Genomic DNA, 68,973 nt, shown 5'->3' with positions numbered 1-68,973 from the left:
TTTCAAGCCTTAGCTCAAGTGTGCCACCTTCTGGAAGTCTTCCCTCATGACTTCTGCTGGCTGGTTACAAAATGACACCTCTCTCTCCTATGCTCCCATACCATGGGCATCACCCTAGCAACTATTAGCACATTAGCCTTGCATCAGAGCTTTACCAGGTGTGCGTTTTCTCCCTCTTCAAGATGATGAATTCCCTGGGGACAGGCCCAAATTTTATTTATCGCAGTAGTGCAACCACCAGCCTGGACTATGTGCACCGGAAGTGTTCACTTCAGCCATCTACTGCTGACATCCTGCCTTAAAACAGGCAACTGTTTTTCCCTTGGGGACCTGAGAAATATCCAGAACAGGACAGTGGTTTTTCCACTCACCCTGGAGCTCAGCCAGGTCTCTCTCGCCTTGTGCCCTAGCCTTTTTGTTGGGCCTGGGCCCTTCTCTTCAGTTCTTGTCAGCCAACTCACACAGTTTGAGTTAGCTTCCAGCCTCACGGTAGGCCCTATGGATGATTGAGCAAGGTAGTACATTTGATCCTACCTTCTGGAAGTGCAGAGAGAGAGGAGAAATGGTGTTGATATGGTTCAGTGAGTCCACTGCAGGAGATCCCAGCCTCTGTGCTGGGCTCTGCTGATCTGACTGAGTGCTGTGGGAATCCATCAGAAAGGGAATGAATGAGGTAGGCTTACTTGGAAGAGGCGGGAGAAGGGCCAAGGAGAAGTAATTGAGAATTGCTTTTCTAAGGTGTACTAAATTACCAGCACCTCCTTCCCCCCATCCTAGCTCCTCACCTACTGAGTCTTTGATGCCAGTGGACGAAGGCAACTTCGAGTTTACTTAGTCTAGTCCTCATATTTTACAGAGGGGGAAATTGAGTCCCGAAGAGATGGAATAACTTAACTTTTACCTGAGTTGGAGATAGAACCAGAACTGGAACCTTGCTTTTCTGTTCTCAGTTCCTATCCTTCTGCAAATTCCTCCTGAGCAGAGAATTCAACTTTTACTTCTTGGAGTACCCTCAAAAATTGGGACTCTTTGGCTTTGTGGGAACACTAAGCAAGTTCATGGGATAGTCCCAGTGGATAAGGTGTGTACTCTCTAGTTCTTCACCTCAGCTTCTACCTCCCTTTCATTCCTTGACTCCGAGGACAGGTATCAATTACCATTTGTTATCAAGCTTGTAGTAATATTTTTTCTTACAGGAGATCCAAGGACAAAGTGAGCTCTTTCTTGAACTTGTATCTGTCACAAAAGGGAAAGTAAAAGATACATTGTGAGTCAGTTAGGATTAGGTTTGGTCATATACAACAGAAAATCAAGGAACTGGCTTAAAGAAGAAAAGTTTATTTCTCTCTTACATAAGAGAACTGGCATATCGGCAGCCTAGGGCTGGAGTGGAGTCTCCACAATCTTCAGGGACTTGGGCTCCTTCTTTCTTTTTGCAACCTATTTTATTTATTTATTTATTTATTTTAAATTTTTATTTATTTGAGAGAGAGAGAGAGAGATGGTGTGAACAGGGGAGGGTCAGAGAGAGAGGGAGAAACAGAATCTGAAGCAGTCTTCAGGCTTTGAGATAGCTGTCAGTACAGAGCTCGACGCGGGGCTCAAACCCACAAACTGAGATCATGACCTGAGCCAAAGTCAGATGCTCAACCGACTGAACCACCCAGGCGCCCCTAACCTATTTTATTTCTGTCTTCCATCGTCAAGATTGCCTCATGGCCCAAGATGGCTGCTGAAACTCCAGTTACCACATTCAGATTCAAGGCAGGAAGAAAAGATTGGCTTAAAGGGGCACATCTAATTGCATCTCCCCAGAAATTCCATGCAATAATTATGCCTATAATTCATTGACCAAAACTTAGTCATATAGTCATTCTTAATTATAAAAGGAGGCTAGGAAATAGGGTACATTGCTCCCCTTTCCCTCAAATAAAACTGGAGTTCTATTACTAAGGAATGGAAAGAGAACACATTTTCAGTAAATAATGTATAGCATCTGCCAAAGATGGAGAGAGAGATACAGGATTCAATAAAAGTATGAGAGAGCATATTTGTTTAGAAATATTCATACTTGGGGGCCTGGGTGGCTCAGTTGGTTAAGTGTCCAACTTCGGCTCAGATCATGATCTCACAGTTCGTGGGTTCGAGCCCCGTGTCAGGCTTTGTGCTGACAGCTCAGAGCCTGGAGCCTGCTTCAGATTCTGTATCTCCCTCTCTCTCTGACCCTCCCCTGCTCATGCTGTCTGTCTCTCTCAGAAATAAATAAAACATTAAAAAAAAAAAGAAATATTCATACTTGGCCTGTTTTATTTATTTACATTTCCTTTCTGAGTGGTGTAGGTGTTTGTGTTTGCAACTTCTGCTCTGGAGTGTCTAGTACTGTGCCATGTACATGGTAAACATTTCTTCTCCACTTGGCCCTGCCCCTGGGGCCTGTGTTGATTGGCTGTGCCCGAGAATTGGTCTGATTCTCCATCAGCACCATTGCTGGTGCGATGTTTTGTTGGGCCATGGCTTCTAAGTTTCTTTATTCCCACAGGCATTTTAATGTGCAGACTACCCACAGCCATCTATAGATTCAGGGCAACCCCTATCAAGGTTCCGATGGCATTTTTTCCCCAGAATTAAAAAAACAATGCTAAAATTTATATTCCCACAGGCAATCTTGCTGCCAACGATCTGTCTACTTCTCGAACAGGCCGACTACAGAAGGTCCTTCACAGCTATGTGCCCCAAGATATCAGAGATGGGAATCGAGTTCGAGTTACCTCATGGGATGGCAGGAAATGGGGAGAACTGGAGGGGGATACCTATGACCGGGTGAGTGATTCCCAACCTGAGACATCCAGCTAGCCAAATCTGGCCCTCCCGTCCCAGCTGCAGGCCCTGAGTGAGTAAGATCTAGCTCTTGTATTTGGGGACATAAGACCACTTCTGGACCTCATCAGCTCTCTGTGGGTGATTGGGAGAACACAGCCATCTGCACAGTCGTCAATAGTGTCTTCATTGGAGACAATTAACAGGAAAGAGTTTGAACCTGACTGAGTGGGAAAAAGGGTATTAGACTTATTTTATCTCTCAAATAAAATTCACAGACCTGTAGATGATTTTTTTGGAAACATAATTATAGAACTTTTTCTTTTGTTTTAATTTTTGTTTTTGTCTCGTGCCTAGGACAGAGTGTAGGCTCTTAGTAAATGACTGAATGATTTTGTACTTCTCACTTTAAAACTTTTTTTTTGGATATGATGTTTTAGCATAAAATAATTTTGAATCCTGATCCTGTTATTCAGTATATTAGCTACCTTCTGTGCATTGTATCATCTGTAAATTGGATGTTTCATTCAAATAGCCAATGACAGAGTCCTAAAGCATGAAGGGTGCCTGGCTGGCTCAGTCGGTAGAGCATGCAACTCTTGATCTCAGGGTTATAGGTATGAGGCCCGTGTTGGGTGTAGTGATTACTTAAAAATAAAATCTCTAAAAAAAGGAAAGACTTCTTTCTAGGTTGACATCAATTATTTAATTATAGTAATTTGGGTGTTGGCTTTGGTTTTTTGACCAGCTTTGAGTATGCCTAAATATACTGTTTTCTTACTCATTATATCAATTGTCTACCAGGTTAAAATGAGAAGCTTTGTCAGGTACTTTGCAATGGAAGGATGGGCAGAGGGGGCACTGAGTGAAACCTTTCAGGGCAAGGGCCTAAGGTAGAGGAGCCAGTTAGGAGCTCTAACACAGTACCCTGTAACACTTGCGGGTAGGTGCTGGTGGATGTGCCCTGTACCACAGACCGCCACTCCCTTCGTGAGGAGGAAAACAACATCTTTCAGCGGTCGAGGAAGAAGGAGCGGCAGATGTTGCCTATGCTTCAGATGCAGCTGCTTGCGTGAGTAACAGATTTACAAAAACTCTGGACTTTGTGCCACATTGCTCCGGGGGGAGGGGGGAGCGGTCACTTGGGGGACTGGAAGGTCTTGCCAACACCATCGCCCACAGAAGGGTCTTCTGACTGAGGAACTACCTGGAGGAGACAGATATGATAGGGTGGCCTTTCTCTGTAACATACAAACCCCATGTGGTAGGACACACATAGCAGGGTGGGTGGCACAGATACACTTACATTATCTCACCTCCATGCTGGTCCCAGTCCCTGTGAGTAGCACAAGTTTGAGACCTTGAAATAAGTTATTGAAGTCAAAGTTCTGGAGGGATGGTAAGGACTCAATGCCTAGCTAGCACCAGGGTTTGGCCTATAGCCAGAATCAGAGTTCAGGGGATTGCTTCCAGCAGAGAGCCCATAGAGTAAGGTTGGGTTACCGCTCTCCTTCGAGAGTGACTTCACTGGTGGTATCTTTGTGGAAGAGACTTCAGAAGCTAACACAGCCGTGCATCCCGCAGTAGACTCCACTGTGCATGCTTCTAGCTCCTCCTGTTGTCCTTCTGCTTTTAGGAGGCTCAGTAGTCAGTGCTTTTCTCTCTTTCTGGTTTCAGGGCTGGACTCCTTGCTACCAAACCAGGAGGCCACGTTGTCTATTCCACCTGCTCACTCTCGCATTTACAGAACGAGTACGTGGTACAAGGCACTATCGAGTTCCTGGCCAATCAATACAGCATCAAGGTTCAGGTGGAAGACCTGACTCACTTCCGAAAGCTTTTCATGGACACATTTTCTTTCTTCCCATCCTGCCAGGTTGGGGAGCTGGTAATCCCAAACCTCTTGGCCAATTTTGGGCCTGTGTACTTTTGCAAAATGTGTAGGCTGACATAGCATCACCTGGTTCCCGAAGCCCTGGTGTAGGAAGGTAAAGGGTGTACTCCCATGGAGGCACCAGAAACCGAGTCCAGTGGCAAAGATGCACTCTGGGTCCTATCTCCATCATGTTCCAGTCTTTGTATAGACAATTTTCAGATTTAGAAAGTAGGAGTTTTTCTGTCCTGCTGTCCAATTGTGGAGCATCAGCAGGTTTCTCACTCACCTGTTATACCCCCTCGCCCCATATCTAAGCCTGTGCTAAAGGTTTCTGCCCGATTAGGGGCTTAGGAGGAGCCAGTGAGCAGGCCCACACTTTAAGCTGTAAACTTGGGGAGAAGCATTTAGCCAATAAAATTGTTGAAGCTCCACAGAGCTGGGGCTGTAGCTGGGGCCTCATGTCAATCCAAGTACTGTTAGTTCCATTTGTACCAGCTGCTGCTACTGAGCACCAGCTCCTAGGGGTCCAAAGCCCAGGAACTCAGCCTGGTTACAGGCCTCTGGTTACAAAGCACCTCTCCCACCTGAAGTGAGTTCTGTGTGATCAGTCTTCAGCAGCCGATGGGCCCAAACAAGCCTCCCTAATTTCTTCAGATGGCCCATGATCTAATTTAAGGGACAAGCAACTAAAAATGTTAAGCCAAATGCATGATAATCTGCTTAGAACACCGAGAAAGCTCTCCTGAGCTACAGAATGGAAGCCAGTCCTACTGTTGCCCGGGGTGGCTGGGGAAGCTGCTTCTGCCTCAGGGCTGTGCTCCTCTGTGTGTTTCTCCCATGGTTCATTCATCTGGCAGGTATGCCTTGAGCTCCCAAGTGAGTGACGACGGCTCAGCCAGGGAGCTGTCAGAGGTGGAGCTGTTGGGAGTGTGGGAGGTGAGGCCTCCTCATCCTTCTTCATGGCAAAGCACCTCAACAGCTCCTAATGTCTTCTTCTGTTATGCCTTTTGTTTTCTTTTTCTTGTTCCTGGTCTGTGACCCAGCTCTGGTTTCCGTTGTTGTTCGGCCCACCCACAAATCCCTGAGCTCTTCCCCAGCGTCACAGGGCCTCACCTCTCAGAGTGTGTGAAGTTCGGGGCAATATTACATCATTGCTGATTGCATGCTAGTTATGTTGTTTTTGTAACTTTAACGTAAAAAAGGTAATCCTTTAATGGCAGGGATATTAAAAATTGCTTATGGTCACTTGCAAAATACTGCTGTTGTTAATTTAAAATTTTTTTTTCCTGAAAAACTGGTTCTTGTGGAGAAAAGGGAGCATAATTTCAGAATACTTGTGTTCTTCGTTCTTCCCACTTTCTTTATTTATCCCTCCTGTTCCTCCTTCTGTCACTCATTTTGTTCTTTATGCCTTTTCTGCTAATTCTTGTTTGGGTATTAGAGATGTCAGCTGAGAAGGATTTTAGATAAGGTTAAGCCCTCTTTTTTCTTGGGATCTGCATTGTAACTGAGGGCCCTGGAAGACCTTTCAGACTCAAAATCGAGTGAAGCTAGGAAGACAGAACTCCAGGGAGTAGGACCTTAATTAGTCTCCATGTGTGGTATGTCGTCCCTGTCTGCTGTTTACTCTGCACTCAGTATTGGCTGAGCCTGTGAGGCCTCAGGTGCCTGGGCTTCGGCTCTGCCTTCTGGGTATCCAGCCTGGTGCTAACTAAATGCTCAGCAGTGGTAATTCAAGAAAAGAGAGTCTCTTGCCCCGGAGTCCCAATCAAATTGCTGATAGACTGACCCAAATAGAAAAAGCAGAGAGCTACTTTGGAAAAAAGTTTGATTATCTCCTGTAATTGAATATTTACTTGCCCTGCAGCCCAGTTATCTCAATTCTAGGGATAAATCCAAGAGAAACTCATACATGTATACCAGAAGATTGGTATAAGAATGTTCATAGCAATTCCAAAAGGAAACCCAAATGCCCATGAGCAATGGAATGGACAAATAAATTACAATATTCACACAATGGGATATTATATGACCTTCAAATCAAATGAACCACAGTGACACATAATAATATGGACAAAGCTTTACAGTAAAATATTAAATGAAAAAGTTTACTCCCAAAAGATTAAATGTAGCATCATGCCCTTTTTTAAAAAAAGAAAAGAAAAGAAAACTGAAGGGCTTCAGTTTGGTTCAATTGGTTCAGTCAGTTGAGCATCTGACTCTTGATTTTGGCGCAGGTCATGATCCCAGAGTTGTGGGATCAAACCCTACATCAGGCTCCTTGCTGAATGTGGAGTTTGCTTGCGATTCTCTCTCTTCCCCTCTGTCCCTCTCTCTGGCTCATCCTCTCTCTGCTTCTCTCTAAAAAATAAAATTAAAAATTAAAACATAATTTTTAAAAACAAAAATTTATTATAATTTACATACAATATAATTGATTAATTTTCAATGTACTGTTTAATGAATTTTGATAATTATATAATCACCATCACCATCAAAACACAGAAAATGATTCTATCTTCTAAAAAGTTTCCTTGTGCTCCTTTGCACTCAAACCCCTTCCCCCATCCTTGGTCCCAGGAAATCACTGATATGCAAAACATATAGTTTTGCCTATTCTAGAATTTCCAATGTGACATTTAAATGCTGAAGCTCCCCTGATGACTCCCAGGGTCACTTTATTGATGGTTTACAACTGGTCTAACTGGTTACGTGTATCTGGCTTGATTACATGGCCAGAGAAGTATAAAATTCCTTCCCGTGAACTTCGCATTTGAGCTCTCCCAAAGGCAAGGCTCCTTACACAGATCATGGTGATTCAAACATCCTTGCTGGTATTTGATATTATCAGTTTTAAACTGTATTCTAGTGGGTTTGTCTGAGTATCTCATTGAGGTTCTAATTTGCATCTCATGTTATTAGAGTTAAATACAACTAAGAATTTAAAAACATTTTTATTTATTTAAAAGAAAAAATTTTTTAATGTTTTATTTATTTCTGAGAGAGAGAGAGAGAGAGAGACAGCATGAGCAGGGGAAGGTCAGAGAGAGAGGGAGATACAGAATCTGAAGCAGGCTCCAGGCTCTGAGCTAGCTGTCGGCACAGAGCCCAACATGGGGCTCGAACCCATGAACCCACGAGCCGTGAGATCATGACCTGAGCCAAAGTTTGACGCTTAACTGACTGAGCCACCCAGGTGCCCCTAAAAACATTTTTAAAGAACACAAATGCAATAAAACTATGTAAAAAGAAGTACAGAATGGTTCTCACTGTGGGAATCAGTGTAATGATTCCCACAGGTAAGGTGAATACAGTAGAGCTGGAGGGACCATATAGTTAAGTTATTGTCAACTAAATTAGTTAAAAGCTCTGCATAAAAGTGTGTTGTATGGGGCACCTGGGTGGCTCAAGTCGGTTAAATGTCCAACTTCAGCTCAGGTCATGATCTTGCAGTCTGAGAGTTCAAGACCCGTGTTGGGTTCTGTGCTGACAGCTCAGAGCCTGAAGCCTGCTTTAGATTCTCCCTATTTCTCTGCCACTACCCTGCTCACTTTCTGTCTGTCTGTCTGTCTCTCTCTCTCTCTCAAAATAAATAAATGTTAAAAAACAAAAAAGTGTGTTGTACATCATAAAAATAGTAAAAGTGTGTCGTGCAAAAGGATTATGATTAATCCAATGTTGTGCACAAGATGGCCAAAAATAGAGAGGAGGGAGTAGAGAACCGAGCTCACAAAGTATAAGAGTGCCAACTGTGACTTGATATGGGTTGTGGGAGATATTTAGAGACCAGGAAGCTTAGCAATGTTGCTTCAGTCTTGCTTGTGAGTTCTTCTTTCTGTGTGACCATAAGTGTTGGGGCAGCTGTGGGTCACATTAGAGAGGTAGCTTGGGTCTGTGCTTTTCAGCTTGTTGGGGGCAGGAGTCATAAATCTGAGAAACTGGTAAAAACTAACTTTGGCATTCTCAGGTGAAATATGCATTTTACATATAATCTCAGGGGTTTGGGCATTCCCTGAAGACCATCCATAAACCCTAAATTAAAAACCTTTGGGGAAAAAAACCGAACAACTTTGGATTAGAAGGTCTCAGGATTTGATGGGGCACCTGGGTGGCTCAGTCGGTTAAGTGTCCAACTTCAGCTTAGGTCATGATCTCACGGTTTGTGGGTTCGAGCCCTGCATCGGGCTCTGCACTCACAGCTCAGATCCTAGAGCCTGCTTTGGATTCTGTGTCTCCCTCTCTCTTTCTCTGTCCTTCTCCTGCTTGTGCCCTCTCTTACTCTCTCTCAAAAATAAATAAATAAACATTAAAAAGTTACTTTTAAAAAAGGCCACAGGATTTGAGGGTCTTTAGAAGAGGACCAAGGGGGCAAGCAGAGCCCCAGTGGCTAACTCAGATCACCATCTTCTCCTGCCAACCTGCTCTTCTTCCCATCTGCATTCCTCTTCTCCAAACCCAGCACCACCGTGGTGCCATGCTGCCCAAGCCAGGAACTGCAGTTACCCTTGATGCTTAATTCAGAATAGCAGTGACAGTAACCACTATTGCATTTTGAACAGGTATCTGTCCCAGGCTGACGCTAAACATTGTTTTATAGGCATCATTGTTTCTTTCCTCACAAAATCCCTGAGAGATAGGTACTCTTTTTAGGGCCGTTTCATAGATAATGAAACAAGCTTAGACCACTTAAGAAACTTTCCAAAAATAACACATAATCTAAAGTTTCTTTCCTGATCCCTCTAAAGCAGGCTGAGTTGTTCCTTCCTCTTTGCTTCCCCAGCCCTCTGTAAGTACTATAAATGTAGTACCTCCCATGATTGCTTTCTGTCCTCAACCCCTCCCCAAACTAGGAATTATTTGGGGTAGGAAGCCAGTATGCATCTTCGCATTCCCTCACCCCCCAAAACCAGTATGCTTGATATATAATTAGGTAATCAGTACACATCAAGTAACTGTTGGGTGCTAGGCCCAATCCTCGATACTAGAGAGAGTGGTGAACAAAACAAGGTCCTTCTTCTCACAGGATATATAATCTACTGGGCAAGCTAGGCAAGTAATTACAAATGAATTCCGACTGAATGATAAGTGAACAAAGTACCGAGAGAAGTGAAGAGCACCTTCACCCACGGGACCTAACCTAGCCTGGAGGAAGAGAGGTTTAAACACACCTGAGGATGTGGAGGAGTGAGTTAGGCAGCGAGATGTGGGGCATGTTCAAGAGAACAGGTCATGTGACTGTGAAGCTCCTGAGGCAAGAGAGGGATATTCCAGGACCTGAAAGAGGTCTAGTGTGCTGAAATGTAGAAGGGGGTGGCTGTGAAATACGAGGTTACAGAAACAGGTGGAAGCCAACTGCACCAGGGCCTTGCAGGCCACTTGAAGGAGTGGGTATTTTATCGTGAGAAATTGGTAGCCATTGCAAGACCGAAAAATTTTTTTGTTAATGTTTATTTTATTTTTGAGAGAGAGAGACAGAGCATGAGCAGGAGAGGAGCAGAGAGAGGGAGACACAGAATCTGAAGCAGGCTCCAGGCTCTGAGCTGTCAGCACAGAGCCCAACATGGGGCTTGAACTCAAACTATGAGATCATGATCTGAGCCGAAGTCAGATGCTTAACTGACTGAGCCACCTAGGCACCCCAACCATTGCAGGACTTTAAGCCAGAAAATAATCTGATCAAATTTCCATGGGCCTCCCGCTGGAAATATGATTATCAGTAGTATTTGCTGAATGAGGAAATTAGATAACTGGCTTAACGAAAGATTCTTCTGAAGGTCAGTCCCATCCTTAAGCTTACTCAGCCTTCACATCTCTGAGTAAATGGGAATTGCTAAATGTCAAGCTGCTCAGACCACATTTTGAAGCGACACATCAGGAGGTACATTGGCAAATGGGTAGAGCCTGAAGGAGGTGGCCACTATAGAGAGGAAACTGAAAGTCTCAGCCTAGGAAGAGGAATTGATGGAATTGAGGGTATTAAGCCAAGGGAGGGGAAGGCCTAGGGAAGAGAGATGCCATCTCTAAATAGGACTATTCTGAAGCAGGGTGGGGGCAGAGGTATTTTGAGTATCCCTAGGGGGCTGAGCTTGGGCCAGTGGAAGGAAGCTGTAGTGGGCCAGATTGCAGATCAACCTAAGAAATCTTTAAACTAATGTTCTCTGAACTAGGGTTCACAACCATGATTCATTAATGGTCATGAAATCAGTTTTGTGGGTATGGTAGGACTTTTCATAGACCCTTGGTGGAGTTGCCTTCCCCACTCTTTCTGCAAGTAGGCATGGCTATGTGACTTGCTTTGTGAAATATTAGCAGAAATGGTGCTTTTCTTCCACATTTCTGGATGGAAGCTTCGAATGTGAGCATCCGATTTGCCATGTCATTCCCGCCACAGTGATCATGGGAACATTTGTTGAGATGGAATCTGCATCAGCTTGAGTGCCTGAGTGACTGTGTGGAGCAGAGCCCCCCATGGACCTGCATTCGACACGTGGTGAAAATGAAAAATAGCTGTGGTTGTGTTAAGCCACTGAGAATTTGTGTTGTTACTAAAGTATAACTTGGTCTATCTTGACTGCTACAGTAGGTATGGGCCAGCTCCTTTTTTAAATTTATTATTGTTTTAAATACGCTGGGTATGGAGCCCAACATGGGGCTTGAACTCACAGCCCCTGAGATCAAGACCTGAGCTGTGATCAAGAGTCAGATACTTAACCAGCTGAGCCACCCAGGCACCCCAAACCAGCTCCTCATTTTTAATAAAAGAGAATAGAATAGAAAATACCAGATTCACACTAATCTATAGTGACAGACAGCAGATCAGTGGTTGCCTGGGTGGCTTAGGAGGAGAATAAGATTGGGGAGCAAGCAAAGATAAAAAGAATAGATAAAATATGAGAAGGACTTGGCTGGATCAGTGATGATAATGTGGTGTAAACTGGGGAGTGTTATGAACTCAATCATCTGTACCTGAGGCAATGAATGAAAGACTAAACAAACCATTAGTTACGAAAGGTGCTGGTGATGTGCATTTCCTGCTGAGTTGAGTAGGATTGCCTCCCAGGAGGCCTTTCTCCTGATCCAGAGGGCTGACTGGTCAGGAGAGGGAGTATGACCAATAAGTGGGCAGGTAATTTGGGACTCTTACAAAATTACTGTCCTTTTCTCTCCCCAACCCCTTTTTGTCTGTTTAGGAGATCAGAGCCACTCAGTCCCTTTCTGTTCTGTTCCTTTCAAGCCCTGCTGCCCTTCATGGTTGTCCCTTCCAGACTGGGGCACTTTATTTATACAGTATTTCACGACACTTGAACATGGACTGTTACTTTAAGCTGTACTCTGTGTATTCCCATGACTGTCCTCAGGGCTCAGTCCTGCTTGGATCTTTCCCCAGAGCTCCCCTGGGGAAGACCTTGGCTCCTCCTGGTGTCTTGAACTGCTTCTCCTTTTTCTTCAGTCTGATATCACCTGCTTTCTATCTTCTAAGAATTTTACTTTTTATTCCTGGTTTGCCAATAGCTCCTGTTTTTCTTTTAAAAATATTTTGTTTTCCTGTGAATGGCGTAGGTAAATGCATGTGCTTTATGTGCCGTCTGGAACCTGAGGCCTCCGAATTGGGTCTTGAAGGATGAATAGAAGTTTGCAAGACATTGTGTGTTGCACAGTGGGGGTGGTCAGAGGAAGAGTATGGAGGAACACTGGACATTAGTGTGTTCAAAGGCACAGGACATCACTGGGGCCTAAAGTGTTTGAAGAAGGCTGAGAAGTTAGTTAGGACCTTCCTTCATACTGGTGCTCATTCCAACAGCCTGGCAGAACCATTAGACACTGAGTTTTAACCCTATCCATATGTTCATCCAACTCACAGAACCAAATGTGGGCATCTGCTGGAGCCATGGGTTCTCTCTCTTGTAGATGCCTGTTTGTGAAGGAAGCTCTAAGCAGGATGTTGCCTTAGGGAAGAAGCCAGGGAGCTTGATAGCTGCCTGTCCAAGCTGCCAGAATAGTGACATCAGAGTAACTGCAGACAACAGCCCCACACCTTCTGGTTTCAAGGGCATTCACCTTGGTAGACCGAGGAATTGCACAGGTCCCAGCAATAACCAAGACCAAGGGGCCAAGTGAGAGGAGGTAAGAGGCCTCTTAGGGTTGTACTGAGGTTCAGCAGCAGCCAGTGCTGGAACCTGTTGGGGGGGGGGGTCCTGGGAAGAGAGAAGGACCAGAGTCCCCTGAGAGAACCCTGGGGGGACACATTTGTTTCAGACACAAAGAAATTCAATCCATCTCTAGTCAAAATTTTGAATGGCTCTCAAAGGGATCCTGATCTGCTTTACAAAAGCCATCTTCACAGGGTGCCTGGGTGGCTCAGTTGGTTTCACCTCAGGTCATGATCTCATGGTTAGTGGGTTTGAGCTCCACATTGAGCTCTCTGCTGTCAGCACAGAGCCTGCTTTGGATCCTCTGGCTTCCTCTCTCTGTGCCCCCTCCCTCAATAAATAAACGTAAAAAAAAAAAAGCCATCTTCACTTTGTGGAATGATTCCCCAGAAAAGCTTTAACAGATTTATGTTAGGATTTGATTTACACACTACCTACCAAGAATATGCTCTCTGTGAAATAAGAGGTAAATGTGTAATAATGGCCTACCAGTGCTTCTCAAGAAGGGAGTCGTGCTTTTCTGCATGCCTGGTTTTCAAAAACTGGTTTGCCACCCTCGAGATGTTGTCTCCCACACTATCTTGGGAGAGAAAGCTCATGGCATATGAGCTGACTCCACACTCATGCTGATGTCACCGGATCCGAGCGAAAAATATGCAGGTTTCAGGATCGAAATAAAAATGTTCCCCTAGGAAAATTGCTACTGCTGTGGCTCATTTCTAGTCACATTCTTTTATTATTTTATTTTATACAGACTTTGCTAGATGTCAGGCACTGTTCTAAACATGTGACTAACATGAACTCATTTAATCCTCCTAACTAAGGAGGTAGTCCAATATCCCCACTTTACAGATAAGGAAACTCAAATGCACAATGGTGAAGAAACTTACCCCACAGCTTCCAATAAATTTAGGAGGGAGAAAGCCTAGTGTTCTGTGTATATCCAAAGAGGACATGGGTTAAAATAGGTTGACAAAAACAGTTTTAAGGTGAGGTGTGGATGATGTGTTTCCAAGCTAATGAACAGGAACTTTTAATAACAATTCTAAAGTCTAGATGTCTGTGTCCATATTACAGAGGCAGCAGCGAGTCTTAAAGATCCAGGTTTGACACACGATTGGCCCCCTCACTGGTTATGCATCATTGAGCAAGTCACTGGTTGTGGGCCTCAGTTATCCATCTGGGCAGTGGGGATCGGGAGGTATATCAGTTAGCGATTACTTTGTGACGAATTGGCCTCAAAATTAGTGATTAAATAGCATTTGTTATTCTGAGTTTACGGGTTTGCTGGTGGCTCTGCTGAGCTAAGCTGGCCTTGGCTAGGCTCATGCATGTATCTGCATGTAAGTGGCCCTGCTTATCTTGGCTGGGTGCTCTCCCATGTGAGAGCCTGAGCAGGGACAAATGAGCTGAGTAGGTCTCCCCGCACGTAGCCTTATCCCTTAGCTTGAACTTGTTCTCTTGGCAGTGGCAGGGTACCAGGAAAGAGAGAGAAAATTCTCTTGCAGCCTAGGCTCAGAAATAGCACAGCATTCCTTGTGCTGCACTCTTTGGGTTAAAGTAAGCCACAAAAGTAAGCCCAGGTTTAAAAGGGTGAGGAAAGAGATTCCACCTACCAAAGGGAGGAGCTACAAAGTTATTTTGCAAAAAGCACTAGAAATCTAGCACAAAAATCTAGAAAGGGGTGTAGTACTGGGATCATTTACGTAGTAAGCTTACCACAGGAGATGGACCCCCTAACTTAGAAGACAGTGTAGGGGAAGTGGGGGCCTTTAAAGTGGTAGGGAGGCCCAGACAACTGATGTCAAAGACCTAACAGTGCTTTGAGAATTGTGAAACACTTCATCAATAGTGCTTCTGAGATTGGTACCCTACCTCACCTGTGGGAGTGTGAATTCCTTGAAGCAGGGCTGTGTCCCTTCAGTACTGAGGGAAGTTTCCCAAGGAAAGGAAACGGAGAAGCAGAGAAGTTAATGGCAACAGGGACACACTCTGCGTTCTCACCCCAGAACCAGAGACAGACTTCAAACCCTCTCGAATCTGAGAAGCTCCCTTCCCTTTTGCAAGTTCTCCTTCCCTTTCTTGCAACTCTTCCCCCACCTCCAAGGGAAGGAGGCAGGGTATTACCTGTCCTCCTGACAACTGAGCACACACAAGGATGACTTGCTCAAGGTCACCAGCTAATGGGGGAGGGACACCCTGATCCTGCCCAGGGAACCCACCTGAGGGACTGTCAGTAAGAGTAACTCTCCCCAACACTGTAACAGATGAGTGCAGGTACATGCTGTTCTGGCTCTCAGAATGGTGTGGTGTTGACTGACTTACAGATGCCTTTTGGATAACACAGGTGGAGCCTTGGAAACCTATTCCCCACCGGATCCTCAAATCTCCCTGCTCTTCCATTCCATGGTCTATGCCTCCAGCTCCTCCACATTGCCTTTCCCCAAACACTGGTAGGATTGCATCACATTTCTGCTTACTAATGAACTAATGTTTATTGAACTCTTACAATGGGCCAGGTGCTCTTCTAAGCTCTTTCCTTGATTAAACTCATTTAATCTTCCCAATTCTGTAAGGCAGTCACTATTTTTATTCCCCGTTTTGTAGATGAGGCAACTAAGGCACAAGAAGTTAAAGTGACTTATTCAAGGTGACATCGTAAGCAAGTGGCAAATAGGATTTGAACTCAGGCAGTCTGGTTCCTGAGCTTGGGCTTCTCAGGCCAGAAAACCCCTCTCTGTAGGTGTCTTTTTAAAAAAATAATAACAATAATATAATGGTTAACATGCATGGAATCCTTACTATATGCTAGGTCCTGTTATGGCTCTGTTATGTGCATTAACTCATTTGATTCTTATAATAGTACTAGAGAATTGGCGGGGAGGTACTATTATTGTCCTCATTTTATAGGTAAGGAAACTGGGACACTATCACACAATAAGGATGGGTTGTCAGACACTCTAGCTTCAGAGCCAAGCTTTATATACCTCTGTACTATCTGCTTCCCCAAGGGCTGTTCAGCACAAGGGCGCAGCATCCAAAGGCCCTTTGGGTTTATGCAGTATGATCTCTGCTTTTTCCACCAAAGTATACCTTTTGTCTCTTGGCCTATGTATGTTTTTTCCTTCCAAAGCTCCAAAGGCCAGATCCGAGGTTTGGTACTTGCCTCAGTTTCCCCAGCAGCAGGCCTATCAGGTAGTAGCAGGGGCCGGTAGCAGTTTGTTGAATTGAACCACAGAATGTTAGAAGGTGAAGGGATGACCTCTCAGAGGAATGAAGTGAGCACCCACCATGACCTGCACATTAGACTTGGTCCAGGACTTGCTGTCTTGGCTTCCAGACCCCACCCAGAACCCTCAGATCCTTTCTGTAAATTAAATCCCTCTTAATATGCCCCCAGGAGGCTACTACTTAGGGAAACCAACATCACAGCAAAGAAACACAAATGAAGGTTTTATTAACAGAGTTCCTAAATTAACAAATTTTGGGCCAGGGCACCTGGGTGGCTCAGTTGGTTAAGTGTCTGATTCCTGATTTCAGCTCAAGTCATGATCTTAAGGTTTGTGAATTTGAGTTCTGCATCAGCCTCCATGCTGACAGTGTGGAGCCTGCTTGGGATTTTCTCTCTCTCTCTCTCTCAAAAATAAGTAAACTTAAAAAACAAAACAAAGAGACCCTACAAATTTTGGGTCAACTCACAGCCGGTTATAAACTTGCTGATTAAACCTCAGCATGGCCTTAGTTTCCCCATAACTCTAATCTTTTTTTTTTTAATTTTTTTTTAAATGTTTTATTTATTTCTAGGAGAGAGAGAGAGACAGCGTGAGCAGGGGAGGGTCAGAGAGAGAGGGAGTCACAGACTGAAACAGGCTCCAGGCTCTGAGCTGGCTGTCAGCACAGAGCCCGATGTGGGGCTTGAACCATGAACTGAGATCATGACCTGAGCTGAAGTCAGATGCTTAACAGACTGAGCCACCCAGGCACACTTAAAAAATTTTTTTTAATATCAGTTACTTTTGAGAGAGACTAAGAGAGAGAGAAAGAGTGGGGGAGGGGCAGAAAGAGAGGAGGACAGAGGATCCAAAGTGGGCTGTGCACTGACAGCAGACAGCCAGGTGTGGGGCTCCAACCCATGAACCATGAGATCATAACCTGAGCTGAAGTCCGACAATCAACTGAGCCACCCAGGCGCCCCCTTGCCATAACTATAATCTTAATTTCTCCTTCGTGAGAGGAAGTGTGTGTCAGAAAGAATGCTTCTCATTTCACAAAAAGGAAAGTTTAGTTACCCCAGGTCACCCAGAAAGCAAAGGGTTGAGTCAAGGAATAGAATTTCTTTATTCCATCAGAAGATGGGGTGAGATAACCTTGCAAGACCTACTTCATTGCATGGCAAAGGAAACAATCCACAAAACTAACAGGCAACTGATGGAATGGGAAAAGATAGTTGCAAATGACATATCAGATAAAGGGCTAGTATCCAAAATCTATAAGGAACTCACCAAACTCCACACCCGAAAAACAACCCAGTAAAGAAATGGGCAGAAGACATGAACAGACACTTCTCCAAAGAGGACATCCAGATGGCCAACAGACACATGAAACGATGCTCAGCATCCCTCCTCATCAGGGAAATACAAATCAAAACCACACTGAGATACCACCTCACACCAGTCAGCGTGGTTAAAATGAGCAAATCAGAGAACTCTAGATGCTGGCGAGGATGTGGGGAAATGGGCACCCTCCTACACTGTTGGTAGGAATGTAAACTGGTGCAGCCCCTCTGGAAAACAGTGTGGAGATTCCTCAAAAAATTTACAATAGAACTCCCCTATGACCCAGCAGTAGCACTGCTAGGAATTTACCCAAGGGATATAGAAATGCTAATGCATAGGACCACATGTACCCCAATGTTCATAGCAGCACTCTCAACAATAGCCAAAACATGGAAAGAGCCTGAGTGTCCATCAACGGACGAATGGATCAAGAAGATGTGGTTTATCTATACCATGGAATACTATATGGTAATGAGAAACAATGAAATCTGGCCATGTGTAGCAACATGGATGGACCTTGAGGGTGTTATGCTGAGCGAAATAAGTCAGGCAGAGAAGGACAAATATCATATGTTTGCACATATAGGAGGATTAGGAGGAACTTAACTGAGGAACAAGGGGGAGAATAAGGGGGGAAATGGTGGGGGAGAGGGAGGGAGGCAAACCATGAGAGACTCATGAATGATGAGAACAAACTGAGGACGAATGGGTGTGGGGGGAGAGGGAGGAGATGGGCCTGGAGGAGGGCACTTGTGAGGATGAGCACTGGGTGTTATTTGGAAACCAACTTGGCAATAAACTATTTGTAAAAAATAAATAAATAAATAAATAAAATAAAAGACCTACTTCAGATCGGGGTTTCCATCATCCTGCATTGTCAGCTCTTCTAGGGAAACTGAGGTCCAGAGAAACTTATAAAAGGGCCATGAGTACTAAGTAAGAACTCAGCAGCACTCAACTGGGATTGAAGATTTAGAAACACAAGGCTTTGGACGCCTCCAAAATATCCTCAAGAGTCTGACAGTGACTTACAAGACCCTCAGGTCTGGATTCTTCCAATATCAGTTGTGAAAACTAATATAAGGAAACTTCATTTATTATTTTATTTTTTAAGCAAACTCTTAAAAAAGTAAACTCTTACTTCTAAGTAAACCCAGTGGGGGGCTCCAACTCACAACCCCTATGATCAAGAGTCACATGCTCTAGCAACTGAGCCAGCCAGGTGGCCCACGAAACCTCATTTTTAAAAAAAAATTTAATGTTTTATTTCTTTGAGAGAGAGAGAGAGAGACAGAGTGAGCAGGGGAGGGTCAGAGAGAGAGGGAGACACAGATTCCGAAACAGGCTCTAGGCTCTGAGCTAGCTGTCAGCACAGAGCCTGATGTGGGGCTCGAACCCATGAACCGTGAGATCATGACCTGAGCTGAAGTCAGACGCTCAACCGACTGAGCCACCCAGGTGCCCCCACAAAACCTCATTTAAAGTGGGGTCAAAGGGGCGTCTGGGTGGCTCAGTTGGTTAAGCGTCTGACTCTTGGTCTCAGCTCAGGTCATGATCATGGTTCGTGAGTTTGAGCCCAAAGTTGGGCTCCAGACTGATGGTGGGGTGTGGAGGGGTACTGCTTGGGATTTTCTCTCTGCCTCTCCCCTACTCATGCTGTCTTGTGCTGTCTCTCAAAAGAATGAATAAACTAAAAAAAAAAAAAAAAAATGGAGTCAGAAGGAAGAGTTCTCATGCACTGTCACTCAATTGCAGACCCAGCAGGAAGGGACATACCTTACAAAATCTTACAATTTTACTACCCATCTGGAGGAAAAAAGGATTTTTTTTTCCTCCCCAGAAACTGCCCAGCTAATGAGACAATGTCACAACGCAGCCAATGAAAAGCCACTATACTTCAAACTCTCAGTTTACTTCAATGGACTTTTTATTTCTAACAGCCCCGCCCAACTTTCTCCTTTCCTCTGTAAAAGAACTTTCTCTGCTTTGTTTCCTGGACTTGCCTGTGGTTTTGGCCTGGCTTAGTTGTCAGGAGTTGCAACTCTCTGCTATTCCAGAAAAAACCATTTTTGCTTTTAAAATAAGTGATAGTGTTATTGTATTTATTTAAAAAAGTTTTTAACGGGTTTATTTTTTATTGAGGGACACAGAGAGACAGAGCATGAGCATGGGAGGGTCAGAGGGAGGTGGAGACACAGAATCTGAAGGAGGCTCTAGGCTCTGAGCTGTCAGCACAGACCCCGATATGGGGCTTAAACCCACAAACTGTGAGATCATGACCTGAGCCGAAGTCTGACACTTAACGGACTGAGCCACCCAGGGGCCCCAGTGAGTTTTTTTTTTTTTTTTTAAAGTTTTATTTATTTCTAGGAGAGAGAGAGACAGCATGAGCAGGGGAGGGTCAGAGAGAGAGGGAGTCACAGACTGAAACAGGCTCCAGGCTCTGAGCTGGCAGTCAGCACAGAGCCCAACGCGGGGCTCGAACCCACTAACCGCGAGATCATGACCTAAGCCAAAGTCGGACGCTTAACCGACTAAGCCACCCAGGCGCCCCGAGTTTTGTTTTTTAAGGTTAACACATCTAGGCTCTTCATTCAGACAATAAACATTTGTGCAGGGCCTACTATGTGCCAGGCACCAATCCTAAAGGACCTCACACACCACTAACAATCCTGTGAGGCAGGCATTATAACCATCCCTCTTTTACAGGTTAAGGCACAGATTCAGAGAAGTAAACAGAGCTGGAGGAGCAGCAGAGTGTTTCAGCAGTGGGCGTTCCCAGCCACAAAGCACTTTCCCACACCACATCCCACTGAGTTTCACTTCCAGGGGCAGTTATGGTAGTACTGCTTGATGGTTAAGAGCAATGGTTTGAGATGAGAGCTGAGTCTGAGTCCCCAACTCAGCCATGTGTGTGACCACAGAAGTCGTTTAACACCTCTTGTCCTCAGTTACCTGACCAATAAAATAAGGATAATAAAAGTGCCTTCCTCCCTCCCCTGTTCACGCTGTCTCTCTCTCTCTCCTAGAAATAAACAAAAAAACATAAAAAAAAAAATTAAAAAAAAAAGTACCTTCCTCATAGGTCTGTTGGGAGCATAAATGACATAAAACACATAAACAAAAAGTCCTATGATAAAGGCCTGGATGGGAGTATTTTGTTTGTGTATCTAATCTCCCCCATCCCCCTTAGGAAGAGTGCCAGGTCCCCAGACTCCTGGTCAGGGTTTTTTTTCTGCTCTCTGGAAATAAACTCCAGGAGGGCCCCTGACTGGAGAAGGGGAGGTGGCTGAGCAAAAGGACAAGGGATCTGGCCATGAAGAGCCCTGAGTGAGAGACATGGGTCTAAGGGTTGGGAAAAGGAAGAGGGCAGCGGGTGGGCTCCCCAGGGGAACTTCCTGTGTCCGCGGAATTTCTGAGCGTGGGAGAGGTGAGCATCCTGGGAGGGTCGCCAGGAACGATGCAACTAAACTGTTTGCAGGATCAGTCAGGCCCTCGAGTCCAATCGGTCGCTGCTCCCTGCCCTCCTGGCCGGCTTTTCCCTCAGAGGGCTCCGGCTGACCGCGTCTTCCGGGAAGCTGGGGCCGTGAGGTGCGCCGGGCGTAGGCTTACCGAGGGCGCGCACGGAAGGCCGTTGCCCCTCCCGCCCCTCCCGGCCCGCTGAGGGAGGACGCGGGAAGTGACCCTAAACCTGCCGCGGGGCTTGACCTTGACAGTTGCGCATCACCCGCCTCCCGCCCGCTGCCAGGCAACGGCGCGCTGCCGGGTAGGCCAGCGGCCGCGCGCCCTCCTCCAACCCCTTCCGCGCAGAGGGGGGACGCGGGATCCTAGGCCGATCCAGGCCGGGTTTTGCGGCGGCACGCGCGCGTGCTGATCCCTCGTCCGCAGTTCAGTGCACGGTTGGCGGCAGTGGGGGCATCATGGTGCTGGACGAACTGTGGACCGCGCTCCCTGGCGCCTCCGTGGCTTCCCTGGTCTGTTGCTTGGTGGCAGCGGCCGTGGCCCTGCGCTGGTCAAGTCGTCGGCCGGCACGGGGAGCCGTGGCCCGGGCGCGACAGAAACAGCAGGCAGCCCTGGACACCATGGATAAGGCGGCGCAGCGCTTCCGCCTCCAGGTGACCGCTCGGGTCGTGTGTGTGTGTGTGTGTGTGTGTGTGTGTGTGTGTGTGTGTGGTGGGGGTGGGGAAGAGGCCCAACGTGGGGTATCCCTAGCAGCATTTTCGGCCGCACTGGTGCGCGGAGGGGCAGGTGGCCGGCCGCGCAGGTTTTACGTTCGTTCGGAACCTCTCTTGGCCCTAATGCATTCCATACTCTTTCTGAGGTAGAGCCGAGGGGAGGCTGGAAAACGAAAAGGACAGGGCAGGGCAGGAAAGGCCATCGCCGCACTGGGTCAAAGAGAGAGGAGCTCTGCTCCATGCCAAAGAGGCTCAAGACTTGTAGAAGGCTAACCAAAGTGCAAGTGTGAGAACCAGTATGACGCCTGGGTTCGAGTCACAGAGCCATGGCCAAGGGAATCCGGAGAGCTCATAGTTCAAAGACATTTATTTGTGCGTGATGATACTGGGAGGGAGCCAGAAAAGGACTTGCCCAAGTGCAAAAGGGGGCTGGCCTGGAATAGAAGTCTCCCCAGCTCCTGCTCTAACCCCTTACCGGCCCCTTTCCCTAAGCAGGTGTAATTCCAGCCCTTCCCCAGCCGATCTGTCAACAAGCTTTTCTCATTCTGGTTCAGCTCAGTGTGTGCCTAGGTGCCTGGTAGGGGCCTGGAAGAGGAGGCTTTCCCTCAAGGTGTTTGAGACACTGGACCCAGTTAGAAGTCAAAATGATAAATTCTGAGAGATGTTCTTTTGTACTGTGAGAGGAAAAACTTGCCACGATTGTTTGTGAGGTTTATGTTTGATAGGAATCAGATCTGACAGGTGGAAAAGCATTCCAGGTGACCGGGGACGCAGCAGGAGTCAGGAGGATGTGCCTAGGTGGGAGCCAGGGAACAGAAGGTTGCTCTTAGCAGATGCTGTGATTTTAGAGTTTGGGGCAGAGCTGGAACGAGGACCTGCATGCATGCCCAGTGGTACTTTCCAGCCTCATTCCAGTGGAGGAGAGCAGGGAAGGGATATTAGGTAGGGAGACCAGACCTTAGGATGCCAGGCCCAGGGTGCAGCCTTGATCACGGTATCTTTTAGCTGCTATGGATTTATTCCACACCATTTCTGGGCCAGAATATATCATATTTATTTATTTATTGAAATAAGTATGTATCTGGTTCTAGCCTCTGTTCATCAAGCTTGCCAAAAAGCCCACCATCAGTCAGTTTTTAGATGTTGAATCCACATTGGCCACTGACCCTACCTGAGCACAAGTTCTTCACTTCCTAAGTCCCCCTTCTCTGGCTGAGTTCCCAGGTACCCCACTCAGGGATCCTTGCAGTGATCCCTGGCTCACCCTGGAGACACTCAGCTGCTCCCGAGGCCCCAGTTCTTTAGCAACAGCCCGAACTGCCGCCAGCCAGCAAAAACTGTGCAGGGGCAGCATCAGCGATCTGCCCACGGTTCCTACCCACTGAACTCCTCTCCCAGTCACAAGACACCCACCTGCTGGCAGGGATGTCATGTGGTAGAAGGTTGGGTCTTCTTCACTTTAGCTCCAGACACCAGCATCTAGACAGTTTCCCTCTGGAGCAACCGCCTTTCATTATCTTTTTTTTTTTTAAGTTTATTTATTTTTGAGACAGAGAGAGAAAGAGCATGAACGGGGCAGGGGCAGAGAGAGAGGGAGACACAGAATCTAAAACAGGCTCCAGGCTCTGAGCTGCCAGCACAGAACCCGATGTGGGGCTTGATCCCATGAACCGTGAGATCATGACCTGAGCTAAAGTCAGCCGCTTAACCGACTAAGCCACCCAGGCACCCCCATTATTTTTAAGAACCATATCTTCCAGGGACACATGGGTGGCTCAGTCAGTTAAGGGTCAGACCCTTGATTTGGGATCAGGTCATGATCTCCTGGTTTGTGGGATTGAGCTCCGCATCCGGCTCTGTGCTGATAGTGCAGAGCCTGCTTGGGATTCTCTCCTTTTCTCTCTGCTCCTCCCTTGCTTGTGCTCTGTCTCTCAAATAAATAAACATTAAAAAAAAAGAATAACTAGGGCGCCTGAGTGGCTCAGTTGGTTAAGCGTCCGACTTCGGTTCAGGTTATGATCTCATGGTTCGTGGGTTTGAGCCCGTGTCGGGCTCTGTGCTGACAGCTAGCTCAGAGCCTGGAGCCTGCTTCAGATTCTGTGTCTCCCTCTCTCTCTGTCCCTCCCCTGTTCACACTGTCTCTTTCTCTATCAGAAATAAATAAAACATTAAAAATTAAAAACAAAAAAGAATAACCAAATTTTCCAGGACAGAGGTTATGGCCTTGAAATACAAAAACCTGTTTATATAACCCCCCTGGGGCAAGAGAGTCTGGTGTCAGAAGACCGAAGCTTGGCTCTTCCAAGTGGGTAAACAGCGAAATGTACACTTTGACTTTGCCGTGACTGTGGAAGAGAAAGGGAGAAATATCTCAGGAGTCTCACTGGTTTGAGCAGTCAGCAGGGGGATGGGGTCTTGATGACAGTAACTCTGAAAGGCCTTGGGGGCAGTTAAGAGGTAGGTGGTTTTGCTGAACTCAATCCCTTGGAACCTTGGGAGCAGCTCCTTCCTTCTTCCTGCCCCTAAGGTGCCTTTCTCCTTGGCTCTGGATGGATGATGGGAATATGGGCTTTGAGGCTGTCTCAGCAGCCTTTCTTCTGGGACTTTTTCAGGCCAGCCCCAAATAGCAAGGGGCAGTGAGGTAAGCAGGGCCCTGGGCAGGTCCTAGGGGAATACAGCAGCTGGTAGTACAGCTCCAGACTGACAGACTCCTGACAAAGCTAGCTGGGAGCCCGGATACCTCCCGTGTTCCCAGGCACCGCTGGAGGAGGGGCAATCCTAATCACCTCTAGAATCATCACAAAATGGTTCACCTCTCTCGACTGCAGAGCAACTGGAGAATAAGGCCTGTTTCTGGTGACTCTCTGTTGACCACATGAGGCTTAACCTGTAGCAACTCTTTGCTCACTTTTTTTCTGCCCTGCCCCCTGAATGAGTTTAGACTGAAGAGAAGGACTACCATCAATAGGTAGTTTATTACGGCTGGAAAAGATAAGCCAGAATGCCTGCTCATGCCTCTGTGCCTTTGTACTTGTAGTTTGACCCCAAAACCAATCTCTTTCAACCCCTTTTGCCAGAATTCCACTGGTCTTCACAAATGCCACTTCCTTCAGCTGGATCTGATGTGTAGTTTCATCTCCTGGCCTTCTCCGAGCCCAGCCTGAACCTGACTTTAAAGCAAAATGATTCAGTAGATGAGTTGAGGGTGCATAATGTAGTTTTCGTTGAGACCACTATCAGTGGCCCACATGACCCAATGGAAAAGATATCTTGAAATCGAACAAAAGTGATAAAAACCATAAGGGAAAAGAAAAAAGTCATGGGGGATAGTGTAGGCTAGCTGGAATTAGGGTAGTAAGGGACTCAAGGAGAAAAACAGCTGGAGGAGGGGCAGTGATTCAATGATAACTATAGGATCCCTCCCTTGAGAAAGAATATGCTACTAGGTGGCCCCATGCTTAGTTAGAACCTATTTGTACACTTCCCTTCATTCTCCATACAAATTTAATTTCCCCTGGGTTTGTAGACAGGCCTCCTGAAGGTGCAGACTTTCTTTGGTGTCTTATGAAAGAGAAAATGTCTCAGCTGCCTGATAACTAGTCGAAGACTTAAAAATAGCTGTTAGCAATGCTGTCATCAGTCATCAACATGGAAGAACATAGGACAGAATTAAACTTTGTGCTACGTTTTTTTTAAACGGAGAGAGCCTGCTGACAGCTTCGAGCTGAGGCTCACAGGGACTTTGTGGCACCTTGCAGCAAGATGGGAAATGGTGGTGACCACACTGTTGGTGGTAAGTCTCCTCGTGTGGTAGGCTCTCAGCTGGTTTTTACTTTCTTCCGCATACTCTTAGGCATTTTTTTTCCTATAATGAGCACACTTATGTAATCAGAAAAAAAAAGGAATCTTGCTATTTTCATGCTATTTTTATCACGAAGCGAAAAAGGCAAGGTGTAGTAAGTACTGCGTATATAGTATGGTTCTTTTGTGCAAAAACAGAACATATAAAAACAATTACATACATGGTGAGTTTTTGATAAACATTTTTTCCCCTGTAAGGTTTCATTAGAAACCATTAACTTTGGTTTCCTTTTCAGAAGAGGGACTGGGCAGGGTGGTCCCAGGGATGGGGTGAATGTTCATTTTCATTAAAAAAAATTTTTAAGTGTTTATTTATTATTGAGAGACAGAGAGAGACAGAGCAAGAGCATTGGAGGGACAGAGAGAGGGGGAGACACAGAATCTGAAGCAGGCTCCAGGCTCTGAGCTGTCAGCACAGAGCTTGATGTGGGGCTCAAATTCACAAACCACGACGTCATGACCTGGGCTGAAGTCAGACACTTCACCAACTGAGCCACCCAGGCACCCCTCATTTTAATTTTGTATATATATATATATATATATATATTTTTTTTTTCTGACTGAAAGAGAACTTTTTATGACTTTTATGTACAGAAAACTCAACAGCGTCCACTTAGCCCAGTTTGATGGCCAGTGCTTTAGCCTTTGCCTTTTCTAGTTTGGCAATACAAGCCACCAACTCTGGACCCTGGGCATTACCTCTGGCAGATCTCATCATATCTGTCGTAATTGGTCCCGATGGCTTCCACCAGCTTAGCCAGAGCCCCTTTGTCTTCCGAGTTAACTGTGAAGGCAACACAGGTCTGGTCTTCCTGTGGACCAGATTCCTGAGCCTGGTTTTCCCCTTGATGATGCAGTAGGGAGCCCCCATCTTCTGACACAGGCCGGCAGGAAGACAGCCCACTCAATGCGATACGCATCACGTGTCAGTCACTGCCGACTGAGTCTTCTTGTTGTCCACCAAGATGGTGACACATTAACCCCAGCTTGAAGGACAGACAGCCTCTTAGTGGGAACATCTCCTTGGCTGACACCTTTCTTCTCAGCCCAGACCAACAGTCTCTGCTTCTTTTTTTTTTAAATTTTTTTTTTAATGTTTTTATTTATTTCTAGGAGAGAGAGAGACAGCGTGAGCAGGGGAGGGTCAGAGAGAGAGGGAGTCACAGACTGAAACAGGCTCCAGGCTCTGAGCTGGCAGCACAGAGCCTGACGCGGGGCTCGAACCCACGAACCACGAGATCATGACCTAAGCGAAAGTCGGACGCTTAACCGACTAAGCCACCCAGGCGCCCCCAACAGTCTCTGCTTCTTTTTTTGCTTTGTCTCTGATCTATACCTGTGGGCCAGCTTAAGCAGCTGAGTAGCTGTTTGGCAGTCCAAGGCCTGGGTGAGCTGGTTAATTTCAGGGGACAACTTCAGATGTTTATAGAGAATAGCCCTTTGCTGCTGCATCCGGACGTAGCGGGGCCATTTGACAAAGCAGGCAAGGTCCCTCTAGGGCTGGATGTCCTGTCCGATGACAAAATTCTTGGGCCTTTTCTCAAGTGGGATTGACCACCTTCTTGGCCTCCTGCTTCTTCAGAAGAAGGTGGCCAGGGCCACCTTCTTCCCCTTGGCCTTCTTTCCTTTCAGCATCTTGGATGGCTGGGAGAGAGAGCTTTCATTCTGTATATGATTTAAAAATATATATCACCAGGAATTATCAAGCACATGTGGGAAGAGATTATAGCAGTTCAAACATGCTGTTCCTACTGACTAGAACACTCTTTGTCCCTACTTACCCCTCTTTGCCAGGCCACCTATATTCTACCTTTCACCTGAGCATCACTTTTCGATAAAGCCTTCCCAGTTCCCCAAGGCAGGGTCAGGTGGCCTTTGTTTGTGCCATTGTTTTTCTTCTTTGTGGCTTCCTTTGTGTATATGTGTGTGTGTGTGTGTGTTGTATATCCCAAGTGAGTATGATATCTGTTTAACAAATTAAGAGGTGGGAGTAGAGCGTTCCTGCTGTGAAGTCCAGGGTACAAAGGCTCTGTGGTGGGTGTGTGTGGAGGGTGTGTGTGGAGGGTGTGAGTAGGTGGTGTCTCATGGAAGGGTGCAGAGGAGTCTGGCAGGAACACAGCCTCGAAGCATTTCCTGGAATACCTCTGGAGCTTGTGGTTCTGACAGAGACTTTAAGGGGAGCAGCAAGCCCTGCTTTGCACTGGCTGGCCTGGCTGGAAGGGTGGGTGGATGGCTTGGGCATGGCAACCAGTAAGGTGGCTTTGTGTGATCCAGGAGAGAAAGGATGGGCAGGAGGATTAATTGGATTTGGATGGGGGGGTGAGGGGTGAGAGGGAGGGAGGAGTCCTGCCTGCTTTCCAAGTCTAACATCTGGATGGACGCAGCCCTTCCCTGAGCAAGGTACCTGGAACAGGAGGCAGTGAAAAGTGGGGGAGCAGCGAGCTCAGGGAGAAGGACATAAGGTGAGCAGCAATGGGAATAGTCCCTGAGCGCCAGAGCTCAATTGAGTCAGGCTGGGTGGGGAGGGTCAGGAGGCCGTGGGTTAGGTAGAGCATGGAGTGGAAGCCACGAGAAGGATTCACTTTTCCCACCATCAGGGAGGGAAGAAGAGGTGCCCAGAAGAACCTGTCTTTTCCCACATCTGGCTCCTTCTCATCCTTTCACAGCTGAAAGAAATGTCACTTCCTTAGAGAGACCTGACCATCCCTCTGAGTCAGTTCTCTCTTACTTCCATTACACCAGTGTGTTCTTGTGTTCTCATACTTTCTGTGATCTGTCCATTATTTGTTAACTTGTTTATTTTCTTGAATGTAGGCTCTGTGAAAGCAAGGACTTGTTTGTCTTGGTTACCTCTAAATTCATAGCCTTTAACATAGTCCTTGGCACATAGTAGGTACTCAGAACACGTTTGTCGACTGTCTGAATAAATGGATCACAGAAGTAGAAAAGAAACGGGAGAAAAGCCAGGAAAGGTAGTATCTTCATGCCCAGGAGGCAAGTGAAGAGAACTAGTATGTGGTCTCAGTACCTTTGAATACCATGTGAGACATGGAGCAAATATCAGAGTAGATTATCTCTTGGATTTGGCAGCAGGAGGCCCCTGGTGACCTTGGCAAATGCAGAGGAGAGTGGGGGTAGGAAGCGGTGGCTGTGATTCAGAGGTCCTCCTCTAACTGTTTACTAATTGGCTCAATACCTTTGAGGAGAGAGCAAGCTGGGTTTTCAGGCAGAGGCTGACCCCAGAGACTCTGGGAGCCTTCAGGATCTGGCAGTCAGGTGTCCGATCAAATGTCCTTCCTCCATCAGAGAGCTTTTCTCTGACCACCCTCTTCCTACCTGTGTACCCCCCACTCACCACACCAGGTTTTATTTTCTTCAAGCTATTTCTTACTATCTCAAATGTTTGTTTACTTATTAATTACCTGTGCTTCCCAAAGCATGGACATACCTTTTTTGTTCACTGTTGGATCCCCAGGGCTGGTATGGTGCTTAGTAATATATATCTGGAATGAATGAAAAACTCCTCTCTTTTAGGTGTGGCCTCTAGTTGCAGCCCCAACCACCCAGGAGAGTGTCTTCTTTTCTCATCTCCCTTGCCAGGGATTGAGTGGTTAGGTGCAGACTGACAGCCAGTGGACAGCCTATGCCGAGTGGGCAGAGAACTATAGTTTACCTGTATGGTCCCAGATGATGCACTTAGCCACTTGGTGCCTTAGTTTCTCTTTCTTTCTTTCCTTCTTTCTTTCTTTCTTTCTTTCTTTCTTTCTTTCTTTCTTTCTTTCTTTCTTTCTTTCTTTCCTTCTTTCTTTCTTTCTCTCTCTCTCTCTCTCTCCCCTTGCCTTTCTATCTTCCTCTCTTCTTCCTTGCCTTCCTCCTTCCCTCCCTCCCTTCCTTCTTTTCTTCCTTCTTTCCTTTTTTAAGTTTATTTATTATTTATTTTGAGAGAGACAGAGACAGCATGAGTAGGGGAGGGGCAGAGAGGGAGGGAGACAGAGAATCCCAAGCAGGCTCCACACTGCCAGTATGGAGCCTGACATGAGGCTTGAACTCACAAAACTGGGAGATCATGACCTGAGCTGAAACCAAGAGTAGGATACTTATGCCAACTGAGCCACTCAGGTGCCCTGGTACCTCAGTTTCTTTATCTGTGCAATGGCGATGGTAGCAAGATTTAGTCAAAGCATAGAGTGCAGCAGCATGGTGCAGCTGGCAGTTGCCAGTGGTGGTAGCTTGTGATGGTTTAATAATCAGCTTGGGCATGGCCTCTCCTAGGGCACCCCCTTTGATAACCTTCTAGAAGAGGTATATCTGTACTGTCTATAGGTGACAAGGGCCTGCCCAGGCTGGACCACATTTCTGGTGTCAGAGCCACAGGTGGGAAGGTCTGTCATGGATTGACATGTGACAGTTAGCATCTGCTTTGGCAGGTGTGGGGACTTAGGGGCATGGGCCACAAGTGTCTGCTGTGGGCACTTGGGGCCTGTGAGGTAAAGAGGTACTTAACTGAAGTGTCTCCTTAGAACCCTGACCTGGACTCCGAGGCACTGCTGGCCCTGCCCCTGACTCAGCTCGTGCAGAAGTTACACAACGGGGAACTGACCCCAGAGGCTGCACTCTTCACCTATGTGGGAAAGGTAAGGATTGCCGGCCTCCTCCCTCTCTCAGCAAAGGCTGGGGGGAAAACCTGGCCTGGAGTTAGTCTCTCTGAGGGCCAGGGTGGGACCACAGTGCCAGGGGCTGCCAGGAGCTGCGTAAGAGAGAGAGAATGAGAGAGAGAAAAAGGGCGAGAGGGAGGGAGAGAGAGGAGATTGAGAGAGAGAGAGAGAGAGAGAGAGAGAGAGAGAGAGAGGCAGGCTGACTTGGTGTGTGTGTTGGTGAGAGGGCAACACTGAACATCTTGTCTGAGCTAAAAGCCTGGCTTTCAGCCCAGACTTCCCTCTGCCTCCCGCCTCCACCCCATCTGTCACCAAGTGTGGTCTGTTCTCTTTCTATAGCTCTCTCTGGTCCATCCCTTGTCCCTACCACCCCTGCAGCCACCCTGGTCCTCCACCACCGTCTCCCTCCAGTGGTAGGGCCCCAGCCTCCTGGCCAGATTCCCTCTTAGGTCTCCATTTCTTTAGACTCTGCTCTTCTGTTCCTCTTCAGTCTCCGGCATCCTGTCTGGCCAAGGCCTTCCGGAGTGTGGGCATCCATAGCTCAGCCGCCCACAGTTTCCTGGCACCTGGACCCGCCACGCTGTGCACTGGCTTGTGTGGGATTCCCTTTACCTGGAAGGCTCTTCTCCCTCTTCTTTGCCCCTCCTGGGACAACAGACACTGCTGGCTGAGGCTTCAGGGCTCAGAGAAAGAGGCCATCTTCCAGGGAGGCTCCCCTGACCCTTCCTTCCCAGCCTGAGTCAGGGTTCCCTCTTCAGTGCTCTTTCTTTCTTTCTTTCTTTTCTTTTTTAAAAATGTTTGTTTATTTTGAGAGAGAGAGAGAGAGAAGAAGAAGGAGGAGGAGGAGGAGAAGTAGTAGTTGTAGTGGGGGAGAGGGGCAGAGAGAGAAAGAAAGAGAATCACAAGCAGGCTCCATGCTCAGTGCAGAGCCTGATGTAGGGCTTGATCCCACGACTGTGAGATCATGACCTGAGCTGAAATCAAGAGTTGGACACTTAACTGACTGAGCCACCCAGACGCCCCTCTTTCTGACTTTCTAACACATCTCTCATGGCATCTTAGGGCTTGTCTTGTCCTTCTGTTTCCCCTGTCGATGTGGGCTCCTGTGGACAGAGCTTGTCTCATTTGTCTTTGTACTTGGTGCTGAATACTTACTGGCTTTCATTCAGTAAGGGTTCAAGAAATATGTTTGAAATGAAATGACAGAAAAAGAGTTGTGATTTATGAGTTGACTTATGTGTGATTTCTTGAAACAGAGTGTGTGACAGTGGGTATGACCTCTAGGCAGGTGGACATGCGTGCCAGGTGACTGATGGGTGTGTGTGACAGTGGTGTGAGTGACTGCAGCAGAGAGTGGGTGAGGGGGATTGACTGTATGGGGAGAGAGGAGTGTATGCCGACCAGGCAGCCTTGACATACTGTGCTGGGTTTCCTCTGTCAATGTCCCTGAGAAGTGGCTGCCCTTCCTAATCACCCACAAGAAGACATTCTTGTCACAGATTGGCCTCGTCCTTGCCTGCCTTAAGTAGCCTGGAGACCAATTTCATGGGCCAAGATGTGGCAGTGGGACCCACACCCATTTCCCTCAGCTGTTTCACAGGGAGTATTTACTGAAAACTGTATATCGTTTTGCCCTGGCCTGTCCCTCCCATAGGGCCTTGTGGAATGTGGTCTGAGGGCTGTGGAAAGACCGCATGACAGATGGCCACTGTTAGTGCATCATTCCTTTTAGGCAAGCTCCCATCCCTTTAAGTGATTGGTATCAGTCAGTCACTCCTCTCTGTGACTTCATTATCAGATTCAAGAGTTTCTGGGGGAGGGGAGGGTTAGCTGGGGGCAGGTGTGGGCCAGGCCTGGGACAAGAGAGAGCATGCTGGCCTCTGGGAGGCTGGAACCTGGCTGTAGTCCCGCTCTGCGCTGAGTCCTGGTATGGGCTGAGATGGGGATCTGCCCCTATCTGGTTCCTCCTTTCTGCTTCATAGGCAGAGATGTGGATAGAGGAAGAGGTAGAGTGGCCAAAGGTCATCTTCCTCCCAGCTCATCCCCTCTGGGGAGCATCTAAGGCCAGTGTCCTGCTCCTTTGCGTGCCTTGGTTGTGCCCTGGCCCTGGAGTTACTCTTTCTCTCTTTGGGTTGAGGCCAGAGACTGCTAGGGTCAGGCTGGGGCTAGATGTCCCCAGGGAGATGGGTAGTGGGCCCTAGGTTATTCTTTGCCCTCCTGGCTCTGGGCCATGTTGCTGGTTATCCTTTCCCTGGGTATACTTTAAAAGGCCAATTTTATGGTATATATATTCTGCTACAATTAAAAAAAAAAGGCCAATCTCACTCTGCCTTGTGTCCATTTCTCCCTCCTCCAGGCCTGGGAAGTAAACAAAGGGACCAACTGTGTGACCACCTACTTGGCAGACTGTGAGACTCAGCTATCCCAGGCCCCAAAGCAGGGCCTGCTCTATGGAGTCCCTGTGAGCCTCAAGGAGTGCTTCAGCTACAAAGTATGCCTTGCCTCACATCAGGCTTCACCCCCCATCCCTGCCCCTGCCTGCCAGCTCTGCACTCTGGGTTACCCTGGGCCCTCAGAGGAAGTATCAGGTCCAGAGGCCTTGAGAGGGACCTTGGGTGTGTTCTGTCTTGGCCTGTGAGATGGTGGTAAGAGTGGCCCCTCTGCTGAAGGGCCCCTGTCCCATCAGCTGTACTCCTCTTGGCACCTATCCCTTCCTCTAGGGCCAGGACTCAACACTGGGCTTGAGCCTGAACGAGAGCATGCCCGCAGAGTGTGACAGTGTGGTGGTGCAGGTGCTGAAGTTGCAGGGCGCTGTGCCCTTCGTGCACACCAACATCCCTCAGTCCATGTTCAGGTTGGATTGGGTGCCAGGTGGGGGCAGGGGCCCTGGCACCAGTGTGACCTAGGCTGACCCTTTCTTGCTTTTCCCAGCTATGATTGCAGTAATCCCCTCTTTGGCCAGACCTTGAACCCACTGAAGTCCTCCAAGAGCCCAGGTGGCTCCTCTGGGGGTGAAGGGGCCCTCATTGGGGGTGGAGGCTCCCCCCTGGGCTTAGGTACAGACATCGGAGGCAGTATCCGCTTTCCCTCCTCCTTCTGTGGCATCTGTGGCCTCAAGCCCACGGGAAACCGCATCAGGTATGGTGTGGGTGGTGGGTGGAGGGAGCTCCCGGGTCTCTTGCTGTATGATCTTGGCCTACCTCTCAACCTCTCTGGGCTTCCAGGAAGGGATTCCTTCACTCTGGGGTTTTGCTGGGAGGGACTGTCACAGCACCATTGGTGTTGGTTCCTACTTTCCAAAGTGGTGAGACTTCTAAGCTGCTGTATGAGCTTGGGGTTGGTCAGAGGGTGACCATTTCTTGTTTCCAACATCTTGTGTTTCTTATCCAGCAAGAGTGGCCTGAAGGGCTGTGTCTATGGACAGGTAGCAGGTGAGGTATGGGGTTCCCTCAGTGCCCTGGTGTGGGGGGGTCTGCCTGATCCATTTCTACCCTGCCTCTCCTGGGAGCAGTGTTTGGCTCCCAGGCTAGTCTAGGTTGGAGTTCCTTGTCTCTGCTCACATTCCTGGGCTGTGTCCCAACCCTTGCTTGGACCCAGCCCCAGAGCCCATTAGGGTAGGGTGATCTTCTTCCTTCCCCTCCCTGCTCTACAGTGCAGATGTCAGCCGGCCCCATGGCTCGGGATGTGGAAAGCCTAGCGCTGTGCCTGCGAGCCCTACTGTGTGAGGACATGTTCCGCTTGGACCCTTCCGTGCCCCCCCTGCCCTTTAAGGAGGAGGTGAGCATGGGTGGGGATGGGGATGGGATTGAATTTGGTTATCATTGGTGCTCCTGTGCCCAGAGAGCAGCCCCTTGGCAGTGTGCGTAGGGCTTGGAGGTTCTGTTTCCTGAAACCCACCTTCAAGGGTCCGAAGCCAGGGTCAGCTCTTGCTCTGCAGACAGCCACCAGAGGGAGCCCTTGCCTGAGTCTTCTAAACTGGCCTGGTTTGGGGGGACCTCTGCTGAGGAAAGGCCCCACCTTCTGGCCCGAGCCTCTTCTGAGGCCATTGAGAAACAGGAGACACATCTCCAACAGCTTGAGGGAGAACTTGGGTGTTTCTTGGTAGACAGAATATCTGGACTTGGTAGGGTGAGTTCCCCCTCCATGGCAGAGGATAGTCTAACAACCCAGTGGTTGATGAACCTCTTCCTGAAAGGGAGGAAAGGAGATGAGGTCCCTTTTATGAGGTCTGGAACAAATTATCATGGGAGTCAGGACTTGGATTCTTGAAACAGGCAGTGGCTCAGGATGCCTGGGTTCTGGACCTAGTATTATCAGACTGCACTGGGTCAACTCTCGGCCTGTCTGCCTATCAAGACCTCAAGCCTCAGTTTCATCATATGACCAGTGGGAGCCCTCATCCTTGCTGGGCCCCTCCTGCAGAGTCATTGTGAAGGTGTTTTGTGAAAGGGTCAGATGTAAAAAGGGCCAGCCTCTCAAGCAGTCAGTTTCTGGAGGATCTGGGCTGCAGCCTCTCAGCTGTGTCTGGGGCTGACACAGATCTCTCGGAGCCCTACTTTGGGTTGCCCTCTCTTGACCTGATTCTGACTCCTATGTTTTGCCCCCAGGTCTACGCAAGCTCTCAGCCCCTGCGTGTGGGGTATTATGAGACCGACAACTATACCATGCCCACCCCGGCCATGAAGCGGGCCCTGCTGGAGACGAAGAAGAGCCTTGAGGCTGCTGGCCACACGGTATGGCTGTGGGAACCCAGAAGTCCTGTTATGGCCCCTCCTTCAGGGAAACCTTTCTGGTACCCATGGCTGCCACCTGTCCCTGGCATCCTCTCACCATGATTGTTCTGTGGTTGGGATGGGAACTGTTTTCCTGCGGGACCATAGTAGAGGGCTGATTGTGACTCTTTTTTAGTGCTTAAGTGATTGATGATGAACTCAGCCCCGTGCTGGGGATCTGTGAGCGCTATATTGGGAGGCTCTCATCAAACTTCAGATTGTGCCCCCATCCCAGGGTGGCGGGACAGTGGGCTTTAGTCTGCTCATCTGAGACAAGTTAATTCATGTGTGACTTGACTTCTCTCATGATATACATTTTAAGGGAGTTTTCATGGGTCAGCAATGCTGCCTTTGTGGCTCCAGCAAGGGCTATCATGCGGGCATGGTTGGTCAAATCTGTCCTCAGGGCCTCTTGGGCAGCATGGAGGTCATGGGAGCCAAGGGTTTCCAGGTGTGGGGGCCTTATACACCTCAACCTTACAGCTGGTTCCCTTCCTGCCAAGCAATATACCCTATGCTCTGGAGATCCTCGCAACAGGTGGGCTGTTCAGTGATGGTGGCCACAGCTTCCTACAGAACTTGTAAGTGATGTTGGGTTTGGGGGCTGGGGTGAGGTCAAGAACATTAGACCCAGGGAGAGCAGCTGGGTTCTGTTACTCCCAGTATGGGTCAATCTGGCAGAAGATGGGGGCAGGCCTTATCTGAACACAATGAAGGTGTGAGCATTCTGGGCAGGGATCTCTCTGCTCCTCTAACTATGCAGACTGAACCTAGAGATCCTTTGCCAGGGAGACTTCAGAAAGGTGCCAGCCCAAGGGAAGGTTGGATTGAACAGAGCTCAACTGATGAGGGCTCATTGGGAGGTAGGAGATGGGCAGGGGAGTTGCTTGTCTGTTTGGAAAAGATTGAGAGACAAGGGCAGGATGAAGCAGGAAGAGGGACATCTAGACATCATGCTGTGACTCCAGGCTCTTCTGACTTGAGCCAAGTCTGCCTTTTCAGTAGTTTTCTCTTCTGTAGAGTGGGAGTGGGTGGGTTGGGCCAGACCTACTTTAACAGACTTCGTAGAGCTCATGTTTAGAGAAGGCTTAGATGCCTTCAGTCCCTAAGGGTTGGTAGGGGTGGAGGACAGATCTGTGAAGGTGCCTCCTGTGATATCCCTGGGCTGACTGGACTTCCTCTCGTAGCTAAGTATGGTCCAGGCTTCAGCAGAAGCGGTTGCCCCTCTCTCTGGCCCTGGGAATGAATCCCTAGGATCAGCCTCCTGAGACCTTTCCCTGAACTCTAGAGCTAGAAACAGCCTCAGAAACAAGGGTCATGGCAGCTCCACGTGTACCTCTAGGCTGGCATCAGCATCAACAGGGGATGCCCTCAGTGACAAGCCCCAGCCGGGGAGCTGTTGCCCTCAGTGAGTCCTTATTGCTTTGAGCTGAGTTTGCCAGGGAGGGAGACACGGAGTCCTACCTTGGAGAGCTCCAGTATGGCGTGGAGTCCAGGCATCCTAACAATCAGCAGAAACAAGTCACGTGTTTAAAAGGAGGCAAATAGGGGCACCTGGCTGGCTCAGTCTATAGAGCATGGGACTCTTGATCTTGGGGTTCTGAGTCTGAGCCCTATGTTGGGTGTAAAGATTACTTAAAGAAAAAAGAGGGGCACCTGGGTGGCTCAGTCGGTTAAGTGGCCGACTTCAGCTCAGGTCATGATCTCACGGTTCGTGAGTTCAAGTCCCGCATTGGACTCTGGTTTGACAGCTCAGAGCCTGCTTCACATTCTGTGTCTCCCTCTCTCTCTGTTTCTCTGTCTTTCAAAAATAAATAAATATTAAAAACATTTTAAAAAAGAAAAAATCTTTTAAAAAATAAATAAAAGGAGGCAGGTGAAGGGGTTGGAGACCAGTGGTTACCAGAGTCTGGTGAAGAGGGAGTGGAGAGGGTGTCATTGAAGAGATGACACTGAGTAGGGAGTGCTGTGGGTGGGGGCAAGTCTGGAGGGAGGCCTGGGGAGAAGGTGCTGGACTGGACCCTTTGTCTCCCAGCGAAGGTGATTTTGTGGACCCCTGCTTGGGAGACCTGATCTCAGTTCTGAAGATGCCCAGGTGTTTGAAAGGACTGCTGGCTTTCCTGCTGAAGCCTCTGGTGAGGGCACAAGGAGTGGAGGGCTGGAGTGGGCTGGGAGGGGCCCCCTGGGGTTCTTCCCCTCTTGCTGTAGCCTCTCTTGGTTTGGGTGACCATGGCCTCCTCTTCTCTCCAGTCCCCACCCAGACTCCTCTCCTCTCCCCATGCCCTGCAGTCTTCAGCCAGCCTGCATGCTAAAATAGGTGCTGACCTGGGACCTGGGACCTGGGGGAAGGGACAGAGGGAAACAAGGCACAGGTGGCTTGGTCTGCACGCAGCCCAAAGCTGAGTCACTGACAACGTGTTTGTCCTTTGACAGTTCCCAAGGGTGGCATCCTTTCTTAGCAGCATGAAGTCCCGGTAAGGACATTTTCTATGCCTAGATCCTGCCCCCCTCTCCCCTTGACCTGGGGTTAAGTGGTTTATGACAGGAAGAGATGAGGGAAGTAGCATCTGAGGCTGGAAGTGGCCCAGCCAGGGTGGCAATCTCTGTGGCTTTCAGACGGGATCTTGAAGTTTGCCTTCTCAGGATCCAGGTGTGGCTAGAGAGGAGGAGCCTGCAGGGGATCACAGGGTGGGATGGCAGGGGAGAGGAGAAGACCTGGCTATGCGTGGGTAGAAAGGACCAGGAAAGGAAGCATGTAGAGACACAGGGGAGAGGAGACTACTTGGGAACCTGTGAGAGATGCCGCTCTTGGAGGTCTGATGTGAGCCAAGCTGCACTGGGTCCTGCCTGCCCCTTAGTGGCTTGGGTGGGAGAAGGGCATAAATGAACTCAATTTTAGGCCCTGACTCCTCTGGACTTGCCCCTTCTCTCACTGCCAGGCATTTAGGACCTTTGACAGCTCTGGCCTCTTTTTTGTTCTAAGGGTAGTTGGGAATCACGCCTGATGTGGTCCTGGCTCTGCTGTGAAGTCACTAAGTGGCATAGTGCAAGTCCCTCTTGGGGCCTGATTTTCTCAACAGGACATGAACTTAGGGATTTGAACTCCTTCCTTGTATTGCTTCCCTCTCAGATCTCCCATAGTTGAAAAGGGCCCATGCAGGAGTGAGATCTGGGGGGTGTTAAGAGTAGGGGTCTATGTTCCTCATCCCCATGGCCAGTGACCTCATTCCCTCTGCCTAGGTCGGCTGGAAAGCTCTGGGAACTGCAATACGAGATTGAGGTGAGGCCAGAGCCCCTAGAGTAGAGTAGGGTGGGGGGTGGGGTGGAGTTGGACAGGGGCACCTACCAGTGGGATCTCTTGGCCACTGGAGACCACTGAAGTCGCTCCGGTCCCCCGGAGTAGCCTGTCATTCCCCCTTCTACTCCCTGGGCTGGTCTGTGATCCTCACGTGCCTGGGTGCTCATCCTTGGGGGCTGGGTCAGTCAGCTCCTGTCCTGGCTGCCTCTTTGCCCCCACTGGTGCTGTTGGGCACTACGGGGCCCCACCCTGGCAGGAAAAATGATGTCTACGATTCATGTGGGAGGTGGAGCAAGTGGTGACACCTGAAAGCGGCCATGCCTGTGTGCCCCAAGGACCTCCATCCCATTGTGGCTTAGTCCAGACCCAGTGGCAGGTGCTGGGGCCAGAGCCGCCCTGGCCACAGTCCCTGCATTGGAGAGGCCCTCTGATGGCCTGGGTCCGAGGGTTTCTGCTGATATCCTCCCCAGGTGTATCGCAACTCCGTGATTGCCCAGTGGAGAGCACTGGACCTGGATGTGCTGCTCACCCCCATGCTGGGCCCGGCTCTGAACTTGAATGCTCCCGGCAGGGCCACAGGTGAGGCCTGCTGCCCCACCACACCCCTGACACTCCCACCTGCCTTTCCTCTTCTGGCTCAGTTCAGCTCAGTGCCCAGCAGGCTGCTGGGAAGTAGCAGAGGAGCCTTGGGGGAGGGTTACACCCCTTGGGGAGGGCCCTGCTCTTGGGGGGCTCATAGTCTGACCGGCTGGAGAGATGGGAGTCATGTGGGATGTCCTGAGCGGGAATGAGCTCCCTGTTCTCAGCACTTTGGAAGTTGGAGATCTTGAGTTACAGAGTCTCTGGTTTGGAGAGGTGGGGTTTAAAGTCCAGGTGGGAATTAGATAAGCCAAGAAAATAGAGACAACGTTCCAGGTGGGGAAGCTTCATGGGCAAGGGCACAGGGCAAGCCCCAGCAGGCTCTCCAGCCTGCCCTGAATCTGGATTCCTCATCTTTGTCACTTACTCGAGTCTCTGTGGCCCTGGGAGAGAGCCTCTCTCTGTCTCTGGAGGCCAGGTGCTGTTTCCCAGGGTGGGTGGCTGGGGTGCAGAGAAGACAGCTGGCATTAAAGGTCACCTGACCTGCTCCAGCCACTTGGGTTGTGTTTCAGCGGCTGTCAGCTACACTCTGCTCTACAACTGCCTGGACTTCCCAGCGGGGGTAGTGCCTGTCACCACGGTGACCACCGAGGACGAGGCCCAGATGGAACATTACAGGGGCTACTTTGGGGATTTCTGGGACAAGGTGCTACAGAAGGTGAGGCCACAGGGCCTGGCTTGGCCCCCAGGGTCCCCCTTCCCCTGGACTCCCACCGGTACCCCAGCTCTGGCTACTGTGAAGGAAGCAGCATAAGCGCATGTAGTCCTTGCCTGCCTTTTATTTTTCTTTTTTAAGTAAGCTCTACATCCATTCTGGGGCTCGAACTCATGACCCCAAGGTCAAGAGTTGCATGCTCTACTAACTGAGTCAGCCATGTACCCCCTCACCTGCCTTTCTTGACACGAGACCCTGAGGGAGAGCAGCCTAGCTCTGCCGTGCTGCCCCTCCTCTCCAGCTGGGGTGCTTCCTGGTCCCTGGCAGGATCTTGGCTCCTCTGCCTTCCATCCTGATACCTGTGTCCCACGCAGGCCGTGAAGAAGAGTGTGGGGCTGCCCGTGGCCGTGCAGTGTGTGGCCCTGCCCTGGCAAGAAGAATTGTGCCTGCGGTTCATGCGGGAGGTGGAGCGACTGATGACCCCTGAAAAGCAGCCATCCTGACTGCCACTCTCTGGGTTCTGGGGATCCAAGACCTACTCGATCTGTGCCCAGCCTAGTCTGGGCACAGCGGCCACCCTGTGAGGAGATGTTCGGCCTGGGCCAGAGCCTTCCATGTCCCCCTCCCCCGATCTTCTACAAGCAGCACAGAGCCCCTGAGTCTGGACCTTGCTCCCTGTTCTGATTCCCTCCCTCTGCCCTGACATGCCCACCACATGGCCAGCAGTGGTATGATATGAGCAAAAGCCTACTAACACTCAAGAAATGTTTCTAGTCTGTATACTGTCTGGCCGTCTTTGTTAGGGTGTTGGGGGTGGAGCCCTACTCTAGGCAGTCTCGTGGTGCCCGTCACCCACAGGAGGGACACAGCTCCCTCTCACCTCACCCATCCCCTGTCCCCACACTTACACGAAGCCCTACTTTGCTAAGTATTGTCCTTCTCTTCTTCCTTCCTTTGCTCCTTCCCTCTACATGGATGCCCTTTCTGCTCCTCTGTCATTAAATCCTTTGAGGCCCAGCTCAGATCCCTCTTTCTCCAGAAAGCCTTCCCTCCTTCCTCTGAGCCCTGGACTGGGTGGGCTGTTTCTTGGCAGTCTGTCCTGTGTGGTGAGCATCTATGGGTGGGTTTGCTTCCCTTAGTACCCTGGTTCTCCTGGATGGCAGGCTGTATCTTTGTCCTCAGCAGACAGCAAAGGGCCGGGCACAGGGCAGCAGGGAGTCTGGAGGGCTGGCCCTGAGCCAGCTCTGTTGTGGGGGGAGGGCCCACAGGCCTCGAGAAGAGAGCATGAGACAAGGCGGTCTGGTAGAGAGCACTCACAGGGTAGAAGGTTCCCAGAAGCTGAGATGGGGATGAGGACATCTGAGGGATAAGGAGCCATACACCCAAAAGACCATGATGAGTTTGGTAGATGGAGGTATTGAATGGGTACAGGAGAAGCAGCAGAGATACAGGTGGGGGCCAGATCAAGGTGAACTTTGAGGGTTAGTTCAGGAGCTTGACTTCTGTTTCAAGGGCAATGGGGAGTTCTTAAATGATCACACAAATGCAGCAAAGAACACAGATTTGAGGGACAGAGCCTGGAGAGGGATAAGGAGGCTGCTCCGTGATCTTAATCTGGAGAAGAGGGCCTGAGGCCTGAGCTAGGGCTGTGGCCTAGAGGTAAGGAGAGAGGTGGTTTGGGAATTGGCAGTTGGGTTAGAAGTGAGCTGTCTCAGCTCAGTCTCACCTCTGCCCAATCTGCCAGCCTGCCTTTTACAGGACTACATTGCCCGGTGGGCGGGAGGGTGACTAGTCTATGACTAGTCTGGGGGCTTCTTGGCCCCACTAAGCAGAGCTCACTCTTCCCAGGCCCCAGTCCTGCTTACTGTGGAAGATGTTTCTGAGCCTGAGCCCTCAGGCCGGGCAGGTCCTCAACCCTACCTGGCCTACTTCGAATTCTTTTCAGGGTAAGCTGCCTTCCCAAGGCTTCCTTCTTCACCCTGATTTTCCTACTTCATCGGAGGGGCTTTACCTTCCAGGTTACATGGCCAGGGGCACCTCCACTGCCTGACAATGATATCCCTGTCTGACATGAGGCCTCACACTTCAGGACCTAAATTACATGGACACCTAGATTGGGACATCCAGATACTTGGTGCACTTTGCCCAGATTCCTTGTAACTGCTGTGTCATTTTGCCTCATATCATTCCACAGAATCATTTGTGCCCTGGCCTGCACCCCTCCCTTGGCTTCTTCCTCTTGCCCCATTTCTCCTTGGTTACTGATAAGCTTGGGCTTTTGGACGCAAGGCTGTAAGGTAAGGGTGCCTGTCGTTCTTTCCTTCACTGCTTCATTGATTCACCCTTGGAGGCTAGTGTGGGTGACCCTGCCCAGCCCTGCAGTCAGCTCAAGCTTGACTCCCATCCTTGAGAGGCTCCAGGGCTTGTGGAGGTAGTTGGACATTAACACAAGCATCTGCTCCCTGGGTGATCACTGCCCAGGGATAGGTTAGACAAGGGGCCAATGCTGCCGAGGGGTGGGGGAGGTGGACAGTGCGGCTGGTGAATGTCCAGAGGTCCCAACCCACATGGACACCTAGGTCAGGACAGTCAGGTAGTGCTGCATTTTGTTCTGATTCTGTGTAACTGCAGTGTCAGTTTGTCTCCGATCATTCCATAAAGCCACCTGCCTCCACTTTTCTCCTCTTACCCCACTTTTCTCTTTGGTTACTGATATCCTTGTGCTTTTAGACCTGTGGCTGCAGGGAGAAGGTACCTGTCGTTCTATCCTTCATCGTTTCATTGATTCACCCTTTGATCCCCAGCGTGGTCCTGCTCAGCCCTGTGCTCAGCGGTGCTAGAGCTCTACCAAGCTTGACTGGCATCCTCGAGAGGCTCCGGGGCTTGTGGGGGTGGTTGGACATTAACATAAGCATCTGCTCCCTGGTTGATTAGGGCTCAGGGAAAGGTTGGACAAGGGGCAGATGCTGCCGAGGGTGGGGGAGGTGGTCCCCATGGCCAGTGAGTGGCCACTGTGTTCCATCTCCACTGCTACACTAGCTCTCTAGTCCATGTCACCTGCCTCTCATCTGTCAACACAGTAACCGAATGGGGCTTCCCTGCTTCCATCCTCACCTGGTCCCCAGTCCATTTTCCATGCAGTCATCAGAGGGAATGCTTTGAAAGTGTAAATCAGATTGAGTCACTTGTGTCAAGACCTTCCAATGGCTTCCCATCCCACCTAGAATAAAATCCAGTCTCCTCCTTGTGTGTTACAAGGCTCTGTGGGTTAGGGCCCTTGTTTACCTCTCTAGCTTCATCTTGGGTATCCCTTCCTCTCATCCATTGTGCTCCAGCCATATAAGCACTTTTCTGTTTCCTGATCATCTCCAGCTGGTCCCTGCTGCAGAGCCTTTGCGTTATACTGACTGGTCCCCCCTGCTTGGAACACTCAGCTCCAATGTCACCTTCCCTGATCACCCACTTGTAAAACAGCTTCCCTGACCCCCTCTAATGTGTTGGCCCTTGTGCTTTGTAGCATTGATGCTCTCTGGAATTATGTGGATGTTTTTTGTCTCCTTCACTCAAACAAGCTTCCTGAAAGCTGCACATTGTCTTACTCATCACTATATTCTTGGCATGTGGAGTGGCACTTACAAGGTGCTTAATTCAGTGAATATTAAGTGAGCATCTCCTAGGGACCAGGCAGTCCAGGTGCTGGGACTGCAGGGACTAATGAGACAGACTAGATTCTTGTCCTCCTGGAGCTCACATTTTGGAGGATGTAAGTTGAAAGAAAGGAGGAAGAGAGGCAGATGGGTGTGTGAGTGAAAACCCTGAATATTTAATGCATGGAGTGCTGTGGTGACTTTTGATCAGGAAAAAGAGGGAAGGGCATTCTGAATGCTACTTACCGTACACATCCTATGAACCATCTACTTTCTGGGCACTTGATAGTCATCATGTCATTTAATTTTCCTATTAACCCTGTGGTAGGCATCTTTGTCCTCTTTTATAGAAAGTTCTACAGCTAGAAGTGGGGGACCTAGAATCAAAACCTGGGTTAGTCTGTGTCAGAGCCTTGGCAGAGAGCTCTTCCTAATGCCCCATGACCCTGAGGCATGGAGGAATGGCAGTATAAACCAGCCATCTCCTCTTTCCTGTCTGACCACCAGTCCAGCGGCCTCAAGACCCTGGGAACCACATGGCTTCTTCCCTCTCCCCAGGTCCACTATCGTGTTTCTTGCCTGGTGCCTCCTGCCTCAGACTGGTCTTCTCCAATTGTCCTTCATATAGCAGATGGGTGACTTCTTTCTTTAAAAAAATTTTTTAATACGTTTATTTCTTTATTTTGAGAGGGAGAGAAAAAGATTGAGCACAAGCAGGGGAGGGCCAGAGAGAAGGAGAGCCAGAATCCCAAGCAGGCTCCACACCATCAGCGCAGAGCCCAATATGGGGCTTGAATTCATAAACAGTGAGATCATGACCTGAGCCAAGATCAAGAGTCAGATGTTTAACTGACTACGCTACCCAAACGCCCCTGGGTGACCTTTCTAAACACAAATGTGATCATGCCTAAAACCTTTAGTATCCCTTGTGTTCAGTCAGACTTCTGGCTGTGACCTATACGGCCTTTCCTGAGCTGGCCATGCTGCTGTTGGCTGACCCTAGTCTCCTTCCCTTTCACATCTTAGTCATGTGGGCCTTGCATGGAGCTTGGGGCACTGTGCACACCTCCCACCTCCATGACCTTTGCTCACTGTACTTGCTGTTTCTGGAATGCTCTAGTTCACATTTCCACCTACAGGCCTCCCACTTAATCCAGGGTGAGGGTAGTCTTTCCTTTACAACTAGCAGGCTGTGTGGAAAGGGCTTCTTTGCTCTTCTGTTCATACTCTGAAGCACTCCATGTCTTAATAGATTCCAACATCTGTTCAACTGTGGAGTTGATAACCCATTATCCCACTGGAAAAAGATGAGCATTATTGCTTCCACTTTGTAGGTGAAGTAACAAGTTTAGAAAAGGTTGCTGATTTGTCCAGGCCAAAGGTTTGCACAGAGAAGACTCGAAGCCACATGCCAACTCCAGACTTCATGTACTTTCTGCCTTTGCACTATCGTTCTAAGAACATGCACTACACACCTCAGAGTGGCAAGTTCTGGGCTACGTGACCACAAACACTGGAGACAGAAGCAAGGTCCATACCCTGTGCTCCTCTGCTAAGGTAGATCGACAGCAGAGCTGTCATGTCCCTCCCACCCTCTTTTCCTCTCCCTGGGGTTGTGATATTGGAGTTAGAACACTGAGTATACCTGCTATTTGTCCCTGTTAGTGATCATCTTTTAAGTCATCCCAGGGCTCCAGCCTATTCAGAGCCTTGGGGATTCTTTTTTTTTTTTTAAAGTTTATTTATTTATTTTGAGGGGTGGGGAAGGGCAGAGAGAGGGGGAGAGAGCAAGCAGGCTCTGCACTAACACAAGGCTCGAATTCAGGAGCTGCGAGATCACGACCTGAGCTGAAATCAAGAGTCAGACGCTTAACCAGCTGAGCCACTCAGGCTCCCTGAGAGCCTTTGTGATTCTGTTGGCCACCCTTCCTGCTCTGTCTCAGTTTGTCCATCCACAAGTTTGAGCACTAGACCTCCTTAGCTTCTAAGTCACCAATAAATATATTGATCAGATCAGAGCCAAGGAAGGATTCTGGGGCGTATCACTCCAGGCCACTTGCCAGGGCACTCTGACCTGCTGCAATCTTAAGAGACAGCCACATAATCAAGTCCTGAGCCTCCCAGCCAGTCCAGACCAACCCCCCGCCCCACCTTCACCCCCACATCCCCACACATAGTTTGGGAGTGGTGACCTGTGTGTCTTAGGCGGGTGAGGTCACTTGGGGCCAGGGCATGTGGGGTTCACTCTTGTGTGTCCGGCACCCACCATGGTACCTGGTACTCAGCAGGTACCCAGTAAAGGCTTGTTGAATAGAGGTTCGGATGACTCATTATTAGTGACCCCGTTTTGTCCACCTGACTACTTCCTTCTCTTGTCCCCAACAGGAAACCTCCCAGCCAGTCCCTGCCCTCAGCTTTTCTCCCTTCATGTTCATCTTATCTACCACCATGACCTTCATTAATGTTCATTAAGACAACCCCCAGTCTATATTCTACCTGTGGCTTTCTGCAAGTCCTCCTCCATTCAGTTCCCCCATTTGCCTACCCCTTCATCCTTCCCTCCATCCACTAAACATGTTGAATGCCTCCCACAGTATGCTCAGGGTAAGCAATCAGAAATAGTCACTGCCTGCATGAAGCTTTTGTTCTACCAGCAAAGAGACATCAAATGCATAATTGCACAAAAACTCTTGTTAGAAGTGCAATAGTGCAGAATCAACGCTTTATTATTTATTTATAAAAATTTTAAATGTTTATGAGTAGGGGAGAGACAGAGAGGGACACACACACAATCCGGAGGAGGCCCCGAGCTCCGAGCTGTCAGCACAGAGCTCGATGTGAGGCTCGAACTCATGAACTGTGAGACCATGACCTGAGCTGAAGTCAGACACTTAACTGACTGAGCTACCCAGGCACCCCATTTTAATAGATTTTTTTTTTTAGAAAGAGAGAGAGAGAGACAGAGCATGGTGGCCGGGGGGTGGGGGGCAGAGAGAGAGACACACACACAGAATCTGAAGCAGGCCTCAGGCTCTGAGTTGTCAATATAGAGCTCAGTGCAGGGCTCGGCTCGAACTCACAACCTGTGAGATCATGACCTAAGCCGAAGTTGGATGCTAAACCAATGGAGCCACCCAGATTTCCCTCTTTATTATTATTTTATGAGAGTAAACCAAATGGGACCTTCTCCAGCATGTGCGTGTGTGTGTGTGTGTGTGCATGCACAAATGCTTCCCACACGTCTTGACATTTAAGCCAAGAACTGCATTGTCACAGAAGCCAAAGAATGAGTGTATATCAGGAAGTGTTGGGCTGAGGGCTTCAAATCCTGCTGATTCAACATCAAAAAGATAGGATGATTTGGGCATAAACCAAGATGGGGATGGGCACAGGAGAACAAAAGGTGAGGAAGTAAAGGCAGCAAGGAGTGGAGGAGCTGAGAAGCTTAGCTGGAAAGGGGAGGAAAGACGTAAGGGCAGCATTTATGAAGGCTATAAATTAGAATCTTTTTTTTTTCTACTTTAAGATGGGAGAGACTTCAGTATGTTAAAGTCTGCTAGGAAGGGGCAGCAGATAGAGAGAGAGAAAGGTGGGAATGGAGGGCTCAACCTGCCTGTCATTCCTCCATTTAAGAAGTATTACCAAGCAGCTACCTTGTGCCAGCCACTTTTTTTTTTTTTAATTTTTTTTAATGTTTTTTATTTATTTCTAGGAGAGAGAGAGAGACAGCGTGAGCAGGGGAGGGTCAGAGAGAGAGGGAGTCACAGATTGAAACAGGCTCCAGGCTCTGAGCCGGCAGTCAGCACAGAGCCCGACGCGGGGCTCGAACCCACGAACCGTGAGATCATGACCTAAGTGAAAGTCGGACACTTAACTGACTAAGCCACCCAGGCGCCCCTGTGCCAGCCACTTTGAATAGGGCTGACCAGGTCCTTGCTTTCATGGAACTTCCTTTCTAGGGAGGAAGGCAAGGAATAAGTAAACAAGATCATTTTAGCTAATGGTAAGTGCAATGAAGAAATAAAATGAGGTGATATGCTAATGAAAGGGTGCAACTTGAAAAAGGGTGATGTAAGCAAGGTTCAGGAGGTGCAGGTATCAGATGGCTTGCGGGAGCTGAGCTATTGGGAGAGCCAGGGTTCAGTGAGGGAGGCCTGGGCATGGGGGAAGGAAATAGAAAAAAGGAGGAAGGACCTGGGGAGTTTGCCAATGAGGAGTGTTAGTTACACAGACCCATTGGGGCAGACATAGAGTGTTGAGAGCAAATGACCTTGGGGTTACCTTTTGGGTCGTGACCAACAGGTCAGCTGCAAACTGCACATCTGGCCCTGGGCAGCCCTCCGGTGCTCAGATTCTACCTTACCAACCACAAACCCATCTCCTTCCCACCAATCCTTTTTTTTTTTAATGTTTATTTATTTTTGAGAGAGTGTGTGCGCATGTGCAAGCGGTGGAGGGGCAGAGAGGGGAGGCACAGAGGATCCCGAAGTGGGCTCCATGCTGACAGCAGCGAGCCTGACACGTCACAGCAGAGCGAGTGTGATGCCTGGCATTGGAGGGAGCCTGACACAGGGCTAGGGATCCAGACCTGAGCCAAAGTTGGTTGCTCAACGAACTCAGCTATCCAGGCCTTCCCCGTCCTCCTCCTCACCCCCCACTGCCAATTCTGCTTCTGACTTCCTGGTCTTGAGGGTGGGGCCATCATTCTCCTGGTCCCCAGGACTGGCAGCCTCATCATGACGGATCGCTCCTCTCTTCCCTCTGAAACAGGACTGGACCAAAACGTCCAAGAAGGGCTCCCCAACTGATCCTGCTGCTCTGGGGCCCCCATCTTCCCATCGTTTGCACCCCCTTGCCTCCCCACACTCCTCTCGACTGCTTCCCCTGCCTGTAAGGGAGCTCCTGGAACAAAAAGAAGATGGGAGATGAGTCAGGGAGGGAGAACTAATTGACTGGGGAGACTGGAATCCCAAGAAATGTGACCTTGTGTTAGAGTCAGCAATTAGAGCCCAGCTAAGGGAACAGAGGCAGGGGTGAAGTTACACCTGCCTGCCTCAGTCCTCACTCCTTGCACCATCTTCCCTCCGGCTGGCGCCTTTGGAGCCTTGCCTGCTCCCCCAGAGTCCCTCCTCCACCTGGGCCCCAGATGCCCTCCAGAGTGAACCTGTTCAGTCTACCTCTACATAGCCTGTGAACCACTTTAAGGGGGTTGGCAGTTATCCTGGAAGCAGCAGGAAACCTCAGGGCCAACTCCATTAAGAAGCGGCCTGGGTCAGACGAAGGTTCTGGGGCCATGTTTGAGGGGTGGGATGGGGGAGAAGGACACGAGGATGTCTGCGCACACCTGCAAGCTTGGGCTCCTCTCCAGGCTTGTCTCTGTCAAGACCTCTTCCTTTGTATTGCCTGAGGCACAAGGACCCTTGTCCCCAGGACAAAAGGTGATGTAAGGACTAGGTGGGAGGAGTTTGATTCCACCACCTGCAGGGCCATGCTAGCCCCTGCCCCCCCCCCCCCCGTGGCCCCAGACGTGGGAGGGCGCTCTAGCATATAGCTGCCGAAGAAGCAGCCAGTGTTCTTGAGGAAGCAGTCGCCGTATCCACACAGGTTCCACAATGCCTGGGGTAGCTTGGCTGCTTTACTCTGCGCTGGTGCTGCTCTTGCTGGCCCTGCTGAGGGCTGTCCTGCTCTTCTGGCACCATGCTCCAGCGCGGAACAAGATCCCCAGGGCACAGAAGCGTAGGGTGGTAGCTTTGCAGCAGATGGAAGCCCTGGCACAGCGTCTCCGGCAGCAGGTGAGTGGACATCTATCCCTGAGGCCCCCAGCCCTCAGTCCCAATAGGTGAATTCCACCTCAGAACCATTACTCCATCCCTTTCAGAAGACAAAGAGCCTGGGGCTGGGAGGAAGACAGTCCCCCGCTCCCCAGCTCTTCCTTCCCATGTTGGCTTTTTGTACTGCTGTCAGTTCCTACTTCATCCATGTCCTCTGAACCCACTGAGGTTGGGGGCAGTGTGTTGTAATTGTTCTCCCAGTCCCCACACAAGACTCAGTAACATGGTGGGTATTCGCTTGAACTATTTGTTGAAATCAGATAAACTGATGGAAGCAGTTGGAGGCAGGAGGTCTCTTTCAGGTCTCTTCCACCCCTGAGTACCCCCAAGCCTCACTGACACAGGAACCCTGGTCTACATATTTTCCCTTCCATCCTCCACCCCATTGGGTTCTGCAGATGTTTGAGAGCATCTGATAGATGCAAAGCACAGGGTGGCCATTGGAGATGGGGTCCTCCCAGGAAGCTGTGTGTCTTTTTTTTAAGTCTGTTTGTTTGTTTGTTTGTTTGTTTGTTTGTTTATAGACAGAGACAGCATGAGTTGGGGGGGAGCAGAGAGCAAGGGAAAGAGAGAGAATCCCAGGCAGGCTCTGCACCGCCAGCACAGAGCCCAATGGAGGGCTTGAAGTCACAGAACCGTGAGATCATGACCTGAGCCGAAACCAAGAGTCAGATGCCTGCCTGACTGAGCCACCCAGGCGCCCCAAAGCTATGCGTCTTAAAAGGGGCTTTTGACAGTTTAGGTTGAGACGTTTCAAGGCACTGATGCAGTCATTGTGGCTGGGTGAAGGCACTAAGCTGTGGGTGTTGTGGCAGAACCAGCCTAGGGCAGAAGAGAGGAAGGCAGGAAGGAGAGGCAGCTAACCTTGCATTGTGCCTGGGCTCTGCTGTGGGGCCTGGAGGATGTGACAGCCCCTTTCTGGGCTCCCCAACTGCCTTACAAGGAGTGGTATCTTAGGGTCCTCAACTTTGGTTGATGGTGGTGGACTCCCTGGGAGCCCCAGGAGTGGGGGTTGTGCATAGTGCCTGAGGTGTTGTCCCCATGCTCTGGAGTTCCTGAGTGTCCTCTGCCGTCCCCTGGATGGTGATTGATGGCCCCAAGGGGCAGCTTCTCTGCCTGAGCTGATGCAGTTCCTGAGAATGTGTATTAATATTAATTGGGGCTAATTAGTTGGATAAATCAATCTGCCCCCAGAGAGCAGCTGCCCCTTCCTGGTTGATGAGGAGGAAGTCTGGGCTAATGGGGTTGCTGTGGTGAATCAGCATGATGGAGAGGATTCTTGTGTGTGTGTGTGTGTGTGTGTGTGTGTGTGCACCCTCTGTGTGCGGTGGTGGGTTTGGGTTCCTTTACTGCACCCACCAGAACCTGCTTATGTGTGCCTCCTGCTGCGATTTTATTGTGTGCTGGTCGAGTGTATGCCTGGTCGTGTGCTGCTTGTGTTTGGTTATGAGCTGTGCCGTGTGAGCCTGGCTGGGTGTGTATGTGTCATGTTACTGGTTGGAGGGTATACATCTAGATATATGTGACAGGTTCGGTTTTGAATGTTTGGTTGAGCATGTACATGTGTGGTCAGGTTTCTGATGTGTGAGGATACCTGTTTCTGTGTGTGTCTGGGTATCTGGTTGGTATGCATGTGGGCATCCGGGATATGGGGCTATTGGGCTGGGTACTTGGGGGGGGGTGTCTGCTTGGCTGGAGGAGTGGAAGGGGTGTGGAATGAGATCACCCATGGTGTCTCCAGCTTCCCCCCAAGGCTATAAGCCTCTTGGCTCTCAGTACCTTATTCTCTCCCCAGCAAAGCTATACAGATCTTTCCTGGGCACCTTCTCCTCTGCCAGGGATACCCTCAAGGCCTCAGGTGTCCAGCTTTATGTCCCAGGGAGGTGGGAGGCTGAGACATAGGTTGCACCCTGACAGGGTTCAAACTAATGCAATTCAGTTCAGCTTAGCAAAATTTTACAGAGGGCTCCTCTGGGTCTTGCCTTTCGTTAGACCCTGGGAATAGATTCATAATGAAGATGAAGCTGACATCTGACTTAGACTTGCCTTAAAGATGCCCCTGGTCTGAGTGTGATTGAAGGCTAGATGCCTGTGGAGCTGTGGGACTCAGCAGGAAGGGCTTTGCTCCATCTGGACAGGGCTAGGTGGGGAAGGCTTCCCAGAGCGGTGGTGTTGGAGCTGAGCCTTACAGAATGTGTAGGAGTTTTCCAAAAGCAGGAAGGATGAGGAAAGGCAGTACCAGAGAGAGAAAATCCTGAGATAAGGCAGTGTTTGTGTAGATCACAGAGAAAAAGTACTCCTAGTCCACTGGAGTAAATAGACACGCTGCCCATGGCTGAAGGCCACTGGCTAGAAAACTCTGGTCACCTCAGGGGGAAATTAGCCACCCTGAGGGTTGAGGGTTTTTATGATATTACACTTACCCAACAACCACTATGGAAATATTAATAATACATCAATTTACTAACAACTTTAAAGTATACTTTCTTGGGGCACCTCTGTGGCTCAGTCAGTTAAGCATCTGACTTTGGCTCAGGTCATGATCTCACAGTTTGTGAGTTCAAGCTCCGTATCCAGCTCTGTGCTGACAGCTCAGAGCCTGGAGCCCGTTTCAGATTCTGTGTCTCCCATTCTTTCTGTGCCACACCCCCCCCCCATGTTCTGTCTCTGTCTCAAAAATAAATAAACTATTAAAAAAAAGAAAATGATATAAGTTAAGGTTCAGTTCTTTCATCGAATTATCCTAATAATTTCCAAGTAATTTGTTAATTTTTAGAGAACTTGTGGGGATCTTTTGATGTGGCTATAACCTCCGGAAGATGTCCCTATCTTTCAAAGCTCTCTCAATAAACTGAGAGTCATTAGATGACTTGTAGTCTCCTTAAGCAGAGGCTTTCCATCAACATCAACCATGTCCTCGCTCAGCTTCTGCCAAACCGGTAGCAATTACACTCAAAATTGTCTAGCTCAGAGCCAATGTGTGGCTCAATTCCATGAGCCTAGGATCATGACCTGCGCCAAAGTCAAGAGTAGGATGGTCAACTGACTGAGTCACCAAGGTGCCCCTTGTTTAGCTGTTCTAATGCTCTCTGAGATTCTGTATACTCAAGCATCTCTGTTATCAACTAAGTCGCAAACATTGTTATTAGAACGTCATAATAAACTACAGTGATTATGATCTCACAGGCCTCATAAGAAGTTGTATAACAGGATAGTTAGGAATGTGGTAGTTAAGAGAGGATTGGACAGTCTGTGTTTGAATTCGACTCTGATGCATAGATTTAAAAATTTTAATGTTTATTCATTTTTGAGAGAGACAGATACAGAGCCCGAGCAGAGGAGGGGCAGAGGGGGAGGGAGACACAGAGTCTGAAGCAGGCTCCAGGCTCTGAGCTGTCAGCACAGAGCCCGATGCAGGGCTCAAACTCATGAGCTGTGTGATCATGACCTGGGCCAAAGTCAGACCTAGCCACTCAGGCACTCCTAATGCATGTATTTTAAATAACTCCTCTATGCCTTAACATCTTCATGTCTACAATGGCGTGATACTTGTAGTACTCTAGCAAGTTCACAAGTGTTTATAGTGGTGACTGGCACACAGCAAGCACCAGCTAAATGTTTACTTTTTATTTTTTTGAGAGAGAGATAGAGGACGCACAAGAGCCCAGGAGGGGCAGAGAGAGAGGGAGACGGAGGATCTGAAGTGGGCTCTGAGCTGACAGCAGAGAGCCCAACATGAAGCTCAAACTCATGAGCTGTGAGATCATGACCTGAGCTGAAGCTGGAGGTTTAACCAACTGAGCCACCCAGGTGCCCCTAACAAGTGCCGTATAAATGAAAACTTCCACTTGAGTAATACTAAAACTAATGTCCTTGCTGAGTGGGCAGTTAGTGAGTTTCAGTGAATTTGTTCTGTTAGGTGGAAGTGGCACTCAACCGAGTTGGTGAACATGTCGCTGGACCCCTGAAAGCCCCGCCCATCCCACCAAGTCATTGGAGTGCCTCCATACCAGCAGAGGAACAGTTCGAGCAGCCACGTCCAGTGGCCTTCATTAGTGCCCTCTGCCTGCTCTTCTCACCTCTCCCCAGCTCCCTGAGAGGCTGCCATTTTTACAAGTGGCCATGCAGGAGCAACTGCAGGGAAGCACTAGCCTCACGGGTCCAGATGGACACTGGGCACTTGCCCACGAGGGTGCCACCAGGGTGCCACCTCTCCAGGTAGATATGTAGGAATAGGGATGGGCATGCAGTCTTGGTAGAAGCCTGTAGGTCAGTGCGTGCTGTGATGGTCCCTGGAGGTCCCACTGGGGCTCCTTAGGGCTGGGGGCAGCAGGGCAAGGGATGAGCACAGTTCTTGAAAGAATCAGAGACTATGCCTAGAGGGTCCCTGCTGTGCTGAGCACTAACCTATTACCTGTTGGACTGTGAAGAGAAGGTGGAGCCCCATGGCAGGGGCTAGGGCAGCTGGGGGGGGGGTGTACTCATGGGAGTGGTGTTTTGCTAAGTGAGTCGGGAGGATTTCAGGATTTCAGCCACATTGTGACTGTTGAGGTGCATTCTAGCCAAATTCCAACCCTAGAGGGATCCAGGTCTGGGCCCTTCAGAAAGTCTTTGTGGCATGTAGGTGGGGGAGTTCTGAGCTGAGGCACCAAGGTGATAAAATGGCACAGCAAGCGGAAGGAGTGGGCAGTGTGATTAGGGCAGCAGAATATAGACATGAGACATAGAAAGAGGAGACTGGTGAAATGGGCCTGTGGGATTCTAGGCAGGGAAGGGGCCTAGTACAGTGCCTGGCACCCAGGGGGTGCTTCATCAGAAAAGCTTCCCTCCCCAGGAGCCATTAGAGGGTGGTGGTGAAGGTATAGACAACTTAGGTTTAAGTCTCTACACTTCTATGACTTTGGGCCACAGAGTTAACCTCTCTGTGTTGTTCTTGTTGGTGAAGTGGAAATATTGATAATAAAAGCACCTTTTGAAGGGTTTTTGTGAGGATTTACTGAAATGGTGCAAGCAAAGTGCTTAACATGGTTGCCAGTCACACAGTAAGCACTCAATAAACGTGAATCTTGGTTTATAACACACGTTACACATTTATGGTGAAAGCCCCATAAACCATACTGAGGAGAATGGTTTTGCAACTTTATTTTTTAAAAAAATTTTTAATGTTTATTTATTTTTGAGAGACAGACAGAACGTGAGCAGGGGAAGGGCAGAAAGAGAAGGAGACACAGAATCTGAAGCAGGCTCCAGGCTCTGAGCTGTCAGCACAGAGCCCAATGCAGGGCTCAAACTCACGAACCGCAAGATCACGACCTCAGCTTAAGTCGGCCGGTTAACCTACTGAGCCACCCAGGCACCCCTTTGCAACTTCATTCTGAGGGCAATTAGGACCTATGGGTTTTACAGCATCTGAAAAGGATCACCTAGGCTGTAGTGAAGTGGTTGAGTTGGAGGGGTAGAGACTAGAGGCAGGGAGGCCAGTGAGGAGGCTGTTGGGAAAACTGAGAGAGAAAGTTCTAGGTAAGAAGGAGTCTGGAGAGTCAGAAGTGAGAGATATAAAGGAGGCAGAACCACCTATTAGCAGTATTTGTGGGTAAGAGAATGGCCACTGGTGTAGATTCGGGCTCTGCCACTTATGGCCTTTGTGTCCTTGGCAAATAGCTTTCTGTGCCTCAGTGTCTTTTTCTATTGTAAAGTGAGAAAATAATATGCCCCCCTTCCTTGGGTTGTTGTAGGCAGTGACATGAGCTATTATATGTAAAATGCTTGGAATTTGGCCTATAGCATATTAAGTGTTATAACACATCTTCTGCGTGATTGAGATTAGCTATTGTGACTATCATCAGAACTGGGATGTGACAGAGTGACCCAGGATGATTCTGAGGACTACTGCACTGACAAGAGCATCATCACTTGGGAATTTCCTGATGAACAGATTTGGTAGTAAAACAATAAGTCATGGGGGGGGCCTGAGGATATGTGGGTCAGTAAATGGGTCTAAGGCATGGCCGGAAATAGGCTTGGAGTGCAGTCGCAGGGAAATCTGGGCATCCTTGGGACACATCTGGATGCTGAAGTCACCCAGAGAGGGTGGGCAGATAGGGAGAGAAGAGGCCAAGTCCTAAGGAGCACCAACTTTTACTTACAGGAGGGAAGAGGGGCAGAGGAGACTGAGAAGGAGCTGCCAGGGGCAGGAAGAAGGCAGGAGAGTTGAGGGCACAGAGAATTTCCAGAAAGAAAGTGCCTAAGAGTCAGATGCTACTGAGGAGAGTAAGATGGGGACTAAGAAGAAGCCAAGAGATTTAACAAACAAGAAGTGTTGGAGCCGTAACCTCCCAGGGAAATCCCCTTGTCGGCTACCTCCCCGCTCCAGGACCAAGAAAGGACCATTGTGCTGTCTTCCCACCCTACCCCCACTCCAGCTTGCGGGCATCAGGGTCTTAGCTGGGGCCCAGGAGGACAAAGAATGGCAACTTCACCTTCTTCAGTGACTGCGGTGTGCTAGGTCCTTGTTGTGTCATATTTGCTTCTGACAAGAGTCCTGAAGGGCTGGTGTCACTCCTCCCTTCACACCCTGAGGGGAGTAGCTGGGTAACTCATGACTGCCTTTTTTGGAGAGACCTAGTCCATGGGAGGGGAAGGGATCAACCCTGGGTTACAGATGACCAGTTCTGTGTGTGGTCAAGGCTGGGTCCCAGCTCTCCTGCCACTCATGCTGGATCTTGCCCTTTCCTAGGTCAGATCACCAGAAGTGGGAGGGCTGGACAGAAGGAAAGGTGGGATGTCAGGGTGCCTCTTGATGGCAAACCATACAGAGATGAACCTCAGTTCCATAACCCTTGAGTTCCAAAACATGCATATACAGTCACTCCTACTGTAGTTGTGCTCCTTCTGGGTAGCAAGATGAGGGGGCAGTCTTTCCTCTGTGCCAGACCTCAGGCTGGGCACTGGAGAGGCAGAGACAGAGGAAATATCTGTGCCCTGTAGGGGTTTCATGCCAACCTGGAGACAGATCAGGAAATATTCTTCATGCTAAGGACAAGTATAGGAGCATGTGCTGAGCACATGGCTGTGTGTGCAACTATGCATCCAGAAGAGTGTGAGGATGTGATGTTGAGTGGATGGGAGTGCACTGGAGCAAATCGGTCATTGACATCTGCCCTCTCATCTCCATAGGAGCCATCCCTGGACCCCAAGCCCATCTTGGAGCTGCCCCTGGAGACGCTGGCCCAGAAGCTGCGGGATGAAGAGCTCAGTCTGGAGAGTGTCCTCTGTAGCTACTTAGAGGAGGTGGGGGTCTGGGTCAGGAGTAGGGTCGAAGCTATCACCTGTTTTTGTCCTACTCAGAGAAGGTGGGCGTCAGGTGTAACATCGTGGTGCTGCAGCTGGTTTGGGAAGGGGTGCGGGCCACAGTCATCTGTCATTTCTATTCTGCCCTGAGTCGGGGTCATGGGAGGGGCTGGGGTGACTGGGTGCCCCATCCCTGGCCTCACCCTGAGCCCTTTAGCTGGTCTCCTTCAATGTTGCTCAGGCACTGAAGGTACACCAGGAAGTGAATTGCCTGACGGATTTCTTGGGTGAGTGTGAGGAGCAACTGCAGGCATTGAAGAAGCTTGGGAAGACTGAGAGAGGCCTTCTCTATGGGGTCCCCATCAGCCTCAAGGACCCCTATGACTGCAAGGTGAGCCGGGAGGTGTATGTTCACATGTGTACATGTCTGTGTGTGTGCCCATACACCACTGAGCCTGTGAGCATCTGACTGTGTGACATTAGGCAAGCTACTTAATCAAGGATGCACAACTAGAAAGTGGTCAGGTAGGAACTGAACCCAATTCTTGCCCACCATGTTCTTCTGGCACTTGTGAGCTCTCCTAAGGGTACAGTGTGCAAGTCTCAGAGGCCGTGACAATGTGCGTGAGTGTGCGAGCAGAGTAAGGGGGAGAGTCTGTCCATTGGGTGGTTACATCCTGGCCCGTAGGGGCTGGAGTTAATGTCACTTCCTTGCAGGGCCATGATTCTACGTGTGGCCTGGCCCAGTTCCTGGAGAAGCCAGCGGTCAAGGACGGAGTCATTGTGAAAGTGCTCAAGGCTCAGGGAGCTATTCCCTTCGTTAAGACCAACATCCCCCAGACACTGTACAGGTCTCTGAAGTGGGTAGGCAGGGGCTGGGTTTGGGGCAGAGCCCAGGACTGACAGCAACACAAAATCCCAATTCAGAGAAGAGGGTGAGGTGGAGGCCAATCAAGCAGATCATGAGGAACAAGGTTCTTGGGCAAGTCTTTTCTGCTCTCTGAGCCGCAGCTTCCTCATCTTGTAATGTTTGGGTGGACTCCATTGTCACTACAGGCCCTCAGACTCTGAGGTTCTAAAGAGTTTCACCTCTGTGTTTATCCCAGTTTCTCTCTCTGATTGTTTTTCTCATCCCTTATTCTCTCTCCTCTCCTTCAGTATTTAGTGTACCTACTTTTATGAGGAACCTGCTCCCAGCTCTGACAGCAGGGTTGTGGGCTTCTGTCCTTAAGTTGGGATTTGTGGTTGGTGTCCACTCTTGGTCTGTCCTGTGACAGTAGGCCCTCACCTCACCTGTAAGGGAGACTGGGAGGCTCAGCCCCAGGGAGGAGTTTGGGAGCCAAAGCAGCCCTGAGGTTGATTCCCCAGGGGTCAGTCTCTACATAGGGAAGGGTGTCTCCCCAGTTAAACTTTCACCTCCCAGCTCCTTTTCTTCTGCTTCTCTCAGCTTTAATTGCAGCAACCCCATCTATGGACAGACTCTGAACCCTCTGAACTTAAAGAAGACACCAGGGGGCTCCTCAGGGGGTGAAGGAGCCCTGCTGGCAAAAGGAGGTTCCATTCTGGGCATGGGTACTGACACTGCTGGCAGCATCCGCGTACCAGCCAGCTTTTGTGGTATCTGTGGCCTCCGGACCACAGGACACCGCCTCAGGTGATTGGTGCTGGGGGGAGGGAGGCAAGTTAGACTCAGCCCAGTGCTGGGGAACAGAGGTCTGGGGGGGAATAGAGGGGCCTGCTTGCACCTCAACTCTTATTCATTTAGCTCAGTACTAGTGAAAATGGCTAAAGGTAGGAGGGCTTCAAATAACTCCTGCTTCAGCCCCAGATAAATACACCATGTTTGGTACAGGTGGCAGCACAATGGACCTTCCACTCTCACTAACTCATTTGTACATTAATTTATTCATCTTTACATCTATCCATCTACCTCCCTGTTCCCTTAGTCATTCACTGATCCATCCATTTTTCCATCTATCCATCCTTTGTCCATTCATCCACCTATGCAGTCATCATCCCATCAATCAGTTTCACTATTCATCTACCATTTAATTTATCTAACAAATATATTGAGTGTTTCTTCTGTGACTGACACTATACTAGTTATTTGGGCTATATCAGTAAGCAAAAGGACAACTACCTCAGCTCTTGAAAATCATATATACATCGTTCCTTCCCTTTATTCATCCATCCATCCATCCATCCATCCATCCATTTATCTCCCCATCTATCCACTCATCTTGCCATCTGTTTATCCATCCATATCTGCCTCTGCTTATTCATCTACCCATCTTTCAGCCCCACCCTGAGAACCTACACTGTGGTGGCCCCTGTGCTGGGGACCCAGAACACTCTCAGACCTAGTCCCTGCCCACCCCACCCCCAACTGCTGTGCTCTTAGACATGCAAATGGCTTAGTCAGGAAGTGATTGGGGCTCTAGGAGAGTGTCAAAGTTTGTCAGAACTCACAAGATGAATCTGACATTTTCTTCAACAGAGATTTTTTAAAAGCCTAGACTTTAAACTTTCAAAGGCAGGGCAAGGGAAAGGAAGGCTTCCTGGAGGAGGCAGAATCTGACCTTGGTTTTGAAGGATGGACATGAGAGATGGTGTAGAGTCTAGAAGGCTATAAACTGTGAGCAGCTTACTTTGCCTGGAGTAATATGTTATGTGTTGAAGAGCAAGAATGGGGAAGTTGTGAGTTGATACGTCAGAGCCTTGAACCTTGAAGTCAGTCAAAGAGATCAGACTTAATGCTGTGGGCAGTAGGGTCATGGGAGGATTAAAGCAATTCCTCTTCCTGGGTGTTGGGCCCTGGGGGAGTGCTTGGCTGGGTACTAAGGCCTCAGCACTCAGGCCCTTCCCTGCAAGTGCTGAAGTGGGCTCTGGGTGGGTGGGGTTTTGCAGCTACTCTGGAGTTGTCTCTCCTGTCAAGGGCATTAAATCAGGTAAGCTCCTGTCTGTGCCTGTGGACACCCCCATTCAAAGATAAAACTGCCAGCCTTCCTCCCAAGGACATCTCACTCATCCCCTATGTCAGACAGATTAACCCCACTGGTGATAAAGCATGGTTCCCACTAGGCCTCCCCTAGTCCAATGAGAAGTGCTTCCTACTATCTAGCTTTAATCTCTCCTATTGGTCTCTAGATGTATGGCCCCAGATGAGATTCTCCTTTCAGGCACCAGAGTTACTTTGGCTGGTGTGCCAGTGCTACCTGTCCCCAACCCCTGACCCAGGTTGGCCCCAGGGCCCTTAACTCTGATCACGGTCCAGGGCTCCACCCTCTGAGGCCAGGCACTGGGGGTTCCCGGAACAGAAAGGATGAGAGGAGTCTGCCTCTTCTCTGTTCAGTGACTACAGTGGCTGGCCCCATGGCCCGGGATGTGGAAAGCCTGGCCCTGTGTCTGCGAGCCCTGCTAAGTGAAGACATGCACCAACTGGACCCCACTGTGCCTTTCATGCCCTTCAGGGAGGAGGTAAGCTGGGTTGGGGAACAGGACTGGAGAGCTCCCACCTCTCCCCTCTCCTCCCCTCATTGACCTGTCTACCATCTGACTATCTTCTGTGGAGACCTCCTTTCCCAGCCCAAGGTACAGTGACCAAGAAGCCTCCATGCTCAGTCATGTTCACATCCCACCCCTGCTTTGGCCTCTCAGTTACTTGGAGTCATAACAAATACTGCCCCCAGAGAGGAACTTCATCATCAAATACCCAGCACACACAGACATACATTCAGCAGATATGGTTTAGAGTCTGGTATCTGGTTAAGTTAGGCTGTTAGTCCTCTAGGTAACCTTGCCCAAGTCACATCTCTTCTCTAGGCCCCAGTCTCCTCAGTGGTGTAATAAAGAGGTTGCACCTGAAGATTGCTCCAGGACATTCCAGCTCTGGCAGCCTTCATTTATTCAGTAGTTCATTCAACAACATTTATTGGCACCTACTATGTTCAGGCTCTTTTAATACAATTTTTAAATATTTTTATTTATTTCTAGGAGAGAGAGAGAGAGAGAGAGAGAGAGAGAGACAGCGTGAGCAGGGGAGGGTCAGAGAGAGAGGGAGATAGAGACTCTGAAATAGGCTCCAGGCTCTGAGCTGGCAGTCAGCACAGAGCCCGACGCGGGGCTCGAACCCACGAACTGCGAGATCATGACCTAAGCGAAAGTCGGACGCTTAACCGACTAAGCCACCCAGGCTCCCCTATGTTCAGGCTCTCTGTAGTTCATCCTAATATTCACTCTATGGAATGAGCATTGTGCTTCTCAATTTACGGGTGAGGAAATGAGGGGAAAGGAAGTGACTTGCCTATGATCACATAGATAGTAACTGGCAGAGGTAGGCTTTGACCCCAGCCCTGTCTGCTCCAGAACCCTCTCCATAGGGAGAGTCTCTGTCCACCCCATTCATTCAATGTCTACTCATCTGATTCCCTACTCATACCCTAGTACAATCAACCTGTGATCATTTTCTGTCATCTATTTTTTGCCTTTACTGATCTCTCCATCTCCATCCTCTCCTGGCTGTTTTTAGTTTAAAGATCTTTGTGTCTATTCATCTACTTACTTAATTGCCCACCCACTCAATTCCAACCATCCATTCTTCCACCCACCCATCTATCCATTCAACTTCTGCCCACCCACCCATTCACCATCTCATACATACACCCTCCCACTCATTCATGAATCTATCTACCATCTATCTATCTATCCACTCCATTCACCCAATCATGTCCTCATCCATTTGTTCTTCCAGGAGTTCCTCCAGAGGACCTAGAGCCTGGAAAGTATATAGAGGGCCTCCAAGGAGCTCTTGGGGAGCCTCTGTAGATTCCACTGGGTTGAAAACAGCTGTGTCCCAAGGCCCTAACCTATAAGTCTTAAGTCTTAAAGAGGCCCAGTCTCTCCTGAGAGTCCCACCCAGCCCCTCTTGCCCGCAGGTATACTCCAGTAACGAGCCCCTTCGAATTGGCTATTGTGAAACAGATGGCTTCACCCAGCCATCTCCTAGCATGGCCAGAGCTGTGAGGCTCACCTCCAGGCTGCTCCAGGATGCAGGACATCAGGTAGGCCTGCTCAGCCTTGGATGGGGAGGGAAGCCAGACTAGAGAGGATGCTGGGCTGAGCCATTAATGCTTGGAGGGAAAGGAAGTTATATCCGAGTTTGAGTTGCTAACATCACTGTGTTTCCCCTAAACTTCCTGGAGAAGACTGATGGGGGCAGCTGGGGACAGGGTGGGCCCCACCCTGTGAGGAAGGCATCAAGATTTTGCAGCCTTCCTCTTCAGTGGTGGGGACTCAGGGACTCACTCCTATAATTCCTGTAGCTTGGGTTTCTCCATTAAATGGCTGTAAGGAGAACTGTGTCCTCAAAATCACTTCCCTCCCCAGCCCCTGCCTCCCTCCAATGGCTTGTCCTGGCCTTGCATCCCCTTTGAAAATTGTTGGTTGGCTACATGTGTACTATGTGGTCTTGGGCCAGTCTATTAACCACCAAGCCTCAGTTTTCTACCACATAGGGCAGCTGTGCAGATTAAATGAGCTCACATATGTGAAGCACTCAGCATGGGGCTGGATCCCAGTGAAGCAGGCAGGGCTGCCTAAATGCCATGGTGTCTCTGTGCAGGGTGAAGGAGTGGGCATGGCAGCAGAGGGGCTGGGGTGGATGGAGAGGAGCTGCAGTTTGGTATCCTCTCTTTAAATCCTGAAGGATGCAAAGATGGGGCCGGAGGAAATCCAGGCCCTGACTCAGCCTCTGTCTCCCAGGTCATCCCCTTTACCATCCCCTGTGTAGAGTATGCTGTCAAACACCTGTTCATAGGGGGTGTGTTTGGCGATGGAGGGGCCAGCGTTCTGGAGAAGGTGTAAGTTTGTCAGGACTCAGACAGGGCATGATGAAAACAGGGTTGGGGATGGGGCTGGCGGCGACCTGTGCCCTAGGAAGGGACTGTGGGCCTGGGCTGGTGGGATGCCTCTGGTTAATTGTGTGACCTTAAACAGCAAGTCAGCTCTTTGGTCTCCATCTTCACTATGCACAGTTCCAGGGTGGCAGTAGTGGAAACAGAAGTGTTTCTTTGGGTCTGACCTCCTTCCATGGCTTGCTTTGGAATGGGAGTTGGGTGGATACGGGAGCCAGTCGATGGCTGAAAGGCTGTAACTGACCAGATATGTGTCTGTGGTTCCTCAGTGAGGGGGACATTGTGGACCCTTGCATAAAGACACTGATCAGCCTGCTCCACCTGCCAGACTCACTCAAGTGTTTTTTGTCCTGGATCCTGAAGTACATAGTGAGTGTGGGACCAAAGTAGGAAGGCATTCAGGAGGGGAGGAGCCCAGAGAGGAGAAGGACTCAGAGAGGAGGACGGGGCCCAGAGAGTAGTGGGGGCTTAGAGAAGAGGAGCTGAAAGGGCTGATGGGGACAAAAGAAGGGTGCTTTCAGAGAGAAGAGTGCATCTCAAAAAGAGGAAGGGTTTTCAGAGAGGGAGTAGTGGCCTAGAGGGGGCTCAGGGCTTGTGGAGGAGTGGAAGCTTCCATGATAGTGTGCTGAGCAGAGTTGCTCTTCTTGGACCCCCATCCTGGGCAGGCTGGTGTTGCCCTGTGGTTTCTGAATGGGTCTCTCTCTCTAGGATCCCCGAGCTAGCCAGAGTTTTGAAGAGATCCGTGGAGTGGGGTGAGTGCTAGTCTCCTCAGGTCAAGCTCACAAGCATCTTTCATGGGGTGGGGGAACTGAGTGAGGGCCATTGGCTGGAGTTGGCATCCACTGGAGGTGAGGGCTATTTAGACTTTGGGATCTAATTAGGTTTTTAGGGCCATGTCTGACACTAGTTAAATTTAGACTTTTGAGTGGGTTTGGGATTGGGGCTACTTTGGGCCTGGGGTTTGATTTGGAGTTAAGCTTCTGAGTTCTGGCTAGAGTTAGCTTAGGGTAAAAGTTGGCCTGAGTTGAAGTTGGGTTTAGGCTGCGGTTGGGGTTAAGGTTGGAATTGGTCAGCCTGAGGGCTGACTGGGGTGCCTCACAAGCTAGGAGAAGAACCTATGGTTTTGAGGGGAGGCTCTGAGTCCCTGTGGCTGCTGATGGTGGGGGAGGAGGGCATCTCCCAGAGGGTGTGTACTCTCGGGAACGTTGGATAGGCAAGGTATTTTGGTCAGCGAATAAAACACGGGGTCATCCTAGCCCTTCAGCTGGTCTGTAACCTGCACTGAGACTAAGTTCTAACTCTTGGCTGTAATGTCCCCATTTGTATAAAAGGGGGTCCTCCCATACTGACCTTTGGAATTCTGAGTCTTCTTTATTCCCCCAGGACTCCCAAGAAGCTGTGGGAGCATCACAGTGCAGTGCAGGTGATGTGTGCCTGAAGAGACTTCAAGGGACTGCCGGAATAGGGGCAGCAGAGGCCTGCGTGGGGATAGGAGTAGCCAGGCAGGGAGTAGAGCTCTGTCCCGGGCCTACAGGGAAGGCCTGGCTAAACCCAGATGGGGAGGCTTGGTGACCCAGGAGCTTAATGTAGTCCATTTCCTTGGGGCCAGGATATGTTGTTCCCAAGTGACTGCAGTCTGAGACTCCCCCTGCCATCCCTTTACCTTAGCCCCTGGGAAGGCCCTGACCCTCGCCAGATAGCTTAATCTGTATCTTACAGGCTAGGAATTCTTCCCGATCTTTAACAGGACTGGGTCTGGGAGCCCCTGACCTTGTCCTGCAAATAGTGACCTCTGCTGGCCTTACCCCTCCCATACCTCACTATCCCTGAAGGAATATCAGCAAAAATTCATAGCCAAGTGGAGGTCCCTGGACCTGGATGTGCTGCTGGTGCCAACTTTGGACCCTGCCTTCCATATATGCTCTTCTGACGTGGGACTAGGTGAGAGGCCACTAGGTCCTGGCGGGGTTGAGACCTAGAATTCCAGGACTTCAAAGTCTTGCCACAGTCTCTGAGGCCTTGACCTCTGTCACCATTCAATATTTAAAACAATGTTTTAAATTGAGATAAAATTCAGAGGACATAAATTCACTATTTTAAAGTGTACAGTTCAGTAGTTTTTAGTATATTTGGGATGTGGTACAAACACCACCACTGTCTAATTCCAGAACATTTCCATTACCCTGAAAAGAAACCCTGTACCTGTTAGCAGACACTCCCAATTTTTCCCATTCCCTTTTATTTATTTTTAGTTTTCATCTTTTAAAAAGTTTATTTTACCTTTTGAGAGAGAGAGTGTGTGTGAGCACATGCATGTGGGAGAGGGGCAGAGAGGGAGAGAGAGAAAAATCTGCACTGTCAGCACAGAGCCAGATGCAGAGCCAGATAACAAGAGTTCGAATTAAGGAACAAACCGTGAGATCATGATATAAGCCAAAACCAAGAATCAGATGCTTAACCCACTGAGCCAGGTGCCCTTTCCAGGTGCCCTTCCCATTCACTTTTTTTTAAAAAAAATTAATTTATTAAAGTTTATTTATTTATTTTGAGAGATAAAGTGCAAGCAAGGGAGGGTGAGAGAGAGAGGCAGAACAAGAATCTCGAGTGGTCTATGTGCTGTCAGCCCGACTCGGGGCTCTATCTCAGGAACTGAAACATGAAATCATGTTCTGAGCCGAGAGCAAGGGTTGGACGCCCAACCAACTGAGCGCCCCTGAAATATAATTTACATGCAGTGAAACTCACCAATTTTCAGAGTGGAATTTGATAAATCTTAGCAAATACGTATAGCTGTATTACCACCACCATGATAAAAAGAGAATATTTTGGGGCACCTGGGTGGCTCAGTCCGTTAAGCGTCCAACTTCAGCTCAGGTCATGATCTTGCCATTCGGGAGTTTGAGCCCCACATCAGGCTCTGTGCTGACACCACTTCACACGGGTGGAGAGGCCTCAAGGAATCCGCAATGAAGAGGCCCAGCACAGGGCTTGGCACTGAGTAAGGCTTCCGCAGTGTCCATTCTCTCCTTCCCTCCACCGCGGGGTGAGCGTGGGGCAGCTGTCAGCTGGCCCTCCCAACGTGGAACGGGAGGGCTGCAGTTCCGAGAAGGGCCCTGAGGGGGCGCTCACATAACACTCCTCCCCGCCTGAGTCTTTTGTCCACTGATGATTTTCTGGGATTGCCTGGATCTCCTACAGATAGTAGCTCCTACACGAACCTGTACAACATCATAGACTTCCCTGTTGGCGTCGTGCCGGTCACCACTGTGACGCCGCAGGACGAGGAGGAACTGGCCTTCTACAAGGGATACTACGGAGATAGTTCCGACAAGCATTTCCGGGAGGTCAGTTTCCCTCTCCACGCCTCCCTCCCAGGGGCACAAGCCAGGACTGATTCTTGCCTCAATCCCAGTCGGGCTTGTGCGGGCAGGGAGGGGCCAGCCACTCCTAGTGTTTATCCTCTATCACTGCTGCTACTGTGTCATCCCATCTCTGAGGGCACACCGTTTGAGCTCTAAGTCAGCCTCTGTCCTTGTCCTGGGAGAATACTTAACAAAACCACTGGTCTTCTTGGCACTTCCCTAGAGAAAGTCTATCCCAGAGGCAGGAAAAAGGGGGCAAATGCCCCTGGTTAGAAGCTTACTATGTAACTGGACTGGACCCTGCCCTCTCTGAGCCTTGATTTCTTCGCCAAGAAACTAGGAATTAAAATATCTACTTTGCAGGGCTGTCCTATTGATTCCATTGAAAAACAGTGAAGCAGTTAGCATAAGGCTTTGTACACAGGAAGTGTACAACACATGCTACTATTACTAGTTCAGAGGTAGCTTCATAAAAGGAAATATTTCCATAGACGTATTTAATGCACAGTCTAAAATGACAACCCTGTCTTGGGTGACAGGGAGAAAGAGAAGGAGGGAGAGACTGACTCTGAAAAGTATGTATGTGCCTGAGTCAGACATTAAGCAACTTACTTTATTTGGAAATTGATTTTAGTGCTAGAGTTACCCAGTGGAACTGCTGACCTGAATTCTGAGAAAATAACAATAAGGATACCATCTAATGTGTCTTGAGCTCTTACTCTGTTCCAGGAGCTGTTTAAAAAGAGCTGTATATATATTAAATCATTAAATCCCGTAACTCTCCTGTGAGGCTTTACAAATGAGGAAACGCGGCACACACAGGTTAAGAGCCTTGACCCGTGCCACAGACAGCTGAAGTGTAGGAGCCAGGACTTGAAGCCAGTTGACTTGGCTCCAGCACAAAGGCAAAAAAGGCTTGGATCTTATCATCATAAAACAATGCAAACATGTTTGAATTCCTATGTTTGGATTTCATGGCAGGACTCAGGCTCAGTCCCCATGTTCCTGAGTCTGTGTTTGAGGTCAAAATACACCTTTCGCTGCAGAAGTGAAGCCAGATCCAGGCTCTGGGTCAGGAGTTTGCACATTCTTCTTTCCTTTGCTGAGAACATTGGGTGGATACTCAGGTTTATATTTTTTATTTTTTTACATTTTTTATTAAAAAATTAATGTTTATTTTTGAGAGATAGAGAGAGAATGCAAGTGGGGGAGGGGTGGGGAGAGAGGAAAACACAGAATCTGAAGCAGGCTCCAGGCTGAGAGCCCGATGTGGGGTTTGAACTCACGAACCATGAGATCATGACCTGACCTGAAGTCAGACGCTTAACCAAATGAGCCACCCAGGTGCCCCCATTACAAACATTTTTTTAGTTAACAGCTTTATATTTCATGATTATAGTCAGTTCTGTGCATGAGGAGCAAGTTTTACATCTTGACCCTGGAGAAGTATAGACCGATACAGTCAGAATAGGTTTTCCAGATTTCCCTGGGAGCTGAGGAAGCCTGGAACTTTGAGCTCCAGGACATCTCTACCTTAATATAGATTAGGGATGAAATGTTTGCACTAATGCATATGGGTGGTGAGGAAAGCTGGACGAGGGACCTGTGAGCAGAAAGCAGGCTCTCAGTCCACGGACCCTCTCTCTGGGCAGGCGGTACAAGGATCCGTGGGGCTTCCTGTGGCTGTGCAGTGTGTTGCCCTGCCATGGGAAGAAGAGCTGTGTCTCCGATTCATGAAAGAGGTGGAGACCTTGGTCAAGAACCACAGGGGATCCGAGTGACCAGCCACTCCTCCTGGAGACCTTCATTCTCGTCCAAGTCTGCTCCTGATGTTCCTTCTCATGAATACCATATCTCCCTCACGTCTCCTCCTCCCAGAAGCCCACCACATTCCTTTTCTTTGTTGTTACTCTGTGCAGGTACTCAAGAAATGGACTCCTCACATTGGCCCAAGATGGGGCACAGGGTGAAGGGCTCAATAAATATTTCTGACTGATTGATCTTGTGATCTCTGGTCTAGGTGGGGCTCTAGCCTCCTGGTGGCCTTCTGCCTCCAGCTACTCTCCTCCAGCTCAGTCCCCCAGATGATATCCCAGACTGTAGCAGAGGGGAAGGAGCCCCAAATAGAGAGGCTGGTGACCTGGGTTAAAGCCCTGGCTCTGCCACTGGCTTGCTGTGTGATGCTGGGCAAGTTGCTTCCCCTTTCTGGACTTCAGTTTTCTCATCTACAAACTGAAGGGGTTAGATATGATGAGGTCCATGGTACCTGTCAACTGGACTATTCTTTGACTTGTGACTTCTAGGCACTTCGCTGATCAAGAACTTGCCATGGCTCCCATTGCTGTCTAGAGAAAGTTTCAAAGAGTAAGGCCAAGGGAGTGAAACCCAGTCAGACCAGACTCTAGGTTGGGACCCAGACTCAGGCTCACAGTTCAGAGCTTAGCCTGCAAAGTGTCAATTTCTTGGCTTGACACTCAGCAGCTCCCAAGATCCTCCACAGCCTCCTCTGCCAGGGCTCCCTCACAGCACAGCCTCCCTCCCTTCCCTCAACCTGGAGCCTTCTTGCCACCACGAGCACACTTTGCACTTTTTTTTTTTAATGTTTTATCTATTTCTGAGAGAGAGAGACAGCATGAGCAGGGGAGGGTCAGAGAGAGAGGGAGACACAGAATCCAAAACAGGCTCCAGGCTCTGAACTAGCTGTCAGCACAGTGCCCGATGTGGGGCTCAAACCCACGAATCGTGAGATCATGACCTGAGCCGAAGTCGGACGCTCAGACAACTGAGCCACTCAGGCGCCCATGCTTTGCACTTCTGCCTCTGTGCCTCTGTCACCCTGTTCCCATCACCCAAACACCTTCACTGTCTTCTCTGTCCTTCAAGCCCTGTATCAAATGCCACCTCCTTCAGGAAGTCTTCTTTGATCCCTCCAACTCCCCCCATGACCTTCCCTTTATCTGAACTCTCTTGAGATCCTCATGCATTAAAACTTACCCCTTCTGTATCTCACTCCACTTTTCAGCTAGGCAAGCTAATGGACTCATTCCTCCCTGTGGGTGATAGCACAGACTTTCTGAAGAGAATACCTCAACGCAGAGGAATAGATTTCATCCATCCTCCCATCCACCTATATCCATCCATCCTCCATTTGTTAAGTACCTCCTCTGAACACAGATGGTAGAATTTCAGGCAGAAAAGACCCGAGTTTAACTAAGAAGGAATCACACCAGGAGCACCTGGGTGGCTCAGTCGTTTAAACGTCTGACTCGATTTTGGATCAGGTCATGATCTCACAGTTCCTGAGTTTGAGCCCTATGCTGGCAGTGCAGAGCCTGCTTGGGATTCTCTCTCTCTCTGCTCCCCACTCTCTCCCCCCACCGCTGCTTATGTGCTTTCTCTCTCTCAATATAAATAAATAAAACAAAGGGAAAAAAAAGAAGGAATCACACCTGAAGGGAAGCCCTGACTCTACCTACA

General features: G+C 49.2%; 3 protein-coding genes and 1 pseudogene across 7 annotated transcripts in view; 3 read left to right on the top strand and 1 right to left on the bottom strand.

Moving 5' to 3' along the window:
* The window catches only part of NSUN4 (NOP2/Sun RNA methyltransferase 4), a 15,648-nt gene extending 9,701 nt beyond the window's left edge, over window positions 1–5,947 (top strand). Inside the window, exons 4-6 of the mRNA XM_039254827.1 lie at window positions 2,660–2,820; window positions 3,765–3,889; window positions 4,495–5,947. Coding sequence (XP_039110758.1) covers window positions 2,660–2,820; window positions 3,765–3,889; window positions 4,495–4,771 — 563 coding nt within the window. The 3' untranslated portion in view covers window positions 4,772–5,947. The remainder of the gene's footprint in view (window positions 1–2,659; window positions 2,821–3,764; window positions 3,890–4,494) is intronic.
* Window positions 5,948–21,192: 15,245 nt separating this feature from the next.
* Window positions 21,193–40,234, top strand: LOC120247082 (fatty-acid amide hydrolase 1). The gene is made up of 15 exons (XM_039254824.1): window positions 21,193–21,514; window positions 29,956–30,069; window positions 32,447–32,581; window positions 32,811–32,944; window positions 33,022–33,228; window positions 33,481–33,521; window positions 33,743–33,867; window positions 34,698–34,823; window positions 35,346–35,443; window positions 36,898–36,997; window positions 37,296–37,336; window positions 38,103–38,142; window positions 38,631–38,739; window positions 39,312–39,457; window positions 39,829–40,234. Exons 1-15 carry the CDS (start codon window positions 21,320–21,322, stop codon window positions 39,955–39,957), a joined length of 1,740 nt encoding a protein of 579 aa, XP_039110755.1. The 5' UTR covers window positions 21,193–21,319; the 3' UTR covers window positions 39,958–40,234.
* LOC120247083 lies at window positions 26,049–27,070 on the bottom strand (annotated as a pseudogene).
* A 3,668-nt stretch (window positions 40,235–43,902) lies between the features above and the next one.
* Window positions 43,903–67,493, top strand: LOC120247081 (fatty-acid amide hydrolase 1-like). 5 transcript variants are annotated; one of them, XM_039254819.1, is made up of 17 exons: window positions 43,903–44,658; window positions 47,872–47,991; window positions 48,706–48,893; window positions 56,109–56,222; window positions 56,464–56,613; window positions 56,940–57,073; window positions 57,670–57,876; window positions 59,130–59,170; window positions 59,575–59,699; window positions 61,157–61,282; window positions 61,983–62,080; window positions 62,404–62,503; window positions 62,843–62,886; window positions 63,518–63,557; window positions 63,967–64,075; window positions 65,333–65,478; window positions 67,149–67,493. In XM_039254819.1, the coding sequence occupies exons 3-17, from the start codon at window positions 48,714–48,716 to the stop codon at window positions 67,275–67,277; spliced, it is 1,743 nt and encodes a 580-aa protein (XP_039110750.1). In that variant the 5' UTR covers window positions 43,903–44,658; window positions 47,872–47,991; window positions 48,706–48,713; the 3' UTR covers window positions 67,278–67,493. The 5 variants fall into 5 exon arrangements, with proteins under 5 accessions (XP_039110750.1, XP_039110753.1, XP_039110754.1 ...); XM_039254822.1 differs by lacking the exons at window positions 61,983–62,080; window positions 62,404–62,503; XM_039254823.1 differs by lacking the exons at window positions 63,967–64,075; window positions 67,149–67,493 and having other exon boundaries at window positions 65,333–65,464.
* The last annotated feature ends 1,480 nt before the right edge of the window (window positions 67,494–68,973 follow it).

This window comes from Hyaena hyaena, unplaced genomic scaffold (assembly GCF_003009895.1).
Source record: "Hyaena hyaena isolate Hyena2069 unplaced genomic scaffold, ASM300989v1 scaffold_503, whole genome shotgun sequence".
Taxonomy (NCBI): Eukaryota; Metazoa; Chordata; class Mammalia; order Carnivora; family Hyaenidae; genus Hyaena; species Hyaena hyaena.
Note: the sequence above shows the minus strand (reverse complement) of the source record. Positions and strands in the feature narration are given on the sequence as shown.

Bases quoted from the DNA above. Each gene is read 5' to 3' on its own strand.
- LOC120247082 (XM_039254824.1), top strand. From the start codon at position 21,320: ATGGTGCTGGACGAACTGTGGACCGCGCTCCCTGGCGCCTCCGTGGCT. The intron at 34,824-35,345 runs GTATGGCTGTGG...TCAACCTTACAG, and splicing joins TTGAGGCTGCTGGCCACACG to CTGGTTCCCTTCCTGCCAAG. The intron at 38,740-39,311 runs GTGAGGCCTGCT...GTTGTGTTTCAG, and splicing joins TGCTCCCGGCAGGGCCACAG to CGGCTGTCAGCTACACTCTG.
- LOC120247081 (XM_039254819.1), top strand. From the start codon at position 48,714: ATGCCTGGGGTAGCTTGGCTGCTTTACTCTGCGCTGGTGCTGCTCTTG. The intron at 57,877-59,129 runs GTGATTGGTGCT...GGGGTTTTGCAG, and splicing joins ACCACAGGACACCGCCTCAG to CTACTCTGGAGTTGTCTCTC. The intron at 62,081-62,403 runs GTAAGTTTGTCA...GTGGTTCCTCAG, and splicing joins GCCAGCGTTCTGGAGAAGGT to TGAGGGGGACATTGTGGACC.